Source organism: Cervus canadensis, chromosome 31, assembly GCF_019320065.1.
Source record: "Cervus canadensis isolate Bull #8, Minnesota chromosome 31, ASM1932006v1, whole genome shotgun sequence".
Taxonomy (NCBI): domain Eukaryota; kingdom Metazoa; phylum Chordata; class Mammalia; order Artiodactyla; family Cervidae; genus Cervus; species Cervus canadensis.
In genome coordinates, this window is record NC_057416.1 from 23135512 (window position 1) to 23207600 (window position 72089).

A 72089-nucleotide genomic window follows, 5' to 3' on the forward strand; every position below is an offset into this window, starting at 1 on the left:
AAAGAATCTGACATTTTTGTTTGGGTGGGGAAAAAAAATCAAACTTTCCTCACCCCCTCTCCCCCACTTTATATTTGATAAATCTGCCTTGGACTCACCATCTGATTTGTATGCAAGACAGTTTATATCAGCAATGGCTAGGAAGTCTGAGAATGGTCATTTAACTACCAACAGGGAACATAAAAAATGTGTTCAAGGCACTGTCTCCCCCAGAGAGCAAAAGAAAAATTATATCAATATGGGTGTTGTTTTTTCTTTCCCTTGCTCTCCAGAAAACAAATTTATCTTGGAATAGGCAGCATTAAATTTAACATCAGATCTCTTTGTGTTTCCAGGTCAAGTGGGAACACATATGCTCCCTACTGAGGAAAATAAACTGCAATGTATTTTTAGCATCCGTTGGAAGTACTTTCAGCTGAAGATCGTCTGCAGGATCTAGGCAATTTCACTGAAAGTCAAAGGATTTGCAGCAATGTTACCTAGAATTCCAGAACTTGCCCCAGGGGTCTGTAAATAGCATTCTCCCCGAACCCATCACACCACCCCCAATCCTGGTGCAAACATCCTCTTTATGAGAAAATGGAGGAAAATCATTCCAGTGAAGGATAAATGAAAAACATCTGTGAAGTAGCTACGACAAATAAAACTAACCATAGCTCACTTGGCACTTTGAGCACGGGATGGGGAGGATGGGGAGCAGAGAGTTTGTTCCCCCCAAATTTTGTGCCTCAGGTGGAAGGTAAGCCAGGGACAGGGAGCCACCATATGGTGTGCCTCTGTGAAAGGTGGAACAGTGCACCACCCCGGTAGAACCTAGGAGAATCATGTGGTTTCCGCTTCTGGTCCCTGCCTCCAAGGGTGGTATGTGCAGTGCACAAGCCGTGTAGTCGTAGCAGCGAGTCTTAGTTACTGGTCTGAAATGTTCATTTGTGAGATTCAGTGACAGAGACAAACGGCTTCAGATCTTCCTTCTCTCTTCACAGTTTTGCAAAGTATTTCCCATTTGAAAAACAAGTTTAGTTAACTGCTAGCTTTTAAATAAATGACAACTGGGATGTTGCCTCTTCCTTGAGAAACATTATATTTCTAAAATAGAAACAAAGTCGACCATGACATAGTAGAAATAAAGTCTACCCTAACACATAACATAAAGCACAGCATAGCATCAGAAATGTGAAGTCCTCAAAGAACTGTAATTTTGATGATCATTATAATAAAAGTAATAGTGAAGGGCAGGGAAGCCTGGATGCTGCAGTCCATGGGGTAGCAAAGAGTCGGACACGACTTAGTTACTAAACAAGAACATAATAAATTCATATATTTATTCAAAGGCAAGGAAGCCAAAGTCACCATTTATATTCTTCCTGATATTTTATTACTTTTGCATTATTAAAAAAAGTTTCTATTTACTCTTCTGTAGAACAATAAAACATGACTCCCTACCTCCTCCACTTCATAACATGAAATGGTGACACACCTTGGAAAAATGGTGCACAAACAATAGGGATGATGGCACGTCATGATACAAGCATCATGGTTGGTCATAACTTCATTATTAATTCAACACATACTTATGTAAGATTGTGCAGCGTGCCTGGATACAAGATAATTTGAGGAGGCTTCTGTCTCTGTTGTCTTTGTCAAGGTATAAAAATAAAGCATTGTCTACTGCTGATTAAGATAGTCTTCAAAAGCCAAGGACCTCTCATCAGTTACAAAGATATTGTCTATTTCAAAATTTTCGGAGCAGATTTGATGGAAGTCTAGCAGATGCCTCAATTTCGTTCCTTTGTCCTTGCACCACGATGGCTCTTCAGAGACAAAAGAAAGTGAAAAAGTCACTCAGTCGTGTCTGACTCTTTGCGACACCATGGACTATACAGTCCATGGAATTCTCCAGGCCAGAATACTGGAGTGGGTAAGTAAGTAAGTAAGTAAGTTGCTCAGTCGTGTCCGATTCTTTGCGACCCCATAGACTGTAGCCTACCAGGCTCCTCTGTCCATGGGATTTTCCAGGCAAGAGTACTGGAGTGGGGTGCCATTTCCTTCTCCAGAGCCTTTCCCTTTTCCAAGGGATCTTCCCAACCCAGGTCTCCTGCATTGCAGGTGGATTCTTTACAAGCTGAGCCACAAGGGATGGTCTTCTGCTTCTTGAAGACAGTTACATTAACATTTACATTTTCAAAATAAAGAGTATTAAGTTTATATATTAGTAGTTTGGGTAAAGTTCTAGTGCAGAATATTAAATTTATTCTTTTTTTCTTACTTTGGTGTTTTAAAAACAAGTTTTTGTTTAAAAAAGTTTAACATGATGTACAAATTAAATGACATTGTGCCCCAAAGTAAACCAAAAAGATTATGGAGCTTTATCCTACCTGTTGAGCTTTGTAGGGGAGGAAAAAGAACTTCCTCTCTACTTCTGTGTTCTTAGCTAAAACCCTGTAATGAAAGATTAATAAGAGAAAAGCAAACAGAAGTTTATTAACACATATACCTCATGGATACATGGGAGAGGTCTTCCCTACTGGCTCAGACGGCAAAGAACCCACCTGCAATCCACCCAGGGAGACCTGGGCTTGATCCCCCCGGGTTGGGAAAATCCCCTGGAGGAGGGCATGGCAACCCACTCCAGTATTCTTGCCTGGAGAACCCCCATGGACAGGGGAGCCCTCTGTTACAGTCCATGTAGCAGAGGAGCCCTCAGGCTACAGGCCATGGGGTCGCAGAGTCGAACACACGGAGTGACTAAGCACATGTATGCATACACGGGAGAAACCCGAGGGAAATGAGTCATTCAAAGCGGTGGCTTTGACCTCTGACCTATACAGCATCTCCAGTTGAAGACATAAGAAAGGTACGGGGCAGACCAGTCTTGTCGGTGATGGGAGGGTGTGTTATGAACATTTAGGTCCATGCCTTCTCCATTGATAAGGGTCTAAAGTTGCCTGCAAGGATTAACCTTTGTCCTTCCTGGTAGGGAGCAGAGAAGGGACACTTTTGAAAATATGTGTCCTCCTTTTCCTTAGTATTGTCAGCCTTTTTGATGAATTAACAAGGGTTCATTTGGTCATGTTCAAAAAATATTGAATAGAAAAGAAGCAGAGAAAAGACTTTTTTAAAAGAACTTTACTGGATGTTGGCAAATCGGGGGAAGACAGATTTTTCTCATATCTGCTTTTCAACTGCCTTCAGCTCAAAATAATAACTATGCCAAAGTGGCATATTCTAGGGTGAGATATTCTGCTATCATTCAGGACCAAAAGTATGAAAATCAGTCTTTCTGTGGGTCCAGGTGTTACACTGGAAACCATGAGCTGTTATCTTAGACTATCAGAGAGACTTGGGAACAGAGGAAATCTGGTTCAACAAGAAAGAAAAAGGCAGAAGTGAAAAGATCACAGATATTAGTGACAGAGCATAATTCTTGGTTTTTCAGCATTTTGGTTTCTTGCCTAGCATTCTTGAGTCTGAGCTTTTGCTACAACACCCTTGAATTGGTTTCTCTTCCTTGAAACCAAAGCACTCTTAGCAGAGAAACTGTTTTCTGGAAATGAGTCTGCAAGTTACAGACCATGCTCAAGAAAACGGTTGTCAAAGCAGATGGGGTGAGAAGTGGGTAGTCCTAGAAACAAAAGAGAAGATGATAAAGTGTGTTCCATTCTTGCAGCCTTTCAAGGAAGTGCAATAAGAGCAAGAAGGAGAGAGGCTTGAGGCCAAGGCTGCCCAGCCAAAAGCAGACAGAAAAGCAGTCGTAATTCAGGTGGGTACCAGAATCCTTCCTGACCGCCACCAGCCATCTAACTGCTCAAAGACAGTTTAAAAAGCATCTAAAAAGACACAGATCAATACAACCAGATTCTGTCTTGTGACTGTTTTCAAAACTAAAATTGGGGTGTTTACTGAGAAAATGTGTAATCTCAACAATTAGAGTTGGAATATCTGGAAAAGTCAGGTGTGCTACAGAGTTCAACCCCCAAACTCCAGCTTTAACACCTCAGATCCTCTCTGTGGCCCTGCCACCACTCATCTAAACAGATAAATGTGATAAGACCTGTCCCCACTGTAAAATAGTTCAGCTGAAATCAATTTGGGAGCACAGGTGACATTTCATGATACATTGGAGGAAAAAAGTGCCAACATAAGCTAAAGAAAATGACAAATGGGAAATATTTTCAACACATACAACATGGGGTTTTTATTAAAAATATATAAGGAATTCTTACAGATCAGTTTGCAAATGATGAATAAGCTAATTTTTTAAAGGCACGGAAAATAGTTTACATTAGAAGAAATACAAATAGGAAATGAATATATTTTAAAAATAGTTTAAACTCCAGAGTAATCAAAGTAATACAAATTAAAATAGGATACCATATTTAGCCTATAAAATTGGCATACAGTGTATATATAATTTTTTCAGTTGTGATATAATTTATATATATCACTATATAAATTTAACATGTACAGCACAACAGTTTGACTTACATATATTATAAATGATTACCACAATAAGTTTAGTTAGCATCCATCATTTCATGCAGGTATAATAAAAAGTAAAAGCAAAAGAAGAAAAAAATGTTTTAACATGCAATATTAATAGAAAAAGGGTACTCTCAGGTTATTACAGCCAATATAATATTGGTACAATTTCATTCAGGGCATTTAATAATTTGCAGAAAAATCCTTAAGAAATATTCTACCCAGGGGAATTGTTCTAAAGGTAGACGTGGCCCTCAAATATCCATATCCAAGGATATCCAATGGGGAAAACTGAAAACATCCTGATTTCCAACAGTTAAGTAAATGTTGGGGAAAACTGATAACATCCTGATTTCCAACAGTTAAGTAAATGTTGGCATGCATACATAATAGAATCTATGTAGCTGTTAGAAATTGCTCTCCAAGAAAATTTAAGAACTTAAAAAATACCTATGTAATAATATTTGATGAAAATATTCAGTTCTTCATATAAGCATTACCTCATGTTAGTGTAAATACTAGGTTGGCCCAAACTTTTGTTCAGATTTTTCCATGAGCTGTTATGAACTTTTTGACCAAATCAATACATTTTCTTTGTTGTTTAGTCGCTAGGTCATGTCCAGCTCTTCTGTGACCCCATGGACTGTAGCTTGCCAGGCTCCCCTGTCCACGGGATTTCCCAAGCCAGAATACTGGAGTGGGTTACCATTGCCTTCCCCAGGGGATCTTCCTCACCCAGGGATCAAACCCATGTCTCCTGCACTGGCATGCGGATTCCTTACCACTGAGCCACCAGGGAAGCCCCAACCCAATACATACACACATACTATTACCAAAACAAATTAGGGTCCATTCCCAAGTAAAGTCAATCTACTGACACTGGGTCATGGTGAAGGAAAGTGCCGCATTTACTGTGGGAAACCAAGCAAGGAGTCCAGGCAGCTAGTGCTCACAAGGCCTGAACCTGCTGATGGGTTTCGGGAAAGGTTTTTAAAGACAGCGTGAGGAAGAGAGCTGTGGGGTACGTGATTAGCTCGTGGACATTCTTCTGATATGTTGGTGGTGAGGTAATTGGAGTTAACATTATCAATTTGCTGGTTTCACGTGGTCTGGGGTCTATGCAATTGTGGTCAATAAGCAGTTAACTTCTTCCACTTGGTGTAGGTTTCAGTATCTGCAAAACAGCCCAAAGGATTTGTCTGAAAATATTATCTATAGTCCTTGAGGAGGAACTAAAGGTCCTTGACTTTGTTTAATGGACCTAAACTATTATTATTTTGTCTTGCTTGACTGTTTTCCTTTCTGCATTTTCTCACTTCTGTGATTTAATATATTCTTTGGAACTCGGGGAAGGCTTAGAAGGCTAAATTTTTTCTACAAACATGAGGCAAGCAGAGGAGGACAGGGTTGGGGGGCAGAGATGAGGGGGAGGTGTGGCAGGAAGGCCCCATAGAGCTCTGCTCAATTATAGTACCTGTATGTATATGTGTGTATGTTTGGGGTGGGGGGTAGGTAGTATGAATGGACCTTTACAGAAAAAAGCCTGAAAATATCAGAGAAAATACATCAAATTGTCAGTAGCTGTTACCTGAATTGGAAAAAAATTTTTTTTACCTGGAATTACAAGTTTTTTCCAAATTTTCTATAATAGGTATTATCTTTGTCATTAGAATAAGTTATATTTCAAAAGAAAGTCATGCAAAAAAGGACATATGTTTTGCTCAAGCAATCACAAAAGTGCTTGTTATACTTAAGTTATAGTTAAGATTGTGTTTCTATATTTCAGTTTGTGATTTGTTTGAGAGCAAGTATGTTCACAAGGAAATATCCCCTCTTTCCTGGAATATGGATCTAAGCTTCCTTCTTGCCCTTTGTGCAACATTTATTTAACATGTGCAATTTCCCCAAGTTAATTGCATGAGACTCATAAAGCTGGTATTTTAAAATACATTTCAAAAATATTGAGACTACGTTGCCTAGTAATTCAATACAAAACATTTCCCCCCCAAAAAAATTTTTTTCAGAAGTCTCACTTCTGGCTAAAAAAAAATTCCAATCAGTTCAATTTCTGAAAATGCCGCCTTGCTTTAATCTTGGTAAACATGGTTTCCTGCCCCTCCCCCCTTTTTTTTGACATCAGATTTCTCTAGCCTCTCTTCCTCCATGTTCTGCAGAGCTGGTCATTAGAAAAGGCAAATGCATAAAGGCCTCAAAGGCAACAACAGATTAGGGGTCCAAGAGTCCCAAAGGAGAATTCAGCCTGCGAGAGAGTCTGCATGAGTGACCCCTGTCATGCTCTGGGTGCCTTCATCTGGCATTTGGATGCAGGGCAGTGCTTAATGTCCTGTCTATGTTAATACAAGTGCAGACAGGCTTTCCATATCCTCAGATTCCACATCTGAGGATTCAACCAACTGTGTATCAACAATATTCGGGGGGCGGGGGGGGAAATTCCAGAAATTCCAAAAAGCAAAACTTGAATTTGTCAGGTACATGCAGATATTTACATTGTGTTAGTTAATATAAGTAATCTAGAAAAGAATTAAAGTATAAGTGAGAATGTGTGTCTGTAATGTGCAAATACTTCATTTAATATAAGGGACTTGAGCATCCATGGGTTTCTTATGCATGGGGGTCCTGGAACCAATGCCCTCTCAGATACCAAGGGCTGGGTGTTACCTGAAACCCCCACATGCGAAAATTTGAGGCACTGTCAGAAGCTGGGTGGGTGATACCTTGGGCCCAGTGAGGCCGCTCACATCAATCATTTGCTTAGGAATTTCATAACCAAGATAGTAAAAATCATTTGGAGTGAACTCTCTACCCTACTTCAATCTGTAGCTGTGCATGGGACACTTAGTCACCATGACTCTCAATTCCATTAAGCATAAAAGAAAAGACATGAATTATACCAGATGCTTGAAGTATCAGATGGTCCATAAACACATGAAATAATAAGAAAAATTATATGCATTTTTTGAGAAAGAAGATCCATAGCTTTCACTTGATTCTCAATTCATGTATCTAAAGGGATTATAGCTCCCCGAGTTACAGAATCTTCACATTCAACATTAATATTCCATGATTCTCCATTTAGGCATATTTTGGATAGTGCTTTTACCTATCATTAGTACAACTAGAGAACTGTATTTTATATCATGCTTGGTTTACTTAGACTTCAAACTGGTAAATATTATTTCCCCCAATAATAATATTGGAAGATGAAGTGAATATCGTTATTTCCTCTCTCACATATAAGGCATTTTGTGACAGGAAGGGTCTGTATAGATACATATGTACAAGAGAACAAAATGCAGAAAGCTTATTAAAACAAAAAATGATACAAATTAACTTATATACAAAACAGAAATATACCCACAGACATAGCAAACAAATTTATGGTTACCAAAGGGGAATGTAGAGGAGGAGGGATAAATTAGGAGTTTGGGATTAAAGATATACACTACTATATACAAGATAGACAACCAACAAGGACCTACTGTATAGCACAAGGAACTCAAACCAATATTTTATGTTTTATATATATATATATATATATGGTAAAAGAATATGAAAAAGAATATATATACATATGTGTGTGTGTGTATATATATATATATATATATATATGACTGAATCACTGCAGTACATCTGAAACTAATATAGCATTGTAAATCAAGTATACTTCCAAAAAAAGTTAACCATCAATCATATTTCATGAAATTAAAAGACTCTTGCTCCTTGGAAGGAAAGCTATGACAAACCTAGACAGCATATTAAAAAGCAGAGATATCACTTTGCCAACAAAGGTCCACATAGTCAAAACAATGGTTTTTTCAGTAGTCATGTATGGATGTGAGAGTTGGACCATAAAGAAACCAAGCACGGAAGAATTGATGCTTTTTCACTGTTTATAATAGCCAGGACATGGAAGCAACCGCCCATCAGCAGACGAATGGATAAGGAAGCTGTGGTACATATACACCATGGAATATTACTCAGCCATTAAAAAGAATTCATTTGAATCAGTTCTAATGAGATGGATGAAACTGGAGCCCATTATACAGAGTGAAGTAAGCCAGAAAGATAAAGACCATTACAGTATACCTAACGCATATATATGGAATTTAGAAAGATGGTAATGATAACCCTATATGCAAAACAGAAAAAGAGACACAGATGTACAGAACGGACTTTTGGACTCTATGGGAGAAGGCGAGGGTGGGATGTTTCGAGAGAACAGCATCGAAACATGTATATTATCTATGATGAAACAGATCACCAGCCCAGGTTGGGTGCATGAGACAAGTACTCGGGCCTGGTGCACTGGGAAGACCCAGAGGGATCAGGTGGAGAGGGAGGTGGGAGGGGGGATTGGGATGGGGAATACTTGTAAATCCATGGCTGATTCATGTCAATGTATGAACAAAAACCACTACAATATTGTAAAGTAATTAGCCTCCAACTAATAAAAATAAATGGAAAAAAAAAAAAAAGAATTGATGCTTTTGAATTTCTGTGTTGGAGAAGACTCTTGAGAGTCCCTTGGACTTCAAGGAGATCAAACCAGTCAATCCTAAAGGAAATCAACCCTGAATATTCATTGGAAGAGAGAAAATTGGAAGATGCCAAAGCTGAAGCTCCAATACTTTGGCCACCTGATGCAAAGAGCTGACTCATTGGAAAGGAGTTTGATGCTGGGAAAGATTGAGGGCAAAAGGAGAAGGGGACGACAGAGGATGAGATGGTTGGATAGCATCACCCACTCAATGCACATGAATCTGAGTAAGCTCCAGGAGATAGTGGAGGATAGAGGAGCCTGCAGCCTGGCTGCAGTCCATGGGATCACAAAGAGTCAGATATGACTTTGTAACTGAACAACAGTATATTTCAAGTCAATGGTGAAAATTTTGTCATCACACAATTTGTTGGTTTAGTCAATGTAATTAAAATATTTCAAGGACTCCCCCGGTGGTTCAGTGGTTAAGACTCTCTGTTTTCAATATAGGGGGCTCAGGTTTAAGCTCTGATCTGGAAACTAACATCCCACATACTGTGACACAGCCAAAAAAAAGGAAAATATATTTTAAATTTCATAAATGTTAATATATGATCCTGATGTTGACTTCAGTATAATATTTTTAAAGAGTAGGTTGGAAAGAAGTTGGGACGTCCTAGAACTGTAATTCCAATATTCCAACCCTGTCAATATATAACTAACTACAATGAGTTCAGAATCTTCAGATTTTCATTCCCTGACATCAATAATGCAAAATATCTATTCCCATTTGACTCTCTGATACTTACATAGTCTTTCAAGAGACTGCATTAGAAGTGACTTAATGACCATGCAGGCTCACAGCATCTTGTTGCTCTACAAGCTGACTTCAGATGTATTGGGAAATTCTGTGTGGGGAAAAACACTGGCAGTGCCTCTGCCAAGGGCACTGAATCAACATGCCAGAGCCCCGTCCTCATTCCCAGCCGGCCAGGCTGGGCACACAGAGCCAGGCTCACTGGTTCAGAGCACCCTGCAGTGATGCTGGCCTGTGGGGCAGGTGACCATACCCACCAAACGGGTCCTGTGGAAGGCAGTGTGCCTTTGGCTTTGCTCTGTTCCTCTGGCCACGATGCATGGCTCGTGAGATCTTAGTTTCCCGACCAAGGACTGAATCCAGGCCCACGGCAGCGAAAGCACTGAGTCCTAACCACTGGACTGCCAGGGATTCCCAAGCAGTTTGTTTTTATTTTTGAAGTGGTTGACTTTGGATTGTTGGAGTTCCTAAAATGATCTTTCAAAGCATTTATATTCTGTCAGTTGATTCTTAGATTCCTCGTCTCTTTGGGTTTTGAAAAATATCACTACCACATATTCTATGTGGCCTTTTGCCCCTAAAGATTTCAGTGAATTTGTAAATAAAGCTGGAAATAAAACAGTTAAAAAAGAATTATGAGATAATCAGATAGACAAAATATACACAATGTAATATTATTCAGTCTTAAAAAGAAAGAACATTCTGACACATGCTGCAACATGGTTGAACCTTGTAGACATTATGCTCAGTGAAATAAACTGGTCACAAAAGGGCAAATACTGCTTGATTCCAATTTCATGAGGTATCTAGAGTAGTCAGACTTACAGAGACAAAAAGTACAATGGAGGTTGTCATACTACTACTGAAGCATTGTTCAGTGTTTTTTGCTTGTTTGTTTTTTTGTTTCAAGACTATCTTTTTGAGGTTCCCTGATAGCTCAGCTGGTAAAGAATCTGCCTGCAATGCAGGAGACCCTGGTTTGATTCCTGGGTCGGGAAGATCCCCTGGAGAAGGGATAGGCTATCCACTCCAGTATTCTTGGGCTTTCCTTGTGGTTCAGCTGCTAAAGAATCTGCCTGCAATGTGGGAAACCTGGGTTCTATCCCTGGGGATGCCCTGGAGAAGGGAAAGGCTACCCAGTCCAGTATCCTGGCCTGGAGAATTCCATGGACTGTATAGTGCATGGGGTTGCGAAGAGTCAGACACAACTGAGTGACTTGCACTTTCACTTTTCACTTTCTTTCAAGGTACAGGTTTCTCTGGTGGCTCAGATGGTAAAGAATCTGCCTGCAATGCAGGAGACCCAGGTTTGATTCCTGGTTCAGGAAGATGCCCTGGAGAAGGGAATGGCAACCTACTCCAGTATTCTTGCCTGGAAAATCCCTGGACAGAGTATCCTGGCAGGCTAAAGTTCATGGAGTAGCAAATTGTCAGATATGACCGAATGACTAAGCCTATTTTCAAGGTACATAATGTAATATTTACAGATAAAATGATATGTTATCTGTCATCAGGGTAGTACTGGATACAGTTTTGGCCATGAGTTGTTTAAATTTTTTTTAAAAAGAGAATGAGAAAAAAAAGACCAAGTTATTTAAGCAGGCATTGCTGTTAATCTTATATAAATGAAATAAAATACAGATTACAGATTATCTTTAACCAAAATGTGTTATCCATTACCTGATTATCTATACATTTTGGCTTGCCTAAAATATTCAATATCCTTCAGATGTTTTCTTATTATTCTGATGATAAACCTGTTAATATGTTTTCCTTTGTCAGTACTATATTCTACAAGATATATCTTCTAGAAAGCATTCACTGTGTTCTTCTGAATAATCCTTCAGCCTAATCAAAAAACAGAGTGGATTGTTTGAGATCATAGAGAAAATTTTAAAAATTAGTCTTTTGGAGTCTAATTCCAGTGTCATTATTTTTTAGGAGTCACCTTTTTCTTATTATGTAACTTGGCTAGAATTTTTTTTAAAGTGTAACATCACCAGCATTTAGAATCTGTCTAAACACTAGCACAAACATAATACTAATTTAATTTAGTTTCATCTGAGAGCAACCTTTGGTATATAATTCTCTAAACAGTATACTGCTTGAGAACAAAATTTGTTTTTTTTAATCTAGGAAATAATGGGTACTAATAAGTATTTGACTAAAAAAAGGATTACCAGCTATAAGATAAATACTGGGGATATAATGTACAACATGATAAATATAATGAACACTGCTATACATTATATATGAAAGTTGTTAAAGGGAGTAATTCCTAAGAATTCTCATCACAAGGAAAAATATATTTTTTTCTTTTTCTGTTATTTTGTATCTGTGTGAGATGATGGATGTTCACTAAGCCTATTGTGATATTCATTTCATGATGTATCTATGTCAAATCCTTATGTTGTATGCCTTAAACTTATACAGTGCTGTATGTTAATTATATTTTTTTCAATTATATTAATATCTGAATAAAACTAGAAGAAAGAAAGAAAAAGAGGGAGAAAGGAGGGAAGGAAGGAGAGATGGAGAGAAAAGAATATTTAGGTCTATGTTTTTGGAGTTCCTATGCTAATCTGTAAGCCATCATTGTATACTTGGGAAAGAAGTATAGTATTACTTTGACTCTGATAATACATGGATTGATACTAATTTAAAATAGTATCTCCCCACTCACTCCATTCCACTTGTGATGGCCTTTGTATTATTCCTGAGGATCTGGAACCCTGTCCACTAATGAATCCTTCTATTTGGAAATCTCTCTCCTAAGACGTTTGCATGAAACTCCTTCCTGCATTTTTTCTTGTTACCTTCCCTACAGACCTTCTCTAACCAAATTGGATCCACACTCCTACCCTGTTTAACTCTATCTCTTTATCCAACTCCTTCTACCCCTTCCTCAAGCACTTATGTTTACCTGGATATGTTTGGTTGTTTTCTGTTTCTCCACACAAGACTATAACTTCATGAGGATAGGGGATTTTTTTCACCCCTGAGTAACCTAAGCATTGGCACATGATCGGTCACAATTGAATTGAATATTTGTTGAATCAATGAATGGACAAAGAGTTGAAAAGGCACTCATTTAAGAGAGTCTAACTTCCAGCTTGAACAATGAGCTTTAGTCATATCTTCAGCAACTTCCATGGGAACTCTCATGGAAGTTAATTACATGTATTTTTCATCTTCAAAGTGCATTATAAATAATTTTTTAATACTTCCATGAAACAGATGCTAATACTCTATTTTATAGCTGGGAAAATGAAAGCACAAAAAAACTAAATCCCGAAAGATCAATGAGTGAATCAATGTCAGAGCTAGATTTAGAGAAGAATTTTCGATATTCAGTCTTGCTTGAGCAACCGACTCCCCAAAGTCATTTATCTACATCTTATGCTTGTTACAACTCATTTAAAAGCATTTACTATTCCTGAGTTTGAAAGCCTCTCAGGTAAGAAATCAGTTTGTTGTGACAGCAGGTGACTCAGTTACTGTAAATGTTCTTTCAAGATCTTGTTCCTTAATCTGTAGCCAGTAATTCCAACAAAGCAAGTTGCTGCCCTAGCAGAAAATACATGGTCTACAAGTAATTACCAATTAGTCTCATTATGCCCATCCCTCATTTAATTTTAAAATGTTTCCACCACCCCGAATCAATTACGAACATGGGGAAAGCTTTTTATGCACTGTCTGTAAAAGAATTTCTCAAAGTCTAACTTTGCTTTTGATTCTTCAAACATTATTAGAAATGATGGGACCCCAAAATTCTGTATGCCAGAGGGTCACACAAGCTCATTTTCCATCAAGCATTTCCTTTTTGTATAGGGACAGTGGCTCTCAAATCTGGTTATATCTTAAATCACCTGAAAATTTCACCTGAAAATTTTACAAATACTGATAACTGGATCCTGCTCTCAGAGATACTGATTATTTTATCCAACGTGTGGCTTCCTTTTGGAAACTTCTGAAGGGCAGCCAGATGGAGACTTTTGTAGAAGAGCCTCAGTTCAGGGATCTTCTGATGTGACCCAAGAATGGACTCCAGGAAGGAGACAAAGCCAGAGGACCATGATGTAATGGTTTCTAGATTTCTGTGTAATTCTACATACTTTACCCAGGAGAAGGGAATGGCTACCCACTCCAGTATTCTGGCCTGGAGAATTCCATGGACTATATAGTCCATGGGGTCACAAAGAGTTGGACACGACTGAGAGACTTTCACTTTCACACTACATATTTTAAATTATTACAAAATTATTAATATCTTATAGTATTCTTCATCCCAGGGTTTTTGTTTTGTTTTGTTTTAGAAGGATCTAGTTTTAAATACATTTGTAAGATGTAAGTTACCTTGAGCTAAAATGAAACAGATGTCAAGGTGACACCAATGGTGATGAAGTGTCTGAAACACTTCTTAAAACTGTCAAGCTATGGAAATTTGAGAGATACAATTAATAGTAGACAAAATTTTGTCATGCTACATGAGCCACACAGGATCAAAACAGCCATTTGCATGATATAAACTGTTTACAAAACCATTCTTAGTAATAAACAAAATTCACTCCAAATGTGTTTACTTGTACTTTAGACACATTATGCCTTCATCATCAGTCACTCTCACTGGCAGAAAGATGGTGTTTGTTTCGCATGTCTGAACCTTCTAAGCATTCTAATACCTACAGCTTCAAGTAAAACAGAACCCTGTTGTAACAGGGTAAATGTAAATGTAACTCATTACCTTTAGCAATACAGATCCCTCCACCACAAAAGCATATATGGTTTTCATTTGTTTTCTGTCAACTTCTTACACTTGGTACTTATTTGGTTTGCTGATTGTGAACAGAGCAAAGGTAACAGAGAAAAATGGATACAAATGAGGAAAGAATTAGTGAAAAAGAAATGATTTGTAAAAAAAAAAAATCATCAAGGAAAAGTACATGAGCTTAGCTCTCTAAAAGCTAGGATGAGAAACCCTGTCTCTCTCAGTGGCTCATCTTGCTGGGTGCTTCCAGAACCCTCTCTGGATCTTCAGTCCCTCTGCATCTTGTGTTTCATGTCACTTGATTACTTAAACTCCTTCACAGAGTTGGTTTCCCCCACTTGCTCCGGGTTGCTGGGCTTGCAATGGGTATAAGTTCTCTGAAGCAACGAGGCTGGTGCCATCATTCGGCACTCCTATTTAAACACTCCCTTCATTCCTCCTGTTTAGTCTGGCTCATTGGGTGTCGCCCATAAAAACAGTATGGCTTTTGTAATCACCATTAGAGCAGAGTAGGGGGTGTGACTAATCAGGACACTGCGACTCTGTTATCTTCTGCGAAGTGAGTCAGTTTCAACATAAGCTTTGTGCTCATATGTCACTCCCTACTCTCTGGTGTTCAAGTCCATATTTGTTCCAGACTCTGGATGCTTTAAAAAAAAAAAAAAAAAAAAGGCTGTTTGTTTTCTTTATGAAAACATGTTCTATACACCCTCTCAGGAGAAGAACTAACGCTGCAGGAATTTGGAGAAATTCCAAAAATGCTGTCTCACTATGCAGAGTTCCCATGGCAGGGGAGATATTTGTTCCCTCAGTTTGGGGAATTGTACCAACAAGCTCAGGTCAGCACAAACAATACTAATATTAATAACACTAACAAGATCAGGTCAACACTAGCAATAACGTCAGATATGCAGATGACACCACCCTAATGGCAGAAAGTGAAGAGGAAATGAAGAGGCTCTAGATGAAGATGAAAGAAGAGAGTGAAAGAGCTGGCTTAAAATTCAACATTCAAAGAACTCAGATCATGGCATCTGGTCCCATCACTTCCTGGCAAATAGATGGGAAAAAAATGGAAACAATGACAGACTTTATTTTCTTGGCCTCCTGAGAGAGTCAATTCCTAGGCAGGTGGAGAGAAAGTCCGGGGTCCCCAGGGAGGAGAGAGGGGTCTAGGGCTCTCAAGGAGGAGAAAAGGACAAACATGTTTTTTTTCCTCTACATTCCTTAGTCTTAGTCACATAAAACATTTTTTTCTTTAAGCCCAGAACTGATGATTACGCAACAAATTACTCAGTTTAAACTCCCTACTAAGGATTATAAAACAGCAATGTATCCTGCTTGAGGACAGTTTCTCCTTCCTGAAAACCTTCTGACGAATCCTGTTATCTTAGAATGTAAATTATAGGAGTGGGTCTAGTAAGATCTTTACAACCTTGAGACACTCTTTCAATTTATTGTAATAACTAATTTAAAAAGTATATAACTCCCTTGCTAACACTAGCGAGGGGGCACTCTCCGTCCCCCTTCAGATGTCGATGTCAGAAGCTTTCTCTGCCCCTTTTCATATTTTAATAAAACTCTGCTATGCAAAAGTTCTTGAGTGATCAAGCCTGGTCCCTGGTCCTGAAGCCAAATCTTCTTTGGAGATCACGAATCTGACACAGTTCACCATAAGCTATCACTCCCAAATCACTGCAGATGGTGACTGAAGCCATGAAATGAAAAGATTCTTGCTCTTTGGAAGAAAAGCTATGATAAACCAAGACAGCATATTAAAAAGCAGAGACATCAATTTACCAACAAGTCTATATAGTCAAAGCTATGGTTTTTCCTGTAGTCATGTAGGGATGTGCGAGTTGGACAACAAAGAAGGCTGAGCCCCAAAGAACTAATGTTCTTGAATTGTGGTACTGGAGAAGACTCTCAAGATTCCCTTGGACTGCAAGGAGATGAAACCAGTCAATCCTAAAGGAAATTAATCCTGAATATTCATTGGAAGGGCTGATGCTGAAGCTCCAATACTTTGGCAACCTGATGCAAAGAACCAACTCACTGGAAAAGACCCTGAAGCTGGGAAAGATTGAGGGCGACAAAGGATGAGATGGTTGAATGGCATCACCAACTCGATGGACATGAGTGTGAGCAAACTCCAGGAGATGGTAAGGGCTGGCGAGAGCAGTCCCCGGGGTAGCAGAGTTGGACACAACTGAGCGACTGAACAACAGGTCAACACACACACACTGAACGCTTACAATGTACCAAGTACTTTTCATGTATTATTATCTTAAAAAATAAACAGTTTATTTTAGGGCAGTTTTTAAATTTTTATTTATTTTGGCTGCGCTGAGTCTTTATTACTGCATGCAGGCTTCTCTAGTTACTGAGAACGAGCGGCTACTCTTGGGTATGGTCCACAGGCTTCTCATTGCCGTGGCTCCACTTGTTGTGGGCTTCCCTGGTAGCTCAGCTGGTAAAGAATCCATCTGCAATGCGGGAGACTCCGGTTCGATCCCTGGGTTGGGAATATCCCCTGGAGCAAGGGAAAGGCTACCCACTCCAGTATTCTGGCCTGGAGAATTCCACGGACAGTCCGCGGGGTCGCAAAGAGTCGGACAGGACTGAACGACTTGCACTTGCACTTTCACTGTCTTGTTGTGGAGCACAGGCTCTAGGGCGCCTGGGCTTCAGTAGTTGCGGCTCCTGGGCTCTAAAGCGCAGGCTCCATAGTCGTGGCACACAGGCTCAGCTGCTCTGCGGCATGTGGGGTCTTCCCGGGGAAGATCTTCTCAGGGATCTGTGTCTCCTGCATTGGAGATGGATTTTTTTTTTAAACCACTGACCCACCAGGGAAGCCCAGGAGCAGTTTTATATTTATAGAAAAATTACAAAGAGTACAGAGAGTTTCCATGTATCCCACACCCAGTCTTCACTATTACTATTGTACATTACTGTGATATAATTGTTACAGTTAGTGTAATGAAATACTATCATGACAATATTGACATGTTATTAATAACTATCGTCCCTATTTTTCATATTTCCTTAGTTTTTACCTACCGTCTTTTTTCTAAGACTTCATCCTGGATACATTTAATCATCATATCTTCTTAGGCTTCTATTGACTGTGACAGATTCTCAGACTTTTTTTTTTTGGTGAACTTGACAGTTTTGAGGAATAAATAGAATGTCCCTCCACTGAGAGTTGTCTAATTCTTTTATCATTAGACTGGGGTTAAGTGTTTTTTTTTTAAGGACATTTAAAAAAATATATTCTCATTTATTTATTTATTGGGCTTCACTGGATCTTAGTTGTGGCCTGCAGGATCTTTGATCTTTGTTGTGGCATGTGGGATCTAGTTCCCCAACTAGGGATTGAACCCGGGCCTCTGCATTGGGGTCATGGAGTCTTAGCCACTGGACCACCAAGGAATTCCCCTGGGGCTAAGTATTCTTAAGAGGAAGACCCCAGAGGTAGCAGAATGCCATTTTCATCATATCATGTCAAGAACATAAACTTTCAGCATGGGTTATCATTGTTAATGTTACCCTTAATCTCTTGGCTGAGATAACATTTGTCAGATTCCGCTATGGTAACTTTACAATTTGCCCTCTTTGTCCATGTTTCCATTCTGTAGCCTTCACAAGGAAGTCACAATGCAGAGTTCACACTTAAGGAGTAAGGAGTTATGATCCATCTCCTTGAGGGCAGATTATCTACATAAATTATTTGAAGATCCTGTTTATTCAGTCATTTTCTGTATCAGTACAGATTCACGGTTTTGTAAAATACACTTTTAGTTATAATCCAATAATTTTAATTTTTTTTTAAAATTGGGGTATAATTGCTTTCTACTGCTGTGTCAGTTTCTGCTGTACCCCAAAGGGAATCAGCCATTTGTATACACACATATATCCCTTCTTTTTTGGATCTCCTTCCCACGTAGGTCATTGCAGAGCACCAAGTAGAGTTCCCTATGCCATATAGTAGGTTCTCATTAGTTATGGGTTTTATACACAGCAGTGTGTATATGTTAATCCCAATCCCCCAGTTCATCCCACCCGCCCCTCCTTCCCCTTTGGTATCGATGTTTGTTCTCTATGTCTGTGTCTCTAGTTCTACTTTGCAAATAAGATTATCTATACCATTTTTCTAGATTCAGCATATATGGTTAATATACAACATCTGATTTTCTTCTTTTGGACTTACTTCACTCTATATGATAGTCTCTATGTCCATCCACATCTCTATAAATGATATAATTCCATTCCTTTTTATGACTGAGTACCATTCTATTGTATATATGTACCACATCTTCTTTACCCATTCCTCTGTTGATGTAAACACTTAAATCTCTTGCTCAAGGTTTTCCAACTTTGACCACAGGGGGCCTTTCAGTTGGCTCCTTGTTTCTTTGACATGGTTCTTCATTGTGGTTTTTCTTCAGCACTTCTTCAGTTTCTGGTTCTATAAGGTGCTCCAAGTTCATCTTGCATATTTTCTGCCATGGTCTTAGGATGAGCCATTTCTTGAGACGCCCCGGTTCCTTTTACTGGAGGATGGTATTGGAAATCAAGATCTGGGAGATATATGTGCTCATTGCTACCGGGGTGTTTTTGCTTCTCAGCTGAAAGAACTGTATGTGTGTATACTAACCCATGTATTGACACACATTCTTCAGTATTTCTATACATAACTATTTGCATGTATATTAATCTAAACCTGAAACCATATAGATACTTTCACCTCAAACCCATTACCACATGGATCATTATAGCCAACTTCCCTTGCTACAACAGAGAAAAAACTATTTCTCACCATCCATGTCTATTTACTTAACTGTTCAATTCCGGCACACATGTATAACAGTTTCAGAATTGTTGTTAACCTGCACTCCTGGGGGAGGCAACTGCATCAATAGAGTGGTTTTCCAGAGAGTATGGAAAACATTATTCTGAACAGCCATGAGCCTGGTATCACTGAATGATTTTCTACCAAGGAAGAATGAGGAATGGATAAAGACCATTAATGGATTAATGCACTCCACCATAGAAAGCATGGGAATGGCAGGTCAGGGCGGAGAAAAATTCAGTGGGGTTCATTTTGAATTTTAGCTGAGTTTCTATGAAAAAGGCATTTGTTCTCTTCCTTGGACTACAAAACTTTTGACACAAAGCTCATGTTGTCTTCTTCCACCTTCTTTTAGCCTCCACAGCCATAATCATGATAACAGAAGGGAGCAACTGTACTGGGTACATTACAACATGAGAGGTGAGAGGGCACAGTTGGGTAATAAGGTGGTGAGGGATGGATAAATGAAGTATCAGCTAGTTACTGGTCAGCTGGAGGTAGCAGAGATTGCAAATAGCTACTGACAGGTTCAGCATACTAATACAACAAGGGGGAGATATGTGTGATGGAATGGGATTTTACAGTTGACCGCTAGTGAGGATCTATCCACAGCTTTCACGGGTCTGTGCCCTTTCATTGATCTATTACCAAATCAGCTGCCAATGTGCTGTTTTCATCCAATGACACTTGGCATTTCTAAAAAAAAAACAAAAAAACAAAAAAAACAACCTTTCACAGCCACTCTCTAGACCTGATCTGGTATCTAGAAAGTATTATGCCAATATATGGGAAAGAGCAAGCAACTCTACATAGGGACATCTAAAGTTTTCCCTCCCACATGAGAAGATTCAGATTTGAAATTCTTGGAGACAGAGAATGGCATGGAAGAAGGAACGGAGGCTTTGAAGATTTATCCATCTCAGTTTGAATTCAAGCTCTGCCACTTAACAGCTGTGCAATGCTAAGCAAACGATTTGCTGTGGTTTATAATCTATTTCTGCTTTATTGACTATGCCAAAGCCTTCGACTGTGTGGATCACAATAAACTGTGGAAAATTCTGAAGGAGATGGGAATACCAGACCACCTGACCTGCCTCTTGAGAAACCTGTATGCAGGTCAGGAAGCAACAGTTAGAACTGGACATGGAACAACAGACTGGTTCCAAATAGGAAAAAGAGTACGTCAAGGCTGTATATTGTCACCCTGCTTATTTAACTTATATGCAGAGTACATCATGAGAAACGCTGGGTTGGAAGAAGCACAAGCTGGAATTAAGATTGCTGGAAGAAATATCAATAACCTCAGATGTGCAGATGATACCACCCTTATGGCAGAAAGTGAAAAGGAACTAAAAAGCCTCTTGATGAAAGTGAAAGAGGAGAGTGAAAAAGTTGGCTTAAAGCTCAACATTCAGAAAACTAAGATCATGGCATCTGGTTCCATCACTTCATGGGAAATAGATGGGGAGACAGTGGAAACAGTGTCAGACTTTATTTTTTGGGGCTCCAAAATCACTGCAGATGGTGACTGCAGCTATGAAATTAAAAGATGCTTACTCCTTGGAAGGAAAGTTATGACCAACCTAGACAGCATATTAAAAAGCGGAGACATTACTTTGCCAACAAAGGTCCATCTGGTCAAGGCTATGGTTTTTCCAGTGGTCATGTATGGATGTGAGTTGGACTGTGAAGAAAGCTGAGCACTGAAAAATTGATGCTTTTGAACTGTGGTGTTGGAGAGGACTCTTGAGAGTCCCTTGGACTGCAAGGAGATCCAACCAGTCCATCCTGAAGAAGATAAGTCCTGGGTGTTCATTGGAAGGACTGATGCTGGAGCTGAAACTCCAATACTTTGGCCACCTCATGCAAAGAGTTGACTCATTGGAGAAGACCCTGATGTTGGGAGGGATTGGGGGCAGGAAGAGAAGGGGACGACAGAGGATGAGATGGCTGGATGGCATCACCAACTCGATGGGCATGAGTTTGAGTAAACTCTGGGAGTTTGTGATGGACAGGGAGGCCTGGCATGCTGCAATTCATGGGGTCGCCATGACTGGGTGACTGAACTGAACTGATAATCTATTTTAATGTAAATTATTATACATAATATATTACATTACTAGACTAAATTATTATACATAATATATTAAATATCAAAACAGTTTATGTTATTAATATTTAAAATTATATGTAACAAAGCCTATAGAATTTTATATGTATAGCACAAGGAGTGAATCATAGTATATGCAAATTTATAAATCATTTAGAGGAGAGTGAGGGATCCTGAGATAGAACACAGCATTGACAAAACAATTTATCTGTATTAAATGTATAAAGCAGCCTCCTGGCGGGAGGGTAGGGTAGCAGGGAATCAAGTGTTAATCTAAGTAGCTCTGAAAATGAATGGAGTGTGTCAGACTACAGGCTTAAAAGAAACTGTCCATGAACATTGTGGTCTAGTTGGAAGTGGGATGTGAAATTTCCAGGAGTGTCCTGAAAGGGAGGGGACTCCCTTCTCACTTTTCTTCTTTCCTACTGAGCACAGTGGGGCACCATGTCCAGCAGGAACCCACACCTGGGACAAGGTGGAAGACAGGGTTGAGGACAGAAGAAACTCATTTCTTGTGACTGCAGAGCCACCATACTAGCTGAAATGACACGGAATGACAAAGACATTTCTGCCTTACTCAACCCACTCTTGTTTTGAATGTCACAAATCTAATCCCAACTATTATAGATTTTACTTGTATCTTTTCCTCCCTGCCTTCTATCTTCCATCAATCCCTCAATCCCTCACAAATCGAGGGTACATAACTTTTTACTATATACCTCTCCTAAGACACTCTGGGGTCTTCTTAAACACCTAATTCTAGCCAATGAAAGGGGGACACAGAGTGGACTCCTGCTCACAATAAGACTATGCCCTTGAATGGAGTAATAATTGGGAACATAATTCACATGAAATCATCATCTTCACAAAAGAATTCTTAAATGAGCTAAAGGACAGTACAAATTTAGTTTTTACTTCTTTTATATCAAAATTATATACCTACTGGATTTTGAGAGAAATGTTAAGCATAACCTTTAAAAATTAAAGCAACATGGTGGGAATGTAAATTTGGTGAAACCACTATGGAAAAAAGTATGGAGTTTCCTCAAAAAAACCTAAAAACAGAATAACTATATAATCCAGCAATCCCACTTCTGGGTATTTTTCAAAGGAAAACAGAAAGAGTAATTTGAAAAGATACATGCATGCCTGTGTTCATCATGGCATTATTTACAATAGCCAAGACACAGAAGCAGCCTAAATGCTCATCAGTAGATGAATGGATAAAGATGTGATATATATACATATATACACAGTGGAACATTATTCAGCCACAAAAGAGAATGAATCTTGCCATTTGCAACAACATGGGTGGACCCAGAGGGTATTAAACTGAGTAAAATAAGTCAGACAGAGAAAGATAAATCCGACGTGATTTCACATACAAGTGTAATCTAAAAAACAAGACAAATCAACAAACATAACTAAACAGAAAGAGATACAGAGAAAAAACAGGTGGTTGCCAGAGTGGAGGTGGGAAGAGGGGAAGAAATGAAAAAAAAAGGTAACCATGTGAGGTAATGAATGCTAATCAACTTGACTATGATGATCATCATTTTACAACGTACATTAAATATGAAGTCATCACACTGTGTACCTTAACTATGCAATTTTTATTATACTTCAATAAAACTGGAAAAAAGATTTTGAAGCAAATAAAAGGCAAAAGTAAATAAAAAATAAATTAAAATGCAAAGCAACACAAAATTAAAACACTAACACATTGGTTTGGAAAGTGGTAAGTTGTGGTCTAAAACAGTAGAAATAAAAAGAAAATAGTCATTCATGATTGACATATGTTTTTCAAGTATTTCCATAAATAGGCACTAATAGTCTAAAATCTCTCTCTCTTTCTCCCCCTAGCTCCTGCCCTGGACTTCTGATGTTACACTGGATTTAGCAATTACAAGTCTGTTTATAGAATAATGGAGCAGAAAGGAAGGATGGCAGTTAATAGTCGCTAGGTGTCCATTTCAAAACGGTTACCTAGCAACAGTCTGAGCTTGTAGCTGCAAGGACAAGCGCCAGAGGCTTACAGTTAAAAAGCTTGCTTGAGCTACATACTTACTCCACTAAACATCTCTTCTGCATAGTTTTCAAAATAAGAATCACTATTTGAGGTCATGTGGGCTGATGTGCAACGGACCATCTGTTTTATTTGTCTCTCCCTGTGACAGGAGAATGTACTTGCAGTGGTTTACAGCAAACCACTTAGGTTGCGAGGGGAAAGTTTGATGGTATTTGAAGCTAAAACAAAATCTCTCTCAAAATTCCCAGATGCAAGGGATAGCAGCTATCTGTGTTTGGAAATAGGCTTTTTTTTTTTTTTAAGCCCACTTTTAAGTAAGAAAACTAAGTTTCCTGAAACCCACAGAAGTAAATTTGAAGAGTTTAAATCAGTGGTAAGTAATTTTCACTGGAGTTAAGTATTATTCTAAGAGCACTCTAGGGACTTCCCAGGTAGCACAGTGATAAGGAATCCACCTCCCAATGCAGGAGACGCAGGAGACAGGGGTACGATCCCTGGATTAGGAAGATCCCCTGAAGGAGGAAATGGCAATCCACTCCAGTATTCTTACCTGGAAAATCCCATGAACAGAGGAGCCTGGTGGGCTACAGTCCACTGGGTCGCAAAAGGTCAGACACAACTGAGCATGCATAGTTGAGCATGCACAACAAGAACACTATAATCAATTCAGCCCCCCAAGTTTTCAAGTCTTTATGTTCAGTTTCAGGAAACTAAGACAAATATCTATAAAAGGAGATGTATAAATGCAGGATGTATTACAGTGGTTATGATATTTGATATTTACATCTAGTCATTAAGCTGCACTTTTATTTCCTTTGCTTTAAGCCTCTCTCCTTGTTTACACCTATTTTCTATCTACATTTCAAAATTAGGAAAATATTTCAAATGTATGATTTCTTGGTGAAGTCTCTGGAGCTCTTTAATCTCTTGAAAGAAAAGCCTCAATATGGTTTGAATATACATCACGTGCTGAATGGGTTAGGAATCTATTAAAAATCAAATTTGTAGGGATTTGGGTATTTGTATACACAATAGATATCTGTACATGATAAAGTTCACAGCAGAATTACTCAAAATAACCAAAAAGTGGGAAACCTGGGTCTATCAACAGATGAATGGAGAAACAAAATGTGGCTTGTATTAAAAAACAGAATAGTATTCATCCCTAAAAAGGAAGGAAATTCTGACACAAGTGCCAGTGTGGATGAACCTTGAAGACATGATGCTAAGTGAAATAACCCAGGCACAAAAGCATAAATATTGTGTGATTTCTCTTGTATGGGGTGTGTAGAATCATCAAATTCATAGAAATGGAAAGTAGAGTGGTGGTTTCCAGGGACTGGAGTGAGAGTAGGGGCAGGGAGTGGTGGAGTTATTATTTGTTGGGTACAGAGTTTCAGTTGGAGAAGATGAAAAAGTTCTGGAGATGGACAGTGGTGATGGCTGTACAATGTACATATGTAGTTGATGTGAATCACCTGTACAGCTAAATCTAAAATGGTAAAATTCACTTATATATGTTTTACCACAATTTTTAAAAATTCAAAAGCATTTATTTGGTCCAGACCAAATGTTAACAATACTCTGATTTTTCCTTGTGTGCCAGTGGATCACTGCAGGGAGAGAAAAATCTACTGTGGGGAATGTGTAAGGAACAGAGGGACCACGCTATCAAAAGAACAAGATCCTGCCTGATTCTTGCTGGGAATTCTGGTATCAGATGAACAATAATTTTTTTTTTTAAGTGAAAGAATGACTCTTTTGAGGAGGGAAGGGATTGACAATATGTATTCTAACAAATATCTTTTGTGTTGTTTCCTCCTTGGTCTTTTTCTTTCAATAACCAGACATTCAAATTTGTCTATCCTGAAGAGTTAAACAAAATATATTTAAAACTGAACTAGACTTGAAATGGAGAAGGCAATGGCAACCCACTCCAGTACTCTTGCCTGGAAAATCCCATAGATGGAGGAGCCTGGTAGGCTGCAGTCCATGGGGTCGCTGGGAGTCGGACACGACTGAGCGACTTCACTTTCACTTTTCACTTTCATGCATTGGAGAAGGAAATGGCAACCACTCCAGAATTCTTGCCTGGAGAATCCCAGGGACGGAGGACCCTGGTGGGCTGCCATCTATGGGGTCACACAGAGTGTGACATGACTGAAGAGACTTAGCAGCAGCAGCAGCAACAGACTTGAAATTGTATTTTGCTATTGCTTTGTCTAAGCAGAACTTTTATAAATTCTACATGGCTTTTGTAATTGATCCTGTTTAGCAATGTAATGACAATATTACTAGATTTGCTTATTTTCTCATCTGGGTTCTAAACAGAAACACTGAGATACTAGCACACAGAGATACAGCCATGCTAATTATAGTACCCTGGGTTAATCACAATGGACCCCAAATGAAGACCAGATTAGAGTTTTAGGCTCTTTTGAGTCACATGTGTATGATGTGTACTTTTCATAAAGAAGAATCACTTTATTTAAAAGCATGATTTTCATCTTTTGATATATATTATCTTTAATCTTTATTCCTCTTGCAAAAATAAAGTGTATCTATTCAATATTATAAAAAAAGTCAGGAAACGTATATAGGCCTAGTAAGTCCTGAAGTGAAGTGAAGTGCTCAGTCGTGTCCGACTCTTTGCGACCTCGTGGATTGTAGCCTACCAGGCTCCTCCGTCCATGGGATTCTCCAGGCAAGAATACCTGGAGTGGGTTGCCATTTCCTTCTCCAGGGGATCTTCCCAAATAAGTCCTAGGAACCCACATAATCCAATGGCCACAGAGAATTCCACTGAAGAAGCATGGTAGGCTAGCCTGTCTGCCTCTAATGGTGCTGTGCTGATTATGTTCTATTTGTTGCACCCCATTTCCTCCGGAAGCACTCCCCCAACCTCTTCTGTGCTGCTTCATCCTCTTAGAAGCCATGCCTCATACACACAGCTCGTATACACACCATGTCACCCGGGTTCCCTGCCTTCTGCTTGGGTTCTTCCAATGGGAAGACAAGTAGCCCCACATTTCCACATTGTAAAGTAACTACTTCCCAGAAGAAATATGGAGTCCTACTTGGGGATTGTCCAAAAGTAGATCTTGAAACAAGGCCTTGAATGCAAGTCATTTATTTAGGGGGGTGATCCCAAGAAACAGTGGTAAGAAAATGAGGAAGAGAAGGAAACAAATAAGACGGTATACTGTCAAGCAAGTCACGCTGTGGGCAATTGAAATTTAATCTCTTGGGAGAAAACAGGGAGAAATTTTAGAAATAGTGAAGAATATGCATCTCAGAGCTGTCAACCCTGTGAAGGGTGAGATATTTATCATCAATTTCCATCTGTCATTATGGGTGGATGACCCAGGGATAGCGTATGTGACAACTTAAGGGATATGCCATCGATTTCTCCAAAGGAGTTGTTGGAAGGACAGAGTCAGTGGAGTGGGAGGGGTTGATGCCAGAATGCTTCAGAGAAAGATGTGGTGATGATGTGTGTTGACAGTTCTTTCAGAAAGCTTGATTCTGAAAGGGAGGAGGCAGGGGGTGGGGCTGTGGCCCAAAGGCTATAGGTTTACAGCAATGTTTTTCAAACTGGGATCTTTGAAAGTATTCTCAGTCCATCAGACCTGAGAATTTAAACACACACATACACACACACCCCCATACAAATCGTATGCCCGGAATGCCCACTGGTAACTGAAAACTACTTGGGGATTTCAGTTGCTCTGACCATATTTGTGTTTACAATCAAGTCGCAGCCAGGCAGTAACACTTTAGAGAAGACTTTTCAACAGAAATTGTTCCTGCTGAACCAGAAAAAGGATGATCTCCACGTAAGTAAGCATCTGTTTCTGTGTTGACAAGAACACTGACCCTGTCCTGTGTGCGACTTGTTCCAGCTTTGGAGATGTCTGAATCAGAATGAACATTCCCAGTGGAAAACGCTTGGGTCTTAGAAAAGACACTGAGACTCAAAGAGAACAAAGAGAAACAGAGGGAACAAGATATTGGGGATGAAGGATTTGTAATATTAAAACAGGAACACAAGCTGAAAGCTTGACCACATGTAACCACTAAATCACTCTGACTACTACAGGACACCTTTCCAGAAATCAGCTCTGAAAACTTCCAACCCCGAAGGACTCAAGGACTTGATTTTCACAGAGAAACTAATTTAGTGGGTCTATAAGAGAATGTCTCAAGCAAGATTCAGTGGAATTGGACTCCCCAGGGGCCATGGCAACATTGGAGTTGGGAACATAAGAGGTAAGCAAGATGTAAAAGCCACGTGTTCAGCCATCCAAGAGAATCTTCTTGTCTGTATAAGAATGTAGGCCATAAACATGATTTAGTGTGTATGTGCAAAAAGCAAAGAGAATCTGTCATAGGTAATCTCAAGATTCTGATGTCTAATAAGAAAGCTGAAGAATTTAGTGTCAATGATTAGAATAAATCATCTTAGAAGTATTCAGTGTTAAAAGTACTTTTACCAAAAAGACAAAACACAAAAAGACATACCCCCCCAACACACGCATATACCCACAGAAGAAAAACACTTTAACAGCACAACTGCTTGCAACTTGTTATCTGGTCTTTCCAATCTTGATCTATAAGCCTATGTTTATTAAATCCTGTGGTCAATGTGTTGAATATTTCATGAGTGATCCCAGACAAACCACGTCAGTTCCACTAGTCTGCTTTCCTATCAACAAACAGGGAGAACTGCCTTGATTTCACAAGGTTATTAAGAAGCACAAGTGAGATAATATAACATAAACACAATTTGTAAACGCTAAAGTGTAAAATTATGAGATATAATACTCACATATGATTGCTTCTTATATGCTTTTATGCATCATTTTCAATGGTTACAAAATATTCAAATTGAATTGCTATCATTGTTTATTTAAACACTGTCTAATTGTTGCTTATTCCTGCTTTTTGCTATCATAAAAAAGCTGATTACAAACATCTCTGCATGATTAGCAATTTTCCCTTCTGAAATATTTCCTGAAAATGAATTCCTGGAAGAAGAACGACTGAGTCCAAATAGTAGCTGGGGTATATTTTTCTTTAGATGATGTACATCTTCTTAGTACAACACCCCTACCCCATCCAAAACTTAATTATGATACACCACAATTCAGACAAATTAAAAATGAAATCTAATCCTGGTGATGGCAGAAAATCAGGATATACAAAAACCATATCATAATTTTCGAAAGCAAATAGTTAGATTTTTTTTTATCCTGGAGCATGTCTCCCACTGGCTAAAAATCCTTTTTTTGAAATGCAAAGACCCTGACCTGTTAACCTTCTTTTCCAGTTTTAGTATCCTCTATTTATGTGAGACCTGGTTTTCAGAGAATAAATGTCTTCGCATTTGAGGCTTCAGGCATCATCTTCTCAGTTGGATTAGATTCAGAGCAAAGTAATTTTGGTGAAATTACTGTTTCCTACACAGATTTTTAGGTTAAAGCCAGGGACATTAATTTTGTGCCACATGTATATAAAGTACAATATATTCCTCATGATCTGGTTGCAGTTTTCTGGAAATACTATCTTAATATTTGTAATGTATCTGCAGATTCCTAGGCTCCTGAGCTCTACATGCTCACAATATCAATTATGATACTGTTTTTGGAGGCTTAAATGCTCAGAATGGCAGGAGTTCTCTCTGTGTAAAAGATTCCTTTTTTTTTTAATTGAAATTTTGCTTTCCTCCAGGCCATTTCTTTAGGGATGGCTGCAGGAATCAAACAAGAAGTATCTGACCAAAGAAATATGGTTCAGTAGAAACTTGACCTACAAGATGTTTCAGGGAAATTTTACTTATATCACTAATGAAGGGACTAGTGTGGTTGATTATTGAATGATGAACTGCACGTGGATCATTTTGCCTCTCCAGATATTTCTTTTTGATTTTTCAAAAAATTTTTGACCTTGCCATGTGGCATGCAAGATCTTAGTTTCCTGACCAAGGATCAAACTCCTGCAATAGAAGCTCAGTCTTAACCACCAGACTGCCAGAGAAGGCCCCAGATATTTCTTTTATAAATGGCCTGAGAGGGAGTTCAGTTCAGTTCAGTTCAGTCGCTCAGTCGTGTGCAACTCTTTGTGACCCCATGAACCACAGCACGCCAGGCCTCCCTGTCCATCACCAACTCCCGGAGTCCACCCAAATCCATGTCCATTGTGTCGGTGATGCCATCCAATCATCTCACCCTCTGCTCTCCCTTCTCCTCCTACCCTCAATCTTTCCCAGCATTAGGGTCTTTTCAAATGAGTCAGCTCTTCACATCAGGTGGCCAAAGTATTGGAGTTTCAGCTTCAACATCAGTCCTACCAATGAACACCCAGGACTGATCCCCTTTAGGATGGACTGGTTGGATCTCCTTGCAGTCCAAGGGACTCTCAAGAGTCCTCTCCAACACCACAGACCAAATGCATCAATTCTTTGGTGCTCAGCTTTCTTTATAGTCCAACTCTCATATCCATACATGACTACTGGAAAAACCATAGCCTGGACTACATGGACCTTTGTTGGCAAAGTAATGTCTCTGCTTTTTAATATGCTGTCTAGGTTGGCCATAACTTTCCTTCCAAGGAGTAAGCGTCCTTTAATTTCATGGCTGCAATCACCATCTGCAGTGATTTTGTAGCCCAAATAAATAAAGTCTGACACTGTTTCCACTGTTTCCCCATCTGTTTGCCATGAAGTGATGGGACCAGATGCCATGATCTTAGTTTTCTGAATGTTGAGCTTTAAGCCAACTTTTTCACTCTCCTCTTTCATTTTCATCAAGAGGCTCTTTAGTTCTTCTTCACTTTCTGCCATAAGGGTGGTATCATCTGCACATCTGAGGTTATTGATATTTCTCCCGGCAATCTTGATTCCAGCTTGTGCTTCTTCCGGCCCAGCTTTCTCATGATATACTCTTAGGAGGAGGAATAATGAAAAAGTGCAGGCTAAGAGATGTGTCTGATTTCAGCTTTCCCACTAAACAGCTACAGTAACCAAGTTACTATTTGATCTTCAGTTTCTTCCGCTACAAAGTTGAACCTAACAAACAATTCTTCTATATGCAGCAAAGGTCACGTAGAGAGTCAAGTAACATAGAAAGTCTTTTTCTAAATGTTGTGCTGTTGTTGTTCATTGCATTTGTGTGTGTGTATCTGTATGTGTGTTGGTAGAGCTTCCTACTTCTCTAGTTCTACTTCTCTAGTATCAGTAATTGAAAAACAGGTTGGAAAAAAAGTGTTCTCCTATGTTTGGGCAAATAGGAATCAGGCCACTCTGACCTCATGGTCACAGAGAGATCACCAGAAAGCCTACAAACCTCATCCAGTGCTGCCCAGACAGTGTGTGTGGCTGAGAGGAAGATGGAAGATGTGGTGGAGAAAGCGAATGCCTGTTCAGAGGTGAACAGGTACTGCCAAGGTGCTGCATGTACTAAATGCTACAGTAACACCTGCCTGGCAGTCACTGTTAGCTCTTACAGAAATGGCCAGTAGAGTTATCTCGGGAAGTTGCTGTCGTTGTTGCTCAGTCGCTAAGTCATGTCCCACTCTTTGTGACCCCATGGACTGCAGCACGCCTGTTTCCCTGGCCTCCACTATCTCCCAGTTTGCTCAAATTCACGTCCACTGAGCTGGTGATGCTATCTGTCTCATCCTCTGTCTTCCCCTTCTCCTCCTGCCCTCAATCTTTCCCAGCATCAGCATCTTTTCCAATGAGTCGGCTCTTCACATCAGATGGCCAAAGTATAGGAGCTTTAGCTTCAGCATTAGTCATTCCAATGAGTTTTGGGGTTGAATTTCCTTCAGGATTCACTGGTTTGATCTCCCTGCGGTCCAAGGGACTCTCGTAAGTCATCTCCAGCACCACAATTTGAAAGCATCAATTCTTTGGCGCTCCGCCTTCTTAGTACATGCACTCTGCAGGGCTGTGTGGTCATCCCAGTGGCCTCCGGCTCACCCAGGCTGCATACCTCTGCAAACGTCTGTTAGAGTCACACTTTCATTTCTCCCTAAAACTTCACTAGCCCTGCCACCTGGCTGAACACCATGCTGCTTCTTTACAGCCTCCTCAGCTCCAGGAAGAACCAACTGCTCTTGGCTTTCAGGTGCCCTTCGCTGGCTCTCTGCCTGGAAGGTACTTGCCCCTGCTTGCTAGCCTGGTAAACTGGTAAGCCTGTCTCCATTCAACATCCAGCTAAAGTGTCTCTTGCAGGTGTTGTGTCACTTCCTCCTTCGAACTGCCTTACTAGCACCCAAGACAATACTATCTACACAGGACAGCGTGAGTTTCTTGGAACCACGCATTTCATTTTGATGTCTGTATTTCCAGCACAGAATCTGGCAAACAGGAGCTCAGTCCATACTTAGCCCTGCGTTCTAATCATCTCATCTGCAATTCCTATTTGGAACAGGGGGAAGGGAGGAGGAGCTTTAGATGAAAAAAAGTTGTGGAAACTGCCTTGGGAGAATCTATATGAAACCATGTTCAAATTTCAATTTGCTTTATGGAAACTCATCTTTAAACAAAGGAAAACGGGACCAGATGACGTAGGGTCTCTTTTAGTTTCAAAGATCTCATCTAAGAGGAAAGTCCCTCCACATTCAACCCCCAGTTCACTCTCTCACGAGTTTCTTTTAGAACTTTTTTTGGGTTGTGCTGGACTGTCACTGCTGCACGTGGGCTTTCTCTAGCTGCAGTGAGTGAGGGCTACTCTTCGTTGTGGTGCAGGGGCTTCTCGTTTGCAGTGGCTTCTCTTGTCTGGGAGCATGGGCTGTAGGGCACACGGGCTTCAGTGGTGGCAGCTCTCAGGTTCTAGAGCAGAGGCTCAATAGTTGTGGTGCAGTGGCTTAGTTACTCTGAGGTGTGTGGGATCTTCTCAGATTGGGGGTCAAACTCATGTCTCCTGCATTGGCAGGTGGATTCCTATCCACTGTACCACCGGGGAAGTCCTCTCTTACACTTTCTATCAACAAACGGCCTGTTTAGGTTAACAAATTACTCTTTTCAAAATTTCATTACTTGCTGGGAAAGCTAAGCCTTATTTACCCTTCAGTGCAAATTATTCTAAATAGAAATTTTGCTGTGGAAAGCCACATGCTGGGGGCAGAGAGAATACGTCGTTGTTTGCGTATTGAAGTATAACTGACTTACAATGTTATATCAGCTTCATTTTGTCTTTTGTTTATTGAAGTATAAATGACTCACAATATTATATTAGTTTCAGGTGTACAACAGAATGACTTGATATTTTTATACAATACAAAATGATCACCACATGGAGAAGGGTACTTTGAATGGAGGACTCTCCAGGCATATAGGTTACAGCTCTAATGCTAATTAGTGCTTCTGCACTGCAATCCACTTTTGGCCCAAATTCCTGGCCTGTGCAAAGCCATTCTCCATGGTGTAAAGAATCTGGGCATCCTTGCCAGGCAAAGCTCATTTCAAATCCTGGCTCTGTCACATACTGGCTCTATGACTTGGGTGTGTTACTCAAACTAAAGAGAGCCTATTTCTTCACCCATAAAATGGTGAAAATAACAATATATACCTCACAGGTTGTCAGGGGGGTTAAATGAGATGATGGGGCCAAGGTCCTGACATCCAGCAAGTGCACGTAAGTAGGGACTATCACACCTTTGTATGACCCTGGGGTTCCCCAGACTTGCCAACAGTAGGTCTGGTTGGTTGGCTATCAGGTCTTGCTCTGAGCTGGAGGTGGGTTGGTGTGAGAGTGGTTTGGTGGTAGGACGGGAGGCCTAGTGGTTACCAATCATGTACAGCACACTGTGGGGCCCTGAGGTTTGATCAGCTGGGGGCAACACACCTTCCAGGAGCTCCAGGAAAGTCATCAACCCAAAACCTGCCCATGACCCTAGATTCTGGAGGGTCCTGCAGCTGCAGGTCTTTTCCATTCCTAACCTGCTTAACTATGGAAACCACTGCGCTTTATAAAGCTGTGAAATACTCAGAATTTTTTATTTCAGACATAAAATAAAATGCCAGAATCAGTTTTGCACCTGTAAACACTCTATCTCACCTTTAGAAGTGAAGCCCATAGAAGGTTTTTTCTCAAAGTGGGTGTTCAGAGTAGCTACACCTAGGCTCCATCTCAGACTCTCTGAATCACGATCTCTGAGATGGGGATGAAGAGCCTACACTGAGTCAGGTCCTCCCAGGTAATCCTGCCACACCCTGAACCCTTGCTTCTGCAAGTGCATCACCTGAGAGCTTGTAAGAAATGCAGATGCTCAAGCCTTGCCCAGACCTACTGAATCTGCACTTTTAAATAACTGCGCTAAAATAGGCATAACACAGAATCTGCCATCTTAACTATCTTTAAGTGTACAGTTCAGGAGTGTTAAGTATATTCACATTGTTGTGTGGCCAATCTCCAGAAGTCTTTCCATCTCGCAAAACTGAAACTCTGTACCCATTAAGACAACTCTCCATTTCCTCCCTGCCCTCCACACCAGCCAGAGGCAACCACGCAGAACTGCAATTTGACAAGCTCCCCAGCTGATTCATATGCCCATTAAAGGTGGAGAGGCACTACCCTGAGTATGAGACCCACACATAAAATTAGGAGCCACTGTGACTTTCTTGAGGCACCCAGGCCATGATCTTGAGTCAGGCAATGGAAACCAGCCAGCAGAGCAATGACTAGACTCTACAGACAATTCTGATGCATGCTCAAGTGGTTTGAGGACCCCTTCTTTAGACCAGTGATTTGCACACTTGCCTACACACTAGAACCATCTAGGAACTTCAAACTTCACGCCTGAGACCCATCCCGAACCAATTAACACTAGTCTCTAAAGGCAGAGCCCAAGTAATCTGTATTTATGAAAGCTGTCTCAGTGATTCTGATAACTCAGCCAAGTTTCAGAACCACTGATCTGGACAGATGAAGGAGGCTGTTGGGATTCTGTGCCGTGCATCGAGTTCAGAGGGCAATGATGGCTCCAGGGAAGGCATGTGAATGACTGCTCCGTTAAAAAAAAAAAAGCTGGGGACTTCCCTGGTGGTCCAGTGGTAAAGAATCCGCCTTGCAATGCAGGGGACTCAGGTTTGATCCTTGGTCGGGGAACTAAGACCCCACACACTGTGAAGCAGCTCCACCTGCATGCCACAACTGCGGAAGCCAGAGCGCTCTGGAGCCCACGAGCTGCGACTGGAGTCTATGCACCACAACAAAAAAAGGTCCAGCGTGCCACAACTGAGGGCTGAGGCAGCCAAATTAACACATAAATAAAGTAATTAACAAATTTTAAAAAGCTGGCCTTGTGAAAAGAAATGGCTGTCCTCTGAGAAGCCCTCACCCCTCCCATTGCCTGTCATTATTTCCTGTTACAGGGCTCTGTTTATTTTCTTCACAGCATTTACCACAATTGGCAGTTATCATGCTTCTTGTCTGCCTCCTCTCACGAAACCAACACCTGCCTCTGTGTAAGAGCCAGGTTCAGAGCTCTGGCTCACCTCCCCCTCTCACAGAGCCCCTGATAAATATTTCAGCGAGTCAATCAATCCTGCGATGTCACCCATTTGCCCTCCCTGGTGGTGGCTTCTGACGGTGAAAGCGACTGCTAAACTGTCAGGATGGAGAGAATCATGGTGGAGTGGTGGGAGGAACTGGGGGTCTGCATGGAGCAGTCAACCTCAGTGAGAGAGAGTTTTCCCATGGGGAAAAGGCCCCAGGGAAGTGCAGAGAGCAGTGTCGATGGATTCACTAGGTGAAAATCAGAATTCTTCAATGAATGGTAGGGACTTTGAGCTAGTGAAATATTGAGTATACAAATGTGAACTCATCTAGAACCTCCCAGCTAGTGATGCTTGGACAACAACACGTTTATACAACACTCTTCCACCTGACTCCCATCCCAGGTGGAATTCTGTAATGGAAAGAGCATAGATTTTGGAACAGACCCACATTCCAATTCTGCCCCCTCTTCTAGCTGGCTGTTCAACAACAAGAAATTACTTATGTGAGCCTCCATCTAAAAAAATGGAATAACAATGATTATCCCACAGATTACATAAAACACCTGGAAAAGTGCCTGACAGAGCATAGCTCAATGAATGTTAATTCCCCAATCTGTAATCTGGATTTACTAAACTACTCTTTTACAAACTGCTTCTTCCTTTACTTTTTTCTAAAAGTAACTTTTATTGGCATATAGTTGCTTTACAATGCTCTGATAACTTCACTGGTCCTCTACATGTTTGAATGGCAAAAAAAGAAAATCACACATTGACTTGTGGATTGTCTTCTATCACTGTATTGAGAGCTCTTGTATACTGAATACATGAAAAGTTGAAGGATTTATTGAACTTACTTCCCAGGCTAAATGGAAATGCCTTTGGGGACAGGAACCTTACCTTCTGCTTCCTTCTGTCCTCTACACTGAATTCTGTGGTCAGATATGAAAATCTGAAATGGACTTCCCAGATCTTCCTGAGCTACTGTTATGATGGGAAGCCATGGTTGCTCCAGAATATTCTGCATCCCTGAGAGCAATCTCTGCTCAAATGCAGCCCATCTGTGCATTCCTGACACTATGACTCTATCTCAATTTTGATGATACTCTGTACTAATTGAACTAGATTTTTCTCTTTTTTTAATTAAGGTTTTTATATGCTTTATCTTTTAACAGAATTCAAAGTATTATAAAGAGGTATAATATCTTTCAATCACCATGCTGTTATTTAAGACAGTGTCCAGGAATGCAAACTTCTTCACCCAGTCTAATTTTTCCCTTTTCCTTTAGTAACAGAGCCCAAATTTTTGGCTGTACACTACAGTCCAATTAAAGGATGACATTTCTGATTCTCATGAGCAGTTGACTGAGTCAGATGTTGGGGTATTTCCCATAGAGATGTGAGAATACTGTGTAGCACTTCTGGGTGAAGTCTCCTTATTAAGTGTTTATATGTTTATTCTTCCTCATCTGTTGCCAGCCTGGAACATAGATGAGATGGTTGGAGCACCAGTTACCTTCATAGACCATAAATACCAGGTCCACACTTTTAGAGATTACAGAGCTAGCAGCCAGAAGGAGACTGAGTTCTTAAAAAGAATTCAGTACTCCTGCCCATGCAAACCCCAAACTGCCTGTAAAATCCCTTTGCAAGAGAAAGTGGCCAACTATTACATGAAGCTGAACTTAATTTGAACTAATATAGGTATAGTTAAATTATGCTTCTTGAATATTCAATTCACATAAATGAAGTATAATCACAAATAATTATTGCACTGATTCCATAATGATCAAATAGTTCACAGTCTACTAACTGCACTGAACTACTGACTGAATGTAGCATTTTGACTTGTAATGCAAAATTTAAAATATTAAGATGCTTTGAGAAGTGTAGCTGATCCAAAAAGCCAGTTTTACACAGCACTAAATAGCCCTACGCCTCTCTGGGCACCATATATTACCCCTTCAGGAAAACATATGCAAAAAAGCACCATAATAAAGTAAAAGCATACTGTTGGTTTTATGGATTTTACTAGCTATTTTTATTTATCTGAAGTTTTGAATATTTTTTAGGCACATTTATTGTGCTTGAAAATTTTTGTCATTAGTAAGAAATAGTCTCTGTCCTAGAAACACATACATGCCCTTTTGGTTTTTGCTTTTTGTCAGAAAATGAGCAGAGTGGGAGAGAAAAAGAGACAATATGAGATTAAGGGAATATAGGTTAAAGGCAATGAAGTGAAAGGTCATGAAACTGGTCATTGGGAAACAGGGAAAAGCAGAACTTGGAGAACGGTGATGAGAGAGAGTGTCCTCTGGGCTAGCTGGACATAGGGTAGAGATAATGTCTGCTGGTTGAATGATGGATTTCTGATTATAAAGCCCGTGAATTATCTTACTCAGCGACAGGTGTGGAAACACAGGGAAGGGTTGCCAGGGGTTACTAGTTAAGAGAAGGAATGACTAGGAAGGAATTGCAGGAGGCATTCCTTGGGATGATAGAAAAGATAATGTCTCTATACTCCACTGTCTGAGATAATGAAGGTTGGCCAAGGTTGGGTCAAATATCAGGGAATGATTCAGATTTTGACCTCATAATCATACTTTTGTGAGATGCTCTTTATGAAAAATACAAAATTAAGTAAGCCAGAGTCTTGAACAAGACTCTGAATAAACAAATGAGAGCTTATCAGCCTTAGCCTTGTTGTAAATCCAAATCTGATCATTTATCTATACTTTAAAAACAAACAAAACAGGGACCATACTGTAAAGACTGTTAGTAAACATTTTCCCTTCAACTGTACATTTTGAGTACACTTCCTGTCAATACATGTGACTGCAGCTCATCTTTTAAAATAATTCTGTGGTTTTTCTATTATTCATTATATATATATATAGAGAGAGAGAGAGAGAAAGAGAAAGAGAGAGAGAGAGCAAGCAAGAGAGAGAAAGAATGATATTTAAATTTTGTCCACGTGTTGATTCTCTCACTGGGAGATGCCTTCCATAACAACAGAGCCTGGAATATGATAAGCCCTAGATTAAATGTTTGTTGAATTGATACCTTGTTTGAGCTGTGTAGTTTCCAGGTCTGACAGGGCTAAAAGACAGTGATTTCCACTCTGAAGCGCCCCCCCCCGGCTGGAGTGGTGAGTCGGAGACCAAAGCACCAGTACTCTATTCTGAATGCCTGTCACATCCTTACATCCTTCCTCTCTCTCTCTCTTTCTCTCTCCCTTCTGGGCTGTCAACACTCAAGGCTCTTCTGAATGGTGGGAAACCTCATTTGCTCAGGAAACAAAATGGTATTGCAGGAATATGCTCTAGATTTCAAAGCACGTCTAACCTTTCAGGGAAAGTTTCCTGAATATCTTTCTCTGGATGGATGACAGCAAAATCCCAAGCATATAACTGGAAAGATAGTGGCACTCGGAGAGTCCTGAGTCCATGTAGCCACTTTGAATTTGAAAAACAAAGAATATTAAAAACGAGTCAAAATTTCACAGGATCAAGGGGTGTGGGATTCTGGAAATGAAGTTCTCTTTCTATTCTTATGTTTCATCCCCAGTGCCTGAGTGTCTGGCAGGCACAAGTTTCAGTAACCAGGTCACATGTTTCTCCAAGTTTTCTCCAGATCCTCGAATTATCTTGGCATCTCTTTTTGATATCCTATTTTTTAGGATGAAGACCTTAGATGGACACTGTTAGTTCACTAATCACCATCTGTTTCTACTTCCTAACATACTTACATTGTCTTTCTGATATTTTCCAGTTTCCTCTGCAATCCAGACATTTCGGGAAAGCTGACCCCATCTCCAGCTCAAGAGGCAGGCTAGAGGCCACAAGCCCGTTACAGTCCCCTGGTCAGTTCATCTGTTCAGGAAAGTGCCTGTGACTCCAGGTGAATCTCAGTGTCTTTCTTAGAACACGGGGACTTAGGCGCCCTATTCTCACTGAGAACAAGCCAGAAAACATTTGGCTCCCACTGCAGCTGGCAAAAGCTAATTAAACATTCGCCAGTGTTTCCTTTGTTCCTGGGCACACAGGTCACTCCATTTCCCAGCCTCCGTGGCCATATGGCCGAGTTCTAGCCAATGGAATGTGGGTCAAATCCCTGTCTCCCCTTTTCAAGCCTGCTCGAGTGATCCTCCCTCTTCTTTCCCCATCTGCTGACTGAGAGGAGAACCACAATGGGGAGAGCCTGGGTAACCACTTGGAGAAGAGCGTACCAAGACTGTTGCTTGACCAGGAATGCCAGACTGAACTGCATGGAAAAACAATTTTATATTATGTGAGATCATCAGAAGTTTGAGGTTATCAGTTAGTGTTAGTTTCTCCTGATTAGTTCACTTCTTTGCCTCTTTCCCTTTTTATGGTCTCACAAGTCCTTTTTATTGATTAAACATGTTTGCATTGGGTTTCCTGTTACTATTTAGAACATATGGATCCTGCCTTGCATCTTAGGATTGCACTATGGCTTTCTGGTTGTGCTCTTGATACTTATTCATCAGTTCATTTCTGGCATTCAATTTCACCCTGCCTAGGGAGCGTGATCTTGTTTGGTCAATGGTTTAACTAGTGGTTGTGGTTAGATGCTCTGCCTATTTTCTCTATTCACTAAATTAATTCTTGTTTTTTTCACTACAATTTGCTCTCCACTTAGGGATTGAGGATAATCAGTACTGGCTCTATGCTGCTCCTGGTTAATTACTTAATGCTTCCTAATTACTTACTAAGGAAACCAGTAGCCAGATAATGTAACTAACAGCACAAGGTAAGAGAAGATAGAAACTTAGACAAGAGCGTCTTATCCCTACTTTCATGGGAGTTATATTCCTCTATGACCAGATCAAAGTATCCACATTCCGTGTTCCCATGATTTTCACAGGGACCAAAAGACCTCAGAGGCAAATGGCAAGGGTCAAAGGAACAATAAAGTGGTTTGATTTAGTCTTTCGCAGAGAACTATTTAGAACAAGCAGCCTCCTGTGTTAACAGCAAAGGCCACACCTATGTCATATCCACATTCACAAATAAACCAATGTTAAGGAAGTGCCAAATAGGACCACAGGCAAGATCTTTTCTTTCTGCTCCAACCTTTCTTTCTCACAACCCTTTACTGTCCCACCCAAAGAAGCCTTCCTGTGCCACTCACTCCATCAGATTAGATGTTTTAAATATCATACCAACTATTTTTTAACCTATTAATCCTGCTCCCCATCTTTTCTATCCTCATTTGTATTGACCACTGGAATTACAAAAATGATTAAGTTAAAAATTCCTTCCTTGAAGCACTTACAACCTCATGAAGGAGACCAAACTCATATTTAAGTTTAGTAAAATGTGAAATGAGGCACAGAAAAGGACCACTTAGCCCAGTATAAAGCTCATAAAGGTTTCCAGGGGGAAAGATGCCTAAGCTACACCATGAAAGCTGAATACTATCTGAACATAAACCATGAGGCAGAGATGCCAGCATCTGATGAGTGGAGGGACATATCCAGCTAGGATGAGGAAGGCAGGTTTCTTTCCTCTGTTGTTCATGTTTTTGACTCCCTGTTCTAAATTCTTGATAATATATTCTGAGCTATTTTTAGTTCACTAAGCTGCTTCTGCTGTATTCTAGTATCCAACCTGCTGAAAAAGATGTCCATATATGTATGTGTGTGTGTATATATATAAATTATAAAATATATACAGTTTATTATATATATACATATATATATATATAATCTGTTTGTTCCTTAACCAATCTATGTTGTTTTTATAGTTTTCTATTTCCTGCAAATACTTTCAACATTATTATTATTATCTTTAATCCAGTAAGCAAAACAGCTTATCATCTGACACCAGAAATCTATACAGCCTTTTCCCGCTGTCCTGTTTCAGCTGATTCTCCCTCCTGATGTCTTTCTCTCTTGTGAGCTTGGTTACCTATAACTGCGCATTTGCCACTGACCTTGAAGACTGCCTGTGAGGTTTTCCTCCGGCCTGAGATGAATATGCTTCCTCCTCTGGGTTTTGCATTTGCTGCTGTCAGAGTCTTAGAAACGCCGCTACTTGGGAACCAAGTCAAACCAAATTTAAGACGTGACTTTCTCTGGCTCCCTCAAATTGTACGCACCCCAAATTCAAGTGCATGTGAGAGCTGGCCTGTGGCCAATTTTCTGTGGGATTATTTTTTCTTTTCCTTCTTCCTCCTGTTCTGCTCAGTTCCAAGTAGCACTTTCTAGTCTCTTGTGGTTGTGATGCAGAAGAGCATGTTTAATTCTACTTAACTCTCACTGATGTTATTGCAATTTGAGGTTAAAGGCCATAGGGACGGTCTTCCAGAAGTGCCCTCCCTGTTGGACTTGACCTCTCTCTTTCCTGCCCCTCAGGGCTAACAACCTTGGTCAGCGGGGTGTTCTCTTGCGTTCTCTTCCGGCATCTGCAGTTTTGATTCCCCATTCCCACCATCACCCCTTTCAAATATTATTCTGAAAACAGTCTTTTATAAAAAAAAAAAAGAAAGAAAGAAAGAAACCTGACAGGAAAAATGTAGAACAGTGGCAGCTTGACTTTACTAAAGGATAAAAATGTTTATGATATGATGCAATGTTTATTGTCAATGATTAACAACATAAATAATTTCAAGTGGCGTTATTAGTCTGTAACACTGTATGAAATTCCACCTACAGCTGCCTCGCTTTCTAGACACCAGATACCCAATTGGCAAATGTGTTTTGAATAATCAAGGATGCAGATGGTGTCATTAAATAGTATCTAATCACATAACCTTCAGTTTCTATTTCTCAGGTCTGAAATGAGAAGGGTGAATTCTGACCTCTGAAATGAGAAGGTCACTTCAGTTCAGAGTAGTCTGGCTCTTTCAGAGCTAATAATCTGGGCTAACAATATTTCAGCTCTTTTCTCTGGGGAAGGAAGAGAAAGACAGGTTTATCCAGTTACTATTTTTTTCTCTTCTCCATCCAAAAAAACAGGAGTTTGTAGCAGCAAGCAAAAATATATCAATATAATAATACAGAAAAAATATATTGAGATTTTAAAATGAGAGGAAGGAAAAAAGAAATGAAAGCACAGGAGTTTATCCCATAATGTATTATAGTTGGGTCACAAAATCTATGCAGGACTTCCCAGCACTTCCTAACTTAGCGAAAACATATACTATATTTCATATATATATATTTAGTAGTTAATAGGCTAAACAGAAAGCTCCCACATGAGTGTGATTTTCAGTACAGAAAAGACTGATGGTATAATAGGCATTACTATGTCTTTATTCTTCAGTCACAAGTTTTGGCAGATACTCACCGGTTAAGTTTAATGCTAACTGAGGTTCTACTGTATACTATTTCAAATGGCACAGAAAATATGGCACATCTTGTCTGACCCATTGATTGAGTTTGATTTTGGACTTATCACCAACCTCCACAAGAGCACCTCACTCAAAGAAAGGATGTATTGCTCTAACCCCCTTAATGTTGATAACATGCTTCCCTCAAAAGAAAAACCATTATAGAATTTTAGGACATCCTAAAAAGAATTAAAGGTCTATAATCTATCTTTCCCATCTACATTCAGACAGGAGAAAGGAAGAGAGTTAAAGCCAACTCCTTTGCCATGTGCTGGAAGGTCAGTTCTAATGCACTGAGCCATCTGACATAGTAAGTGCATTTTCTTTTAAAAGATTTTTTTGATGTGGACTATTTTTAAAGTCTTTATTGAATTTGTTACAATATTGCTTCTGTTTTATGTCTGGGTTTTCTGACTATAAGGGATGCAGAGTTTTAGCTCCCTGACCAGGATTTGAACCTTCACTCCCTGCACTTAAAGGTGAAGTCTTAACCACTGGACCACCAGAGAAGTTCCTTACATGCATTTTAATTTTTCTGTCTTGATATTTTGTGACTCCAGTGGACTAGCTACTGTTGCCAAAGCAATATGGGTTACTGCAGGGATCCAAAGGTGTTTTGCTCGTTTGTTTTAAAACAGTAACATGACAAAAATGGGAAAAGTAAATATACAGAGTAAATTCAGCCCCTTTTCTCTTCAAAATGCATGAAATCTAGGTCCTCTGGTCATCTCTCTGATTATACAAAGGCTCATGAAGTGACTTTCACAACTGGTATAGAGACTTTCTCCCACTCAGTGGGGCTGGCATTATCAGAGTCCTTTTCTCAATTTCTGTTCTCAATTGAGAACCCTCTGAAAATGTGGGACATTGAATCTATACAATATTAACTACTCACCTGCAACATGTTTACCCACAAATGGAAAAATGCCTTCTTTATGTAAATAAAGGTGACCAGAAAGGTCCAAAGTGTTATATTTCAGGGAACTTGTGAAGAGAAGAGAGAGAAATGCAGGGTGTAAACCATATAAATAAATTCAGTTGGGTTTGCAAAAGACTCAAATGCAAATGAGAATCAAGATTCCACCATTAACCGAATTTTTTCTCTGTGATTATTCCTTCTAATCAATATAATCTAAAAATGTTCAGACATGATGATGGACTCCAATCATCTTATGCCAAGAAGAATCAATGCCTCTACCTTCTGCAATACTACATAAAACTTCCTTAAAAACAGGTAACATATTTGCTTCCTACTAACTGAAATGCAGTATTTTAAAAATCAGAAGTCTACATGCACATCAAGAAACCCTATAGTACAGGGCACTTGTTTTTTTTTACAGGGCACTTTTTAATCAAAACCTCCCAAAGCAGGATCTCTTTAAGATGAATCAACGAAAAAAAAAAGAAAAAAAGACGAATCAACGATCAAGCAAAATGTCATGTTGCTACCAGAAACCTGGAGATAACAAGTCTTTTAAGAACAACTAAAAACCAACTCAGGAACCTCAGAAAAAAAACCTATATTTAAAGAAATATGTAGAAGCTCTAGGAAAGTGCGTGTCTTATGCTGGGAAGCTCACTGAACCCCATTGGCTCCTGCTCCCAATAAATTATGCTGAGAGCATGTCTGGAAGATAAAACATGAGACTGAGCATTCACAGGAACAGTATAGGTTTTATGTCCATGCACATTTTCACATGGTAACACAAGAGCAGAACTCTGCTTCCATTAAAGGCAAGTGCTTCTCAGTTCAGTTCAGTTCAGTCACTTAGTGGTGTCCGACTCTTTGTGACCCCATGGATTGCAGCTCGCCAGGCCTCCCTGTTCATCACCAAATTCTGGAGTTTACTCAACTCACGTCCATTAAGTCAGTGATGCGATTCAACCATCTCATCCTCTGTCATCCCCTTCTCCTCCTGCCTGCAGTCGTTCCCAGCATCAGGGTCTTTTCAGATGAGTCAGTTCTTCACATCAGGTGGCCAAAGTATTGGAGTTTCAACTTCAGCATCAGTCCTTCCAATGAATATTCAGGACTGACTTCCTGTAGGATAGACTGGTTGGATCTCCTTGCTGTCCAAGGAACTCTCAGGAGTCTTCTCCAACACCACAGACCAAAAGCATCAATTCTTTGGTGCTCAGCTTTCCTTATAGTCCAACTCTCACATCCATACATCACTACTGGAAAAACCATAGCTTTGACTAGACAGACCTTTCTTGGCAAAATAATGTCTCTGCTTTTTAATATACTGTCTAAGTTGGTCATAAATTTTCTTCCAAGGAGCGAGTGTCTTTTAATTTCATGGCTGCAGTCACCATCTGCAGTGATTTTGGAGCCTAAAAAAATTAAGTCTGTCACTGTTTACATTGTTTCCCCATATATTTGCCATGAAGTGATGGGAATGGATGCCATGATCTTACTTTTCTGAATGTTGAGCTTTAAGCCAACTCTTTCACTCTCCTCTTTCACTTTCATCAAGAGGCTGGTTAGTTCTTCTTTGCTTTCTGCTATAAGGGTGGTATCATTTGCTTATCTGAGGTTATTGATATTTCTCCTGGCAATCTTGATTCCAGCTTGTGCTTTATCCAGCCCAGTGTTTCTCATGATGTATTCTGCATATAAGTTAAATAAGCAGGGTGACAATATGCGGCCTTGACATACTCCTCTCCCTATTTGGAACCAGTCTGTTGTTCCATGTCCAGTTCTAACTGTTGTTTCTTGATCTGCATACAAATTTCTCAGGAGGCAGGTCAGGTGGTCTGGTATTCCCATCTCTTGAAGAATTTTCCACAGTTTGTTGTGATCCACACAGTCAAAGGCTTTGACATAGTCAATAAAGCAGAAATAGATGTTTTTCTGGAATTCTTGTGCTTTTCCGATTATTCAACGGATGTTGGCAATTTGATCTCTGGTTCCTCTGCCTTTTCTAAACCCAGCTTGAGTATCTGGAAATTCATGGTTCACGTACTATTGAAGCCTGGCTTGGAGAATTTTGAGCATTACTTTGCTAGCCTGTGAGGTGAGTACAATCATGCAGTAGTTGAGCATTCTTTGGCATTGCCTTTCTTCAGGGTTGGAATGAAAACTGACCTTTTCCAGTCCTGTGGCCACTGCTGAGTCTTCCAGACTTGCTGGCATATTGAATGCAGCACTTTGACAGGATCATCTTTTAGGATTTGAAATAGCTCAACTGGAATTCCATCACCTCCACTAGCTTTGTTTGTAGTGATGTTTCCTAAGGCCCACTTGACTTTGCATTCCAGGATGTCTGGCTCTAGGTAAGTGATCACACCATCGTGATTATCTGGGTCATGAAGATCTTTTTTTGTATAGTTTTTCAGTGTATTCTTGCCACATCTTCTTAATATCTTCTGCTTCTGTTAGGTCCATACCATTTCTGTCCTTTATTGTTCCCATGTTTTCATGAAAACCACAATTACAGAAAACTACACATCACAGAAAACCACTTTGCAGAAAACTACACATCACAGAAAACCACAACCACAGAAAACCAACCAATCTGATCACATGGACTACAGTCTTGTCTAACTCAATGAAACTATGAGCCATGCCGTGTAGGGCCACCTAAAACGGACGCGTCATGGTAGAGAGTTCTGACAAAACGTGGTCCACTAGAGAAGGGAATGGCAAACCACTTCAATATTCTTGCCTTGGGAACCCCATGAACAGTATGAAAAGGCAAAAAGATGGGACACTGAAAGATGAACTCCCCAGGTCGGTAGGTGCCCAATATGCTACTGGAGATCAGTGGAGGAATGACTCCAGAAAGAATGAAGAGACAGACCCAAAGAAAAAACAACACCCAGTTGTGGATGTGACTGGTGATAGAAGCAAGGTCTGATGCTGTAAAGAGTAATATTGCATAGGAACCTGGAATGTTAGGTCCATGAATCCAGGCAAATTGTAAGTGATCAAATAGGGGATGGCAAGAGTGAACCTTGACATTTTAGGGATCAGTGAACTAAAATGGACTGGAATGGGTGAACTTAACTCAAATGACCATTATATCTACTAATGTGGGCAAGAATCCCTTAGAAGAAATGGGGTAGCCATCAGAGTCAACAAGAGTCCGAAATGCTGTCCTTGGATGCAATCTCAAAAATGACAGATGTTGTCATTTCCAGGGCAAACGATTCAATATCACAGTAATCCAAGTCTATGCCCCAACCAGGAATGCTGAAGAAGTTGAACATGAATGGTTCTATGAAGACCTACAAGACCTTCTAGAACTAACAGCCAAAAAAAGATGTCCTTTTCATTATAGGGGACTGGAATGCAAAAGTAGGAAGTCAAGAAATACCTGGAGTAACAGGCAATTTGGCCTTGGATTAGAGAATGAAGCAGGGCAAAGGCTAATAGAGTTTTGCCAAGAGAACACACTGGTCATAGCAAACACCTTCTTCCAACAACACAAGGGAAGACTCTACACATGGACATCACCAGATGGTCAATACCAAAATCAGATTGATTATATTCTTTGCAGCCAAAGATGGAGAAGTTCTATACAGTCAGCAAAAACAAGACTGGGAGCTGACTGTGGCTCGGATCATGAAAGCCTTATTGCCAAATTCAGACTTAAATTGAAGAAAGTAGGGAAAACCACTAGATCATTCTTCAGAGTGCCTGAAGAACTATGGATGGAGGTTCATGACATTGTACTAGAGGAAGGGATCAAGACCAGGAAATCAGTCCTGAATATCCACTGGAAGGACTGATGCTGAAGCTGAAGTTCCAATACTTTGGCCACCTGATGGGAAGAACTGACTCACTAGAAAAGGCCCTGATGCTCGGAAAGATTGAAGGTGAGAGGAGAAAGGCCAACAGAGGATGAGATGGTTGGATGGCATCACTGACTCAATGATGGACATGAGCTTGAGTAAACTCCAGGAGTTAGTGATGGACAGGGCCTGGCGTGTTGCAGTACATGGGGTCGCAAAGAGTTAGACACAACTAAGCAACAGACCTGAACTGAACTGAGGGGGAAGATTTTTCACATAAAGCTAAAATAAAACATGAAGGTCTTTGAGACCAGAGACTGCCAAGAGGACAGTGGAAGGAAAGAATGGGGAGAAAGGAATACCTCCTTTGAAGTTAGGGTAGTTTTTCCAAGAGCCAGGTTTAGTCTCAGTTTTAGGAGAACACTTTTAAATACCTTGGACAGCTCAAAACTGCTGTTCAGGGAACCAAACATCAAATGAGGCAAGAACAACCAGAGCAGTGTTTTAAAAATCCTGGCAAGAGGGCGGGGACATATGTATACCTATGGCTGATTCATGTTGACGCAGAGCAGAAACCAACACAACACTGTAAAGCAATAATCCTCCAGTTAAAAATAAATTAAAAAGAAAAGAACCGTACAGAATTAAAACTATACCACCTTGCAGCTATGTAAACTTGGACAAGTTACTCAATTTCTGTAAGCCTGAATTTCCTCACCCATAAAACAGAAATAATAATAATAATTGTGACTACTAAATGAGATAAAGCAGGAATGAGTTTAAAAAGAAAAAAATCCTGGCAAAGCAGCAAGAGGATGAAGAGTTGGTTTTGCATAGTTTTGAAGACAGGAGTGAAGAAGCAGAGGCAACTGCTCCAAAAGGCACTGAAATCCTCTAGCGTCAATGGATCAGTTACAGGGGGCAGAGGATGCAGTGGGGTCGCCCGGGGCACGCACCCCTCCCTACGCCACCCCACTATGCCGTTCATTCTTTCACTCTCGACCTCCAGAACCCCGCGATCAGCCTCATCTCTGCAGCCCGGATTCCTCTGGGAGCATGGAAGCTTCTGGCACTGGAAGCCAGCCTGGTAAGGGCGCAGTCGGACCCGGAGGGCGGGGTGGGGGCCTGGCCCTTTAAAGCCCATCCACGTCCTCCAAGCGGAGGGAGGGATGCATCCTGCTAACAGTGCTTCCTCTGTGGCCCACCTGTGGTTGGCCTGTGTTGACGATGATCAACACTCACTTGACCCCGCAGGAACCACCTCCTAACTGAGCCCCTCATTTCCACCCGAAGGGTCCTCAGGCGTCTGTGACCTAAAGTTGGGCGAGGCCAGGGCTTCAAGGGTCCCTCCAGTCCACCCCCCCCCGCCCCCGCCCCCTCCCCGACCCTCAGGTACTTCATTCAATAGAGGAAGGAGCGCAGAGAAACGTGGCTGAATCAAGGGGCCTGCCAGCCTATGGACCAGTTTTAAGCCGGAAAGGTAAGTAAAACCGTTAGTCGCTCAATCGTTTCTGACTCTTTGCGACCCCCTGGACTGTAGCCGCCCCCTCCTCCCCCCCCCCGCCGCAGGCTCCTCTGTCCATGGAATTCTCCAGGCAGAATACTGGAGTGAGTTGCCATGCTCTCCTCCATGGGATCTCCCCGAACCAGGAATCGAACCTGGGTCTCCCCAAGAGTCAATAAAATATTACAGGAACCTGCTGTAAGGGGTGAGGGGGAGGAGAGGATAAAGGCTGAGAGGCTGAGTCCCACGCGGGACCCCGCACAGCACCCCACCCCACCCCCGCCACGTCCCCGCCGTCGGGACGAGGGGCGCTGAGACCCGATTCCCTCAGGACGCGCAGGCCGGGCCCAGGGAGCCGGGCGGAGGGCAGCCCTAGACAGGGGACCCAAGTTCCCGAGACTGAGGCGCCGCGCGCAGCTCTCGGTGAGCAGCGGCGGCGGCCCGCAGCCAACACCTCAACAGTTGTTCTCGCGCCTCAGCCGGGAACTGGCGCACGTACCTGACGCCGGCCCCCCGGGCTGCAGGGGCTTCGGCTGGGGCGGGGGCGTCTGGAGGCGGCGGGGAGGCCTTGGGCGGGGTAGGGGTGTCACACCGCCTTCCCCTCAGGCTCCGGGGAGCCGGGGGAGCGGCAGGGAGGAGCAGGGCGCCTGCATTGGCCGCAGGACAGCGGCTCAGCTGAGGCCCTTCACAGGCGAGGACACGCGCCCCCTACGCCCCGGTGCGCGCCCCACTTCACCCCCTACCCCGCGCGCGGCCGGCGCCAAGGCCTGGTTGCGAGCGCCCCCTGGAGGCTCCGCGTGGAGGGCACAGTCGGGAGCGGAGAGCGCCGCCCCTTCCCGCCCAGAGAGGGGTCCTGGACACCGGGTCCAGGACTTGGGGCGGGGGGGTGGGGAGGGGAGGGGATGTCCGGGCAGGGGGTCCAGGACTGAGGGGGTCCGGTCTCGGGTGGTCACAGCCCCGGCTCCAGGACTGGGGGTTCCGGTCTTGGTGGTCACAGCCCTGGCTCCATACCTGGCCCCGCCGCTCACCTGGGGTTTCTAACCGAGAGGACCTCCTCTCTACTTCGCGGGTAAAGCGGAAGTAACTGGAAGGTAGTGGGAGCGATGCTTCCTTTCAAAACACATTCCAGGAAACTTTTCGGATGGATGCTCAACTGCCACCAAAACCGGCGACGATATCGCTCCCCTCTGCATCCTCGGTGTCTGTAAGAGCGCCGGGCATATGGTAGGAGCCTGGTAATTATTTTTCATTGAATAAACGCATGGATAAATGAATGGACAATGTGGCTTCCCGCCCCCCCCCCCCCATTCTATGTCTTCCTGAGTACATTCACTTCACAAAACATCTAAGATAGAAATGCTTAGGGAGCAGCAGTATTCAAAAACATACATAAACACGTTGACTTACATAAGAGGTAACCAATGCCACATGTTATGAAGCAACTTAGAAAGAATGCATGGCTTTTCTGCTCCAAACAAATTAAAGGTCGAATTCTTGCCTGGAGAATTCCATGGGCAGAGAGGCCTGGCCGGCTACAGTCCATGGGGTTGCAAGGAGTCAGAGAGGGCTGAGCGCCGAACACTTTCTCTTTTCAGACAAATGAATGCTGGAGGTATATACTGCAAGTTGCATCTGTTTGTTTTTGCAAGAGTAAGTAAACTAGACAGCTACATTCTCTCAGTGTAAGGTATTGTCAGAACCACAAACTGGACTTCAGAATCCATAAGACTCAGAAATGGCTGTCTCTGACACTGGGATGACATGGAGGATACTATATACAGTGTGAATATAGATCCAGGGACATAGGAGGGTCTCCCTCCCCATCCTTTTAAGGCACATCAAACAAGAACTTTCTGAAAATCTAGAGGGTGGATGGCAAGAAATAATCTCTTTCTATCTTTGTTTGAATGCTCACTTCCTTTTATGAAAATAGATCCTTTTCGGGATCGAACCCTTTCAGATTTCAGATTTATTTGTTGATGTTGAGTCACTCAGTCATGTCTGACTCTTTATGACTCCATGGACTGCAGCATGCCAGGCTTCCCTGTCCTTCATTATCTCCCAGAGCTTGCTCAAACTCATGTCCATTGAGTTGGTGACACCATCCAACCATCCTATGTCGTCCCCTTCTCCTCCTGCCTTTCCCTCCATGCTGGGAGGGAAGATGCTCAATGTTTCCCAGTATCATGTTCTTTTCCAATGAGTCAACTCTTCTCATCAGGTGGTCTAAGTATTGGAGCTTCAGCTTCAGCATCAGTCCTTCCAATGAATATTCAGAACTGATTTCCTTTAGAATTGACTAGTGGGATCTCCTTGCAGTCCATGGGACTCTCAAGAGTCTCCTCGAACACTACAGTTCAAAAGCATCAATTCTTTGACACTTAGCCTTCTTTATGATCCAGCTCTCACGTGCATACATGACTACTGGAAAAAACATAGCTTTGACTAAATGGACCTTTGTCAGCAAAGTAATGGGTCTCTGCTTTTTAATATGCTGTCTACGTTTGTCGTAGATTTTCTTCCAAGGAACAAGTGTCTTTTAATTTCATGGCTGCAGTCACCATGTGCACTGATTTTGGAGACCAAGAAAATAAAGTCTTTCACTGTTTCCATTGTTTCCCCATCTATTTGCCATGAAGTGATGGGACTGGATGCCATGATTTTAGTTTTTTGAATGTTGAGTTTTAAGCAAGCTTTTTCACTATTCTATTTCACCTTCATCAAGAGGCTCTTTTGTTCCTCTTCATTTTCTGCCATAAGGGTGATGTCATCTGCAGATTTACTTGTTCATGTTCTATTAATAGTTGTACAGAATTCATAAATATATTAGTGCTATTTGGCCCATTTGACTGATCAGATACTGACAAGGTGTGATTTATGTGCTCAGAATGACATGGCTGACAGGCTATTTGACTGTAATTCTTAGGGTTTTATTACCTTCCCTCCAAATGAAAAGTGTGCAAATATGAAAGCACCAGTTGTTCCCAATTACTTGAGATATTTTCTGTAAACATTTAACCCATTCCTGTATTTTTATTAGCCAAACTGAAGGGAAAATGTTCAGATGATTGCATGAAATTTTAAAATAAACAAATGTGCCTTAAAATTGGTTAATAAACAATTAAGTGGTTAAAATATGATCATCAGAGATAATAATGGAATTCAATTAGGATGATATGCGTCACATCTGATAGTCAATGTTATGGTAAATAATAAGTCAAATAAATAAATACATAGAAAATACAATGTAACATTTTATGAATAACAGGTTATTGCCACAATTAGCTAAAACTGACTTCACAAATATAAATAGCAAAAGAAATACTCCAAAGCAAAACTGTTTTTTAAATCAATTTTTCCTCCCAATAATAACAACAAAAAAGCCTAAGAAGTATAATAAAATAAAATTAGGAATTTTCTCTACCTACTAATCTGTGTCTTTTCCTTGGACACAAAATTTTACATGCATTTGGTTGTAGCAGCCTGTTGACCTGTTAAACTAAGGGGTATTTGATTTTGTTTGTGTGACATTATGTGCACGCAGAAGTGCTAGAGTTCTTGAACCTGAAGATATTTCAAAACAAGAAAGAGAAACAAATTTTCAGGTTACTCATGCTTGTTACATTGAAGCATTGAGGTCCTCAGAGCTCACTGGCAGAACAGTTGGCTAGTTGTCCCCTTAGGACAGTCTGCACCAAGTGGGTGGACATGCTGGAAAAATTCAAACCTATCCTAGAATCTCAGGGTCACAGAGTACCTCCTATACCAATGAGAAGCCTGCATGTACTTATAAATGACCTGTTCAGTGGCTGAATTGTTTAATTATCGTATCAAAGCATAACTGAAACGGTGACACAGCATTTGGCCAAGTAATTCATAGTGTTTAGTAATTTATCTACTGGAGACTCAGCTCTAGGAAATAGTCCCCTCTAACCTACTTGATTTTAGCAGTTTAGGGATATAACAAGACCATTTGGATGACTTTACTATTCAGTCATCCCAACATTTCCATATGCCCTAACTTTTGTTGCACACATGGGCTTAGAGATTTTTACAAATAGAAACTGTTCCTTCTCCAGGGGATCTTCCCAACCCAGGGATCAAACCCTGGTCTCCCACATTGCAGGCAGATTCTTTACCAGCTGAGTCATTAGGGAAGCCCAAGAATACTGGAGTGAGTAGCCTATCCCTTATCCAGGAGATCTTTCTGACCCAGGAATCGAACTGGGGTCTCCTGCATTGCAGGCATATTCTTTACCAGCTGAGCTACTGGGGAAATCCTCTTCTACCCCAGTTCCTTATATTATACATATAGTGGTTACAAATAGAACAAATATGACCATTTGCTGGTAATAGTGCTAGATGACTTTTTAAAAAAAGACAACCCCTAATCTCTCCTAACTACACACATTTATCTACACAATCTAGATAAATGAAATATTAATAGTTCATATGGATCAGATAAAACCCATCATCCTTCCCTTTCTGTTAACTTCTTAGATAGTTTATATTTCCTGATGCCCACTGTCTGGCTTCTTTCCACTCCGTTTTCTCCTTTTGTATTTAGTTGATGCTCAAGAGCCTACTGAAATGGGCACACAAGAACCGAATGGAATCTCTCAGGCAGGAATTTCTTATATACAGTGATCTCTCACTGAATTATGGTTTTGCTCACACACCAGACTTAGAAAGTGCAGCTGATTCTGTGCAAAGGCTCTGTCAGTGGAACCAACCCAAGGGCCAGTGTAGGGGCTCATTCATGTACTGAGTGTCCCTGCTGAGATGAGAGCCTCTTCCCAAGGCAGTTTAATAAGACAGAGATGTTCAAAGTTAAGTACTCAAGACAGCTTTTAAAAGAATAAAACATCCTCTGAGAGGTCCAAAGATCCAGTGTAAAAACACTCATATTTTATCCTATAAAAAGATGTTTTGATTGTAAATGATCACTGCAAAAGCAACAGTTTGTAAGAGGGAGTGACTTTTGCAACTGGGTCTTCTGTTGCTGTTGCTGAGTCGCTAAGTCGCATCCAACTCTTTTGTGATCCCATGAACTATAGCCTGCCAGGCTCCTCTGTCCATGGGATTTCCCAGGCAAGGATGCTGGGGAGGGTTGCCATTTCCTTCTCTAGGGGATCTTTCCGACCCAGGAATTGAAGTGCATCTCCTACATTGGCAGGTGGATTCTTTACCACTGGGGTAAAGAAGGGAAGCCCATGGAAATGACGAATGTTTGGTTATCCTTTGAGCTTCTCCTATAGTTATTATTCCTCTTATGGAAGTTTAGGAACTTGTATTATTTTCTATTTCCATTTTCCAAAGAATTGCAGATATCTTTGGCAGGACAGATGACTGAGGAAAGTGCCGAAGGCTTAAAATACAATAAAAACAGCTTCTGTGGTATAAGTACATGGGGAAATAGAAGGGTACCTCCCAAAAAAAGAGTTTACTGTGCGAAAACCATATGAGAAACTCTGAGTGAAACTTTGGTTATCAGGAAAGAGACAAGTCGCTTCCCAGGAAAAAGGTGACATCACCAAGAATGTGGTGAGAGTTGGAGAAGATAAATTATGGCTGATTGAAGAATCTGCCCCATGGGAGTGGGATAAATAAGCCATCTTCCAAACTCCCTCCTGATTAGGAGGGATATCAGTGTATTCTTATTTAGTGTAGCTCTAGGGACCATGGAACAAGGTAGCATTTTGGAGAAAAGAAATCAAAAGGCTCTCTCCCATTGAAGATGCCAAAAGGATTTAGAATAAGTGTTCCAGGACTTCCCTGGTGGTCCAGTGGTTAAGAATCCACCTGTCAGTGCAGGGCACACAGGTTCAATCCCTGGTTCGAGAAGATTCCACATGCCAAGGGGCAATAAGTTCATGTGCCACAACTACTGAGGCTGCATGCCTAGAGCCTGCAACAAGAGAAGCCACCACAATGAGAAGCCCATGCACTACAACTAGAGAGTAGCCCCCACTTGCTGCAACTAGAGAAAAGTCCTGCGCTGCAGCAAAGACCCAGCATAGCCAAAAATAAATAAATATGCATTTAATAAATACAAATTTTAAAAAATAAAATAACTGTTCCATTTGACTATATTTTCAAATGCACTTTCCTATAAACAAAAGCAGGACATCATCTTTAGAAATTATTTACACATGTATATTCTGAAAGGCATATGTATTCTGTTACCAAAGAAAGCTATACATGAATGCTTATATATGAAGAAAAAGTAGTTAGACAGACATGTATAAAAATGTTAAGAGTGGCTACCTTTGGGAGGTGATGGGGCTGGAGATGGGTGAGGGAGTGAGTTTTTGCTTCCCACTTTATATGCCATCTTTGAAAAAAAGTTCACCTGACTGGGTATCATTTTTTTTAATGCTTTTTCCTTTTTGCTTTTTTTCTTGTACTTGAACCTTTTAAAAATTGAAGTATGGTGGATGTACCAAAGGTATCATTTTATAACAATTAAACTTCTAAAAATATTTCTTTGTGGGGATTTCCCTGGCAGTCCAGTAGCTAAGACACTGCACCCCCAATGCAAAGGTCCTGGGTTTGATCCCTGGTCAAGGACTAGTTTCCATATGCTGCAGCTAAGAGTTTACATCCTTCAACTAAAAACCCCACGTGCTGCAAAGAAGACCAAAGATGAAAGATCCTGCACACAGCAACTAAGACCCCATACAGCTAAGTAAATAAATAAATAAATATTTTTAGAAAATTTCTTTGTGCACCTGATCTATGCAAGGAAGAGAATGCATAAGAGGTGTTAGAGCAATATGAGTGACATCACAGTGCCCAAACACGTTTGGATGCAGACTGTCACTGATAATCATGTTTGGCTAATAAATACTGGTATTCAGATTACTTCTGAGCTGTAATTTCTTAATTGCAGATACCAAAAAGGGGAGATAACGAATTGTCAAAAATCGGAAACAACCAAAATGACCCTCAATAGGTGAATGGATAAACAAACCGTAGAATATCCATACAATGGAATATTATTCAGTGATTAAAAAAAGAGAACTATTAAGCTGTGAAAGACAGGGAGGAACCTTAAATGCACATTGTTAAGAAAGAAGCATATTGCTTGAAAGAAGCCAATCTGAAAAGGCTACATTCTGTGTAATTCCCACTGTATGCCATTCTGGAAAAGGCCAGACTACAGTGACACGAAAGATCAGCGATGCCAGCGGTTGGGAGAGGAGTGGGAGAGAGGAATGAACAGGTGGAGCACAGGGGATTTTAGGACAATGGAACTATTCTGTGTGCTACTGTAATGATCCATACATGACATTCATTTGTCAAAACCCATAGAACAGGGCGATAACAAGTGACCCCTAAGGTAAACTATGGACTCGGTAATAATGCAGCTATGTTCTTGGGCTTCCATTGTGGCTCAGCTGGTAAAGAATCTGCTTGCAATGCAGGATACCTGGCTTCGATCCCTGGGTTGGGAAGATCACCTAGAGAAGGGAAAGGCTACCCACTCCAGTATTCTGGCCTGGAGAATTCCATGGACTGTATAGTCTATGGGGTCGCAAAGAGTCAGACACGACTGGGCGACTTTCACTTTCACTTTTCATTTTCAGTATGTTGATTGATCAGTTGTCACAAATGTACTACACTAATGCAAGATGTTAAGAGGGAAACTGGGGAGGGGAGTAGGGGCACATAGAATTCTCTAGACTTTCTACTCAATTTTTCTGTAAAACTGAAGCTGCTCTTGTAAGTCTATTAATTTTAAACTAACTTAATGTGAGCTTTTAATATTCATATGTAACAATAAACGGCCAATAATAACATTGGCATAATAAGTATTTCAAAACCAAACCAGGACCATGGTGTTCTAATCATGTTTTATAAGGCGCCAAATGCTCTTCTGCCCTATCTAGTTTGTTCAGCCATCTGGGACCCGTTCAGGTCCTGCCTCGGGTGGAGCTGGTGTGGACCTCATGTGCCCTTGTCCACTGGCACGACCTTGGTAAGAGCTCGCATGCCCTCCATCGCCAGAAGCCCTCCAGTTCCCTCCAGGCTGTCAGGCACTAGGGGCAGCCCCCTGGGCTGGAAAGTGCCTCTCATATCGACTGGTGATCACCGCGGGCCATGGCCACAGCCATGCTGCGGGATCCACGCGTCCACAGCGCCGGCTCCACCTGCCAGACACACCCCTCCTGCCGCCACAGGGCTCCCAGGGATGGCGAAGATGTGGAGCGAACGGGTCTGCCCTGAATCCCCTCTGAGAAGCGGGGTCTTGGCTAACAGGGTGCAGGAGCAGGCAGCCTGGAGACGGTGGCTGGGAAGGAAAGCCCCCACACCGGTTTGTTTCCACCTCTCCGCCCGGCTCAGGGCCCTAACCCTGCAAGGCCACAGACGCACTTCCACACCGCTCTGGACTTTCCGTCTGTCATTCCCAAAGTCTGGGTGGCAGTGCTTGCAGCCTAAAAATAAACCCCCACTTCCCTTGGGGGCATTGAGATTTATTTTATTTAAATTGCACACATTGTTTTCATTCCTCGGGGTTTGAAGCACTGAAAACTGGAATCTGCTTCTCAGCTCTCTGCCTGTATTTGTTTCAGTGACAGTCACCCTTGCAACACAGGCTGCTCCTATGGCAACTGCCGCAAAACAAGATGAGGCTTCCACCCTGCTGGGGAACACGAAGCCTCCGAAGAAAGACAAATCCTGCTGCCTTCCACAGGTGTGACCCTCCCTTTTAAAGAATCTGCCTGCAATGCAGAAGACCTGGGTTCGACCCCTGGGTCAGGAAGATCCCCTGGAGAAGGGAATGACTAACCACTCCAGTATTCTTTCCTGGAGAATTCCATGGACAGAGGAGCCTGGAGGGCTACAGTCCATGGGATCACAAAGTGTCAGACATGACTGAGTGACTAACACACACACACAGGAAGGGAGGGCCTGGTGAGCAGGCCTTGAAGAAAGACCAGCATGACAAGGCATGATGAAGTGCTGCATGATGAAGTCCAGCATGATGAAGCATGATGAAGCCTGGTGCTAACTCAACTGAAAAAAATTTTTTAAGTAAGCCCTTCCCTTTGGGTTAACGCTTATTTCAATGTTATGTGGCAGCCTGGATGGGAGAGGAGTTTGGGGGAGAATGTACACATGTATATGAATGGCAGAGTCCCTTTGCTGTCCAGTTGAAACTATCATAATACTGTTAATTAGCTATGCTTCAAATATAAAATGAAAAGTTTTTTTAAATAAGAGTTAATGCTTATTTCAAATGGTTACATGAGGGGCAAGTATTGTACCTTATTTCACATTTATATAATTGCACGCACTGTTCTTAATATTGTAAATATATAGATATGACATAGATAGATATGCAAGATATAGATGGATATATATATATGTACAGTGCATACAACATGTATATATTATATATAGTTATAGCATATTGAAAAGTAGAGACATTACTTTGCCAACAGAGGTCTGTGTAGTCAAAGCTATGGTTTTCGCGGAAGTCATGTATGGATGTGAGAGTTAGACCATAAAGAAAGCTGAGCCCCAAAGAATTGATGCTCTTGAACTGTGGTGTTGGAGAAGACTCTTGAGAATCCCCTGGACTGCAAGGAGATTAAACCAGTCAATCCTAAAGGAATTCAGTCCTGAATATTCATTGGAAGGACTGATGCTGAAGCTGAAGCTCCAATACTATGGCCACCTGATGCAAATAACTGACTCATTAGAAAAGACCCTGATGCTGGAAAGATTGAAGGCAGGAGAAGGGGATGACAGAGGATGAGATAGTTGGATGGCATCACCGACTTGATGGACATGAGTTTGAGAAAGCTTTGGGAGTTGATGACGGACAGGGAAGTCTGGCATGCTACAGTCCATGGGATCCCAAAGAGGACATGACTGAGCGACTGAACTGATTGCCTATAAATACATAATGCTCCCCTTATTTAGAAACTTTGTACTTCTGAGCAGATATTGCTTGGAAAACACTTTTGGCACTTAATATTTAACACTTGCTTGTATTAAATAGAGTTGAGGTTCAAAATTCCTCTGGATCCAACTTGAAAAGCAAGGTTCCATTTCCTTCTAACAGAAGAGTTCTTGATCCTTTTAGACCCTGTGCTCACTTTTTAATCATGAATATTTTGTAATGTCTCCTTAACTATCTTGAAGTGAAATTTATGGTTAATATCATTTACCTACAACTTAATTTAAAAAAATCAATACAATGCTCCAAGTGAAATATAAAGGAGAAATAAAAAGGAAGTCATTAATACTAATATGACACAGGGACACGATGTAGCGTCCCTTACATGTAGAGTCACATACGAAAGTTACAGCCACAAATGAAGGCTTACACGAGTGTCTCATATTGACAAGTAAAAAAATCCCAAATTGGTGATACTATCAGTATTTTTTGAAATGACAAATAACTCTTAGTAAAGCAAGCAAAACAAAGTGTGATCTTCCTCTTTCTACTTTATAATTACATTTATGAAATTCAGTGTATATTAAAGCCATGCAAAAATATTTTGTGTTTATAGGTAAAATGAGTTGGGTTCTAGGCTCTGGTAATCATATAAATACAGTGTTTGGTTTATTTCATTTTCTTACACAAAGATCTGATGGGGTATTCAAAAGTTGATGAAAGTGTCCCATGCCAACAACACTACCCAAATATTGTGACAACGAATCGTCTCTCCCACACAGATTTCCAGAACATACCCTCAGGGTAATTCCAAACCATCTTGCCTTTTAAAGTGAAGTGAAAGTCACTCAGTCGTGTCCAACTCTTTGTGATCCCCTGGACTATACAATCCATGGAGTTCTCCAGGCCAGAATACTAGAGTGGGTAGCCATTCCCTTCTCCAGGGGATCTTCCCAACCCAGGGATCGAACCCAGGGCTCCTGCATTGCAGGTGGATTCTTTACCAGCTGAGCCACAAGGAAAGCCTTATCTTTTAAACCACTGTTCTACATGGCTGATTCATGTCAATATATGACAAAAACCACTACAATATTGTAAAGTAATTAGCCTCCAACTAATAAAAATAAATGGGAAAAAAAAACCCCACTGTTCTAGACAGAATTCTGACTCCAACAAGAACACAATGTTAGCATATTTTATTCACTGTTTTGAGATTCGAATCAAAGTTGGAAGGCAACTGGACGGCAAAGTTGCTGAAAACCAGACTTTTCTTTTTTTAAATAGATGGAACATTAAATTCTTTTAATTTTATTGTTATTATTATGGCCATGCCATGAAGCATGTGGCATCTTCCCTGACCAGTGATCAAATCCATGCCCCCTGCAGTAGAAGCGCACAGCCCTAACCACTGGACTTCAGGGGAGTCCAGGCTGGGTGGTAAAAATAATCATAATAAAAGGAATAGCTTCTGAGAACTTGGCACTTTGAGATTAGGCTGAAATGATTTGTTTATTCACAAACCAAAAAAAGCTAGGTCTCCAAAAGCTTTTCTTATATATAAGCACTTTATATAAGAGCAGCTGGTCCCAAGGCCAGGTGATGCCTTAGCAGCTCAGCCATGGGGAATAACACGGAAGCCCAAAATGAGGCCAGTGATGAGCTCAGTGAAACGAGGGCATGAGATGCAGAATTCTCAGCTTCTCCATCTCCAAACAGCTGCCTGTCTGTAAAAACCACGTCAAGCCTGCTTGAGCACAGTATCCCTTCTGCAGGGCTAAGTGTCATCTGCTTGTCTGGAAATAACATAAATCCCAAGCAGATTCTATATGCTATCTACCAAATAGAGACGTGGAGTCATCCAAAGAAAGAAGCCTATGTTAAGAGGAAGGAGATGAGGCAAGAATTCTCAACCTTGGCTGCACACTGAGATCGTTTGGGAAAACATTAAAAAAATATGGGTAGCTAGGCCCTTCCCTTTGGTATTTTTTTTTTAGTATGTGAACTAAAGCATCACTTGCCTTATCAGTAAACAAAGGATATTGTAGTCGATGATGAGCCCTGAGGGAACTCAGGATGCAGACAAAGGGGATGCCCATTGCCAAGCCCATTTAGCAGTCAGCTGATGCAATAGGACTTGTTAATTCTCTTCCACAAAAGCACATACTAGGCTTCATTCATTTTCCTCAGAATATCTTGTATTTTAATTTCTATCCATTTATGTTCTATAAATGGATAGAAATTTATGTTCTACAAACCTGATGGGAAGAACTGACTCACTGGAAAAGACCATGATGCTGGGAAAGATTGAAGGCGGGAGGAGAGGGAGACGACAGAGGATGAGATGGTTGGATGGCATCACCGACTTGATGGACATGAGTTTGAGCAAGCTTTGGGAGATGGTGATGGACAGGGAAGCCTGGCGTGCTGCAGTTCATGGGGTTGCAAAGAGTCGTACATGACTGAGCAACAGAACTGAGTTGAACTGATGTTCTATAAATACTAACCCCAGACTTGTGAAACCAGCACTTTTCTGGCCCTTAGGGCTCCACCAAATGGACTAGGATCATCATTATAATGTACAGTCTACCCAGAGAGTGTAAGGTGATCTGTGGTATTGAGACTGAAAGAACAGGGGGGGAGAGTCGGCTGTTACTCACCTCTCTCCTTTGCTACCACCAGGAACAGAGAGGGAGAGAGAGAAGGTTTAGCTTCCAGGCTGCAGAGCAGTGAGCTGGGCTAAATGATGGGAAGGATTCACCTGGCCAGGGCTAGAAGCAGATCCAAGGGGCTTCACCATAAGAGTGGGATGAGCAGCCTCTAGGGGCCTCCTTCCTCAGTCCAAGCCACAGTCTCCAGAGCAGCCCAAAAGGATGAGGAATCCAAAAAAGAAGAAGGGATTGGGCTCCCTCCTGAGAGCTAGATCAGAATGCCTCTAATCCCCCAAACTGTACCTGGAAGGATCTCATTTGCAAAGGACAGAATCCAACTCCAAAACCTGAAGAAGGAAGAATAGCATTTGAAGGCTATTCGGGAGCTCCCACTCCTGTGAGGACGCTGGAGGATCAGGCTTAGAGACAGTGTCAAAGGAGGGTGGGCGGCTGCCAGAACCACCAGCCAGTCCAACGAGGACACCACTGCTGCTGTCATGGACACGAGACACCCCCCTCCCCCACCCGCCACCCACCACTGATGCTGGCATGAGATAGTGGGCACTGCTGTGGGCATTACTGCCACTGCCTTTGGGAACTTAACGTTGCTCCTCTAGCTGCCCCACCACCCCCTGTGAGTGCTTTTTTCACCTGATTCTTGAAGAGGTGCTGTGCTGGGCTTAGTCGCTCAGTTGTGTCCGACTCTTTGCCACCCCATGAACTGTAGCCCGCCAGGCTCCTCTGTCCATGGGATTTTCCAGGCAAGAATACTGAGTGGGTTGCCATGCCCTCCTCTAGGGGATCTTCCCAACCCAGGGATTGAACCCAGGTCTCCCACACTGCAGGTAGATTCTTTACCGTCTGAGCCAGCAGGGAAGCCCTGAAGAGATGCAGCCCCTCCAAAGGACAAGCAGGCTAGGCCAGACTGGGGAAGAGAAAGCAATTCCCCAAAGGACAGAATCTCAAAACATACGCTCTGGTCCTGTGGTAGTGAAAGTAAACACCCCTGTGTCTGATATCGACGTACGAGCATCCCAACCTCTGGGAGATGCAGTGGGAAAGGGCTGTGAGGACGGCTGCTGTCCACACTCTTGGAATGAGCTCCCCCACGGATGACTTTTCTAGGGGAAAAGGCTTATTTTTTTTAAAACAAATATTTTCATAGATTGGGAAAGACATGATTTTGTTGTTGCTATGTAACTACAGTATCCTCTTATGCTTTCTTTTCCAAAGTAAGATAAATTTTTGACTTGATTTAGAAGGTAATCTTTTTAAAAAATATTTTATTTGTTTGGTTGCGCCAGGTCTTAGCTGCAGCACACTGGATCCTCGATCTTCAGTTTCGACATGCAGGATCGTTAGTTGAGGCTGATTGGACCAGTCAAGTTCCAGCTTTGAGAGACTGGGATGAACACTCTCTGAATCTCTTGGCAGCAACTCCATTAAGTGGGGGAGCACAGAACTGCCCTGAGTAACTCACATACCTGTTTTTCAGGATTCAACTGGCAAATAAGTGTAAACATAGCATTAAGATTATTTACTATTAATGAAAGTACTTGAAAAGTACATCAAAGGAACCAGCTTTTCTGCTGTGTTTGGATTTGCTTGTTAAAGATCCATTCTATACAGAACAGGTTGAAACAGAAAACGAAGCCTCATTGCCTGGACTTTTCTGACTAATAGAAGCACCTACATAAGAATATAAGTCAGTTAACACAAACTGAGTGACTTCATTTACTTTGATAGGCAAATTCCAACTTCTTCAATCAGCATAATGTAAAAAATAAAAAGTTAATTCAATGCTTTTATAATAGTGTGGTCATCTTATTCCGTGACTTACTCTGTGACCGAAAGTCACATTCCTGATGACCGAAAGAGAGCTAAATTTTTAACAGTTAAATATCCTGTGGATTCTTTTAAAAATAATTTTATTCATTTATTTTTGGCTGTGCTGGGTCTTCATTCCTGTGCAGGCTTTTCGCTAGTTGTGATGCATGGGATTCTCACTGTAGTGGCTTCTGTTGTTGCAGAACACGGGCTCCAGGGCTTCAGTAGTCACGGCTCCCAGGTTCTGGAGCACAGGCTCAGTAATTGTGGTGCACGGGCTTAGCTGCTCCACAGCATCCTGGATCTTCCCGAACCAGGGACTGAACCTGTGTCTCCTGCATTGGCAGGGGGATTCTTCAGCAGTGAGCCACCAGGGAAGCCTTCTATGGATTATCTTGAGAAGCTTGATTTTACTCAAAAATGTTCCAGTAGTCGATAGGTGCAGAATTCTAAATTGCAAGTAATTCTTTCAGATTTTGGAAGATATTGCTCCAGTGTTTTCTTTTTTGCTTCCAAGGTTACTATTGAGAGGTCAAAAGCCTGTTTGCTAATACTGAGCATACTACTACTTCTATCTGTCTAAAAACGAGTAGTATCTTCTCTGTATCCCTGGATTTCTAATATTTAACAAGAACTTGCCTCAGAGTGGATATATTAGGCAGTACCTAGGGCTTTTTCAATCTGGCAATTTACGTCATTCAATTCCAGGAAATTTTCTTGAAGTTTTTCTTTAATTATTTTCTTCCCTGCATTTTCTTTCTTCCTGGAACTGCTATTATCCAATTGTTTGATCTCTTGGATGATCCTACAGTTTTTTTTTTTTTTTTTAATCTTTTCTGTTTGTCTTCTGTTTCATGAGAGGAGTCCTCAAATTTACTTTCTCAGGGCCACCAATAGAGCTTTCTGCAATGATGGAAATGTTCTATATTCGAGCAATCCAACATCTTACCCACTAGACACATGTGCTTTTGAGTACTTGAAATGTAACTAGTGAAAACAAGGAGTTAAATCTTTAATTTTGTTAATTTTGAATAATTTATTTTTCAGTAGAGTGGTTAGTGGCTACCACATTGGACAGCACAAGTATTAGTTTTCTGCTACCATGTTTTTAATTTTCAAGAGCCCTTTGCAGTTGTACTTTCCCCTAAATCTTCAATTTCCATAGCTTTGGTTCTTGTTTAATGGATGCAATATTCCCTCTTCTCTGAGGATATGATTATAGCTTTTGTTTTTAAGTCTTGACTAATTTCTGTTTCCTCCAAGATGCTTCTTCTCTTGTTGCCAGTTTGTTTTGGTCTCTATCTTCTATATAACAGGCTTCATGAGGTAATCCTTGGTGGTCTGCTCAAAATTAAGAGTGGAGAATTTAAAAATCGATTAAAACTCTGAGCTTGTGACTTTCACTAAAGGGTGATGTCAGTAGAAAGTGAAGTGAAAGTCGCTCAGTCATGTCTGACTCTTTGTGAACCCATGAACTATTCAGTCCATGGAATTCTCCAGGCCAGAAAACTGGAGTGGGTAGCCTATCCCTTCTCCAGTGGATCTTCCTGACCCAGGAATATAAACCAGGGTCTTCTGCATTGCAGGCAGATTCTTTACCAGCTGAGCTATCAGGAAAGCCCTGATACTTCTATTGATTTTCAGTAGAAAAGCTGTAGGCAAAACCTTGACATCAGTATATTTAAGTGTTTTCTTTTTTGGCTGGCTAGATTTCTCCAGGGAAGAGTCTTTCAATCTCCTACTTAGAGAGAGTTAAGATCTATCAGCTGCATTTTGGGGACCAAGTTGGGGAAGAGGCTGGGGAAGGAGAAGATTTCTTAATCCCCCTCAATGAGACTAAACATGCAGACTTCTACCAGGCTGAGGAAGGGTCTAGAGCTCTAATTTCTTCTCAAACAGCTTTCACCCTGGTCCTCCTTACATTAGCTCTTTTTCTTCCTTTTACCTCCAGTCCTGGAATTGCAAGAGCTTACAAATCATGCCCTTTGATGATTCTGCTATATGATTCACTTCAGCTCAGTTCAGTTCAGTCGCTCAGATGTGTCTCTTTGCGACACTATGGACAGCAGCACGCCAGGCCTCCCTGTCCATCACCAATTCCCGGAGTTTACTCAAACTCATATCCACTGAATGGGTGATGCCATCCAACCATCTCATCCTCTGTCATCCCCTTCTCCTCCTGCCTTCAATCTTTCCCAGCAACAGGGTCTTTCAAGTGAGTCAGTTATTCACATCAGGTGGCCAAAGTACTGGAATTTCAGCTTTAGCATCAGTCCTTCCAATGAATATTCAGGACTGATCTCCTTTAGGATGGACTGGTTGGATCTCCTGGCTGTCCAAGGGACTCTCAAGAGTCTTCTCCAACACCACAATTCAAAAGCATCAATTCTTCAGTGCTCAGCTTTCTTCACAGTCCAACTCTCACATCCATACATCACTACTGGAAAAACCATAGCCTTGACTAGACAGACCTTTGTTGACAAAGTAACGTTTCTGCTTTTTAATATGCTGTCTAGGTTGGTCATAAATTTTCTTCCAAGGAGCAAACGTCTTTTAATTTCATAGCTGCAGTCACCATCTGCAGTGATTTTGGAGCCTAAAAAAATTAAGTCTGTCACTGTTTCCATTGTTTCCCCATCTATTTCCCATGAAGTGATGGGACCAGATGCCATGATATTAATTTTCTGAATGTTGAGTTTTAAGTCGACTTTTTCACTCTCCTCTTTCACTTTCATCAAGAGGCTCTTTAGTTCTTCTTTGCTTTCTGCCATTAAGGGTGGTTCATCTGCATATCTGAGGTTATTGATATTTCTCCTGGCAATCTTGATTCCAGCTTGTGCTTCCTCCAGCCCAGCATTTGTCATGATGTACACTGCATGTAAGTTAAATAAGCAGGGTGACAATATACAGCCTTGACGTACTCCTCTGCCTATTTGGAACCAGTCTGTTGTTCCATGTCTAGTTCTAAGTGTTTCTTCATGACCTGCATACAGATTTCTCAAGAGGCAGGTCAGGTGGTCTGGTATTCCCATCTCTTTCAGAATTTTCCACAGTTTCTTGTGGTCCACACTGTCAAAGGCTTTGGCATAGTCAATACAGCAGAAATGGATGTTTTTCGGCAACTCTCTTGCTTTTTCGATGATCCTACAGATGTTAGCAATTTGATCTCTGGTTCCCCTGCCTTTTCTAAACCCAGCTTGAACATATGGAAGTTCACAGTTCACATACTGTTGAAACCTGGCTTTGAGAATTTTGAGCATTACTTTACTAGCGTGTGAGATGAGCACAATTGTGCGGTAGTTTGAGCATTCTTTGCCATTGCCTTTCTTCAGGGTTGGAATGAAAACTGACCTTTTCCAGTCCTGTGGCCACTGCTGAGTCTTCCAGACTTGCTGGCATATTGAATGCAGCACTTTGACAGGATCATCTTTTAGGATTTGAAATAGCTCAACTGGAATTTCATCTCCACTAGCTTTGTTCGTAGTGATGTTTCCTAAGGCCCACTTGACTTTGCATTCCAGAATGTCTGGCTCTAGGTTGGTGTCACACCATCGTGATTATCTGGGTTGTGCAGATCTTTTTTGTATAGTTCTTCTGTTTATTCTTGCCACCTTTTCTTAATATCTTCTGCTTCTGTTAAATCCATAGCATTTCTGTCCTTTACTGTGCCCATCTTTGCATGAAATGTTCCCTTGGTATCTCTAATTTTCTTGAAGAGATCTCTAGACTTTCCCATTCTATTGTTTTCCTCTATTTCTTCGCATTGATCACTGAGGAAGGCTTTCTTATCTCTCCTTGCTATTCTTTGGAACTCTGCATTCAAATAGGTATATCTTTCCTTTCATGGGTATATCTTTCTCAGCTTTCCCACTGATGGATTGAAGTTCTATTTACTCAGGTCTATTAAATCACTTACCATTGATCCATAAGTTTTTCAGCTTCCAGAAACTTGTTCCTGTTGTCTCCTCTCCTCTTTTCCTAATCTGTGTGAGCTTAGGTCCTAAAACACTTATTTTTTTTCTGTTCAAAAGGGAGGAAAATTAAACACATATGTTCAACCCCCTACTTTAACCTGCAAGTTCAAAAGAGTCTATTCATTCTGCAAGGTTCAATTCATGAGGGATTCTTCTGACTTATTTGCCTTTGGCAGAATTAATTTTGTCCTTCAAAGCATTCAGTAATTTTTAGTACAATAATTAGATTCCCAAAAGGGTAGTGGTGAACCTTCTAAAAAATCAAACACTTATTTCAATATGTTGTTGTTGTTCAGTCGCTAAGTCATATCTGACTCTTTGCAACCTCAGGGATTACAGTATGCCATGCTTCCCTATTCTTCAATATCCCCCAGAGTTTATTCGAATTCATGTCCATTGAGTCAGTGATGCTATCTAACCATCTCATCCTCTGCTACCCTCTTCTCCTTTTGCCTTCAATCTTTTCCACCATCATGGTCTTTTCCAATGAGAATCAGATGGCCAGAGTATTGGAGCTTCAGCTTCAGCATCAGTCCTTCCAATGAATATTCAGGGTTGACTTCCTTTAGGATTTACTGGTTTGATCTCCTTGCTGTGCAAGGGACTCTCAAGAGTCTTCTCCAGCACCACAATTATTTGGATATATTTCTACCCACTAAATTTTTAATTCTTATTCTTTTTTTGCTGTCTTCCCAAATTAAAACTGAAAACCAGCACCTCCACAGCACAGAAGCCTGTTTATACATCATAGATCAATTTTTGAATTTATTGCCCTCTAGTGGCACTTCAAGAAACTAACTTCTTGTACAGCCTATGGGCTGTCTTTAAAGAGAAAATATATGATATTGAATTCAGTTCAGTTCAGTCGCTCAGTCGTGTCCGACTCTTTGCGACCCCATGAATTGCAGCACGCCAGGCCTACCTGTCCATCACCAACTCCCGGAGTTGACTCAAACTCATGCCCATCGAGTTGGTGATGCCATCCAGCCATCTCATCCTCTGTCGTCCCCTTCTCCTCCTGCCCCCAATCCCTCCCAGCATCAGGGTCTTTTCCAATGAGTCAACTCTTTGCATGAGGTGGCCAAAGTATTGGAGTTTCAGCTTCAGCATCAGTCCTTCCAATAAACACCCAGGACTGATCTCCTTTAGGATGGACTGGTTGGATCTCCTTGCAGTACAAGGGACTCTCAATTATTAAATTCTCAAAGGAATGCATTGCTCTATTTTTTTAAAATTTTCCTAATTGAATATGCATAGCCTTTACAATCAAAGAAAGCTACAATTTTCAAAATCATTCAATGAGTTTCTTTTATAATATAATTACATTAGGAAGCTGAAAGAAAGTTTCAGTACAAATTGTATGTTTTTAAAATATAACCTATTTGTAATGTTTGCTTTTCTTATTTCTCAGTCTGACTCAGTTGAATTACAATAACCTTCAAATGAATGATTTATGATTCAAATGGTATGTAAATATCTGATGTTCCTTACAACAGAAAATGTTTTACTTTATATACCAAAACCCTGAACTGAGCTGCTTCTGCTCAAATTCAAAATCAATCTGACATCTTTAATATGTAGGTTCAATCATGTTTATTTAAACACAGACATACAAAATGTGTAAGATAAACTTTCTTGGATGATATAATTAAGGAGAGGGTCAAAATTTGCACACACCTCCCTCATCACTGAGTCGTCATGCTGGCCTGTGCTTGTCAACAAGGCTACACATGGGGATGCGGTGGGCAGAGCGGAGGCCTGTTTGGGTTCAAAATGAGATAGGATATGATTTGTACAGTTCTCAGAAATGTTTTAAGCAATTGCATAACACCACACCAGAAGAGAAACTACAGAAAAAAGCATTATTTAACTCACAAATCATATATGTGTATCTATATATATGCATTTATATATGGCATGCATACGTATGTATATCTAAACTGAATAAAAAACTTTCAAATGTTTTACGTAGCAAAGAAGTTCATGCCAAGCAAATATAAGAGAAATGAGTATTATCAGATGAGACCCACAGAAGATAGGACATACACCCCTGTCCTTCCCCATCCCTCTGAAAGCAGAAGCAGTGCTGGCCACAGGAGTTCAACATTCTGAGCTCAGAGTCTTTCTAGTTCCTGCTCAGCACAATTGATCATTTCTGCGAACTAGTGATGGCCTGCATTTTCCATTTCTTCCTCCTCCTCCCCCCCCCCCCCAAATCAGCATTCTTATTCCAGTTATCCTGCTCTTACCACTTCTTACTGGGTATGATCAGAGCAGATAACTTGTCATTTGGTTTATAAGTGGCTGGACCAAGAGGCGCCCCATCTGAGCCCTCCCTTAGAGAGCCTAGACACAGAGCTTGAGGCACCAGCTGAACAGGATTGGGGGTGGTCTCCACTCGGGAAGGGATGGATGAGTACGCCTTCTGTGCAGAGAGAGGGTGTGCATGGATATGTGTGTTTTACCGCGACTGTGGCAGAGAATATTAGTTGTCCAGATATTCGATCTCCCCTTTCTCTACAAGGGACTTTCAACTGTTCATAGGTAACTGTTCACAGAACCAAAAAGAACATTCTGCCCAGCCTCTTCTGCAACGAGTGTGTGGTTATGTGACTAAGTTCCAACAGATGGGATAGAAGCATGAATAATGTGCATGGCTTCTGGGTGTGACCTTAAAAGCACATTCTTCCTTCCAATTTTCCCCTCTTTCTGCTGGTTGGAAGGCACTCAGAGTGCTGAGATGTCTGGAACACGGGGCTAAGGAAGGGATACTAGAATGGTGGAGGGGCAAGATAGAAGAACTCCAGGCCCCAGACATCCTTGTGTTACAAGGCCAGGCTTTAACCTCCCAGATAAACTTCTATGTCATCTAAGCCACTGCTCTTCAAGGTCTTTTCTTACACAGTCAAATCTTTATTTAAAAAGAAAAAAAAACATGCCCAGGAAGGAAGCAGATCTCATTAAGAGTAGAATCTAACCAAGTCTGGAGATTTGAGGGAAACATTCTGGAGAAAAGTTTAATCTGATCTAAATAATGAGAGGAGGACTTCCCTGGTGGTCCAGTGGGTGGGATTCCATGCTCCTAATGAAGGGGGCCAGGGTTCGATACTTGATCAGGGAACTAGATCCCACATGCCACAACTAAAACATAGTCACAGGCTGTAACTAAAGATCCTGTGTACCACAACCAAGACATGGTACAGCCAAATAAATAGATAGATATTAAATAAAGAAGAAGAATGAGAGGAACCAGGCTGGAAAAACTTTCAGATAAGAACAAGCATGGGGTGTCGAAGTACAGAAAAGAATTCTGGAAGGAGACAGAAGGTATTCCCTGCTAAACCTGCAGAGGTCAGCACAACCCACGTCATTCTACCTTTGTAGCCTCTTGATTAAGGAAGGTGAAGAAGATTAAAAGTCAAAAGTAAAACCCCAAAGTGAATCCAACTATGTGGTTTTTAGAACCATTTACTGAGAAAAGAAATGACAGTAGGTTTTAGGGGAAAGATGAGTTCACTTTTGGATGTGTGGACTTGGAGGTGTTCATGAGTAGGCAATTGGTCATGTGTCTCTGGTGCTGAGAATTAACATCCTGGATGGAAAAATGTTTAGTAGGAGTCATTGGCAAGCAGATGGTAAACAAAACTAGAGGAATGGATAGGAACAACTAAGAAAATCTAAACTGAGAAAACAATGTAAGAGAAGACAAGAAAGTCTAAAATCCTGCCCTGAAAGAATTCCCGCATTCAATGATTGAATGTGAGTGGGGACTAATCAGGAAGACTGAGAAGGAATGGCCAGAGAGATAGGAGGGAAACCAGGCAAGTTCATTGTCAAGGAGACCAAAGAAAGAAACTTGTTTCAGTAAAAATGATGACCAAAAATGTTGGATGCTGTTTTTTCAGGGTCACGTAGGATGAGCTCTGATAGGAGCCCACAGGACTCTACCATATGCAGGTAGTTGATGACCTCAATGGAGAAGGAAAGGCCTTGGGCAGTGGGGATGGAATCCAAATTAGGGTTAGGTTGTATCCAGAGCAGATGGTGTAGGAAAAGAGACAATACTTTCTAGAAGTTTAGCTCCAAAGGGCGAGACAGAGAGCGAGCGAGCGAGCAAGCAAGCAGCAACTGCAGGGGTAATGAGGTTGAAGATGTTTGGTTTGCTTTGGCTTTTTAAGTTGGAAAATTTTTAGTTGAGTTCATTTAAATACAGGCTTCCCGGGCAGCTCAGCTGGTAAAGAATATGCCTACAATGCAGGAGACCTTGGTTCGATTCCTGGGTTGGGAAGATCCTTTGGAGAAGGGATAAACTACCCACTCCAGTATTCTTGGGCTTCCCTGGTGGCTCAGACAGTAAAGAATCTGCCTGCAATCAGGGAGGCCTGGGTTTGATCCATGGGGTGGGAAGATGTCCTCAAGGAGGGCATGGTAACCCAATCCTGTATTGTTGCCAGGAAAATCCACACAGACAGAGGATCCTGGTAGGCAACAGTCCACGATTAAGCACAGCACATTTAAATACAAAAGGGAAAGGTCCACGTGCAAGGAAAAGATTGAAAGTACAGAAGACAGAAAGGAGAGCACAAAATTCAAGGTTCCTGAAAAGGTGAGAAGTGTAAAATTCAGAGCATATGGGGACAGTCAGCAGAAAATGAAAGAGGGAAGGAAGCATGGGGGGGTGGAACAGGGCCAGGACTAGAGTAAAGCAATAAGGCACTCAACTTGGGCACAAAATTTCCGGAAGCACCAAAAAGAAATCCTCAGTAATTAAGATAAACACTATTTTAGTGCAATCTCTATATAGATCAAAACTAATGCAAAGAATTTATGATGAATAAAATATTAAAATCTTAAATATCCAGTCAGTGGGTAATTTGTTATGGCATCCCTAGTAAACTAATATAACACATATCTCAATATTGCAGAAAGAATAATGTAGCTTCATAACAGATTAACTCCTCTCTCCCAAGAACTCTGGAAAAATTCTAGAATTAAGAAAACATGGAGTTGAGAAATGAATATTAAAAACAACAACAAAACAAGAAACTCCTTGGGAGCCTGAAGGCCGTTTTGAAAC

General features: G+C 41.1%; 2 long non-coding RNA genes across 2 annotated transcripts; one reads left to right on the plus strand and one right to left on the minus strand.

The window, feature by feature from the left end:
- Window positions 1-1246: 1246 nt before the first annotated feature.
- Window positions 1247-49384, minus strand: LOC122432606. The gene is made up of 3 exons (XR_006266891.1): window positions 49153-49384; window positions 2376-2439; window positions 1247-1811 (listed from the first exon to the last, which is right to left on the minus strand). It is a non-coding gene; the product is annotated as an uncharacterized LOC122432606 (long non-coding RNA).
- Window positions 48339-57859, plus strand: LOC122432605. The gene is made up of 2 exons (XR_006266890.1): window positions 48339-48629; window positions 57230-57859. It is a non-coding gene; the product is annotated as an uncharacterized LOC122432605 (long non-coding RNA).
- Window positions 57860-72089: the final 14230 nt, after the last annotated feature.